Genomic DNA, 72,089 nt, shown 5'->3' on the forward strand with positions numbered 1-72,089 from the left:
GGCTCACAGATAGTGCAGGGGAGAGTACCTGTAAAGGTGAGCCGGTTGAGATAACCCTTATATTATTATTGTTATTATTATTATTATATCCTGGTCATTATCATCAACATGCCTGTCTATGTTTTCTTTACTGTTTTTATGCATCTATGCCGCTGCTTATGTCTGTTGGACAGCGTTGTTGTATCATCTGTGTTATTTCCTAAAAGCCGAACCAGGGACAAGGACTGCAAATTAACCATGAAGTCCCATATACATTGCATTGGTTGCACTTAGGTATAACAAGATGTAACAATGCCTAAACATAGTGTCCCTGACAAATAAATGTATAAATTAATTAAATAAGTAAAGTAATATTTTTTGTAGAAGTCAATTGACAGCTGCTGAAATCGTCAGACATACAAACTGTTGCTTCATGCAACATCTCAGAGACGAGGAAGTTTCACCACAATCTTAGTGCTTGTTTACTTCTCAGGGTGTGGTCTCAGGGTGTGGCATGCTCTTATTAACCTGCAGAAGACGTGAGAGCACGTAGCTTCTACTGTTCCTGTAAATCAACATGTTTCTTAAAAGTCAGCTGCTTTAAAAATAAGGGTGGTCCTGAACTCACAGAACAACTCGTACAGTGATCTTTTGATCTGGTGAGTATAGCATAAAGTATGTGTTCAGTTAGTCATTATTTTCAATCTGCGCGTCTATGTCTGCTTTACTGTTTGTTTTTATGCATCTTTATCTGCTGCAAATGTCAGTTTGTATGTCTATTTTACTGTGTTGGTTTATCATCTGTGTTATTTCTTCAAAGCCTAACCCGGAACAAGGACTGCAAATTAGCCATGTCTACAAGTCCTAGATACATTACATCTGTTGGACTTTAATTAGATTTAACAATGCTTACATGTAATGTCCCTGACAAATAAACAGATTAATAAATAAACACAGCACTTTGCTCATTGTGAGATGTATTTGGTGTGAGTTGGGGACAAACATTTCATATTTGAAGATCATTTGTGTGTTTGTTGTTATATTCATTAACAGATTGTAAAGTCTTTTTGGTCAGTGCCGTACTTAGCACTGTGATAACAGTTAAATCTTGACTTAAATCAACTCCAGCCTGCAGGGAAGATCAAGTTTCCTATTTTTCATTTTCACCCAGCCTCCTTCCTGTCTTGGCAGAATTGAATCGCGTTTTGAATCGAGTTTCTTTGTGCATGATGTTTATCAAAGATTGATGATAACATACAGAATGAGGAAAGAGGTCAGAGAGACTTCAATGAAGAAAGGACCCTGATACAAATCAGGAACAACTGCATCAAGGGTTGGTGATGTATCGAAACTCAAACAATAAAATGTTTTACTTCACTGCTTATGATGTTTTTTGACATTAATTCTCTCTCTCTGTCTCTCTCATAAATATACATTGTACAAAAAGTAGGGACATTTGTGTTTGGTAGATTATTTCTTTGTTTTAACAAACGCAAGATGCACCACCACCATTAACTAATTCAAAAGGATTTATTAATTGGTGGAGCTCTTAGTTGACGCTTAAGTGACGCTTAGTTGAAGTTAATTTCCATAGTTTACGAAAAAACATAAAGAGACTCACATTCATGATCTGACAGATTTCTTAGAAAATTGAGCCCAATAACTGTTGAAGAAAATTAGAGAATTAGATGCTCTAGGATTATTTGCCACAACTAAACCTATTATGCAAGCTGTTCAAACGACTCCTGAGACAGCTGGACAACTTATGGCATTTCAAGACTTCCCTCCGAGCGGTCAAGATATAAATAGAGGCTACAGCAACGCAGCACAAATGGACAACCACATACAGACAAGGTGCATGTCAATTTTCTCAGAGAGGAAGAGGTTACAAGTCTGAATAAACAAGACATATTGGCTCTGTAACAATTTATTCATTTAACAAACAGGAGCGTGCGGAGGAACCATACACAGCCACAACAGCCTGGCACCTCCTCCTCATGCTGGTCACCAGCCTGGTCACACACTGCTGTGGGATAGCATCCCATTCTTCTACCAGCATTCGTTGCAAGTCAGCCAATGTGGTTGTGTTGGTCACTGTCATGAACAGCACGTCCAAGCTGATCTCACAAGTGTTCAATGAGGTCAGGACTGCAGGTAGGCAGTCTCTCTCTGGCTATCCACTCCCAAATTCTGGAGGTAGTCTCCGATAAACCCCATCATGGAGACTGTAGAGATATGGGATTGTCACTGGTTGCATAATCTCATCTTGATATCTGTCTAAATTGAGATTGCCTCCTATGATGTTAGGAGTTTCCAACGGTAAAAGATCTATTGCCAAGAAGCATTGTTACAACAAAGGAATAATCTACAAAACACGCATTTCCTTACTTTTTGTATAGTGTGTATATCTATATATATATATATATATATATAGATATACACATATTTTTTTTATTCAATATTAATTTCTATAGCACTTTTGTGAAAAAAAACCTCTTACACTAAAATGACCTTCTTTAAAGACGTCTAATTGAGAGCAGTGTTTCATTGTCAACATGCAGCCACACTCAGCTTGTTTAATCGTGATGAACTCCTATTTGATGTTTGATAGCATGTCAAAATATATAAACTACAAACCAGTACAGTTATTGGATTAAAGTAATTATCTGTTAAAATCAGATTACTTTAATGATTATGAAGTTTTGCTGCTTTGAGAACAAACTGTCCTCAAATAACTTCAGGTCTTATTATTGTAAATATTATTTATCTTATTTTTACCTCATTTTATTTTATCTATTTTACCTTATCTTATTTTACCTTATTTTGGTTGTATTGCACCGCGGGACGGAGACAAACGCAATTTCGATTCCACTGTATGTCTGGCATATTTTGAAATTGACAATAAAATTGACTTTGACTTTGACTTTGAGGTCTTCAGGATCAAGGTCTCCAGTCTCCTCAGGTCTTCTTGGTGTCCAGCTTTGACCTGAAACTGTATGATTTCCCTCTGTTAGTGGAGACCCTGAAGGAAGAACTTCCTGAACTCCAGAAGGAAGCCTTTCTGCTTGCCATGCCCAATATCAGTCTGGACATGATCAAAGAAAAGAAAAAGGCTTTCCAAGCCAAAGTCAAATACTGGGCTACTCTATCTGCTATTGGAGCAGCTGTGCCAGTTCCAGGTGTTTCTGTCGCTGTTGATACAGCCTTGCTTGGCGGTGTTATCAAACAATATGGATTTGGGTTTGGTCTTGACATCCCAACACTGAAGAGAATGGCAAAATACTCAGGGGTTTCTCATGAGGAATTGAGGAAAGTCCTCATGTCACCTCTGGCAACAGTAAATGAAACTCCTGAACTTTTACAGAAGTTGTTGTCTCAATTAGGCAGCTTAGTTGCATTAATGGCAGCAGAGGAAGGGTTCAGATTCATTCCAATACTTGGAATCCCAGCAGCAATGGGCCTCTCTTTTACCTTTACCTACAGAAGTCTTAACTTTTCCTCGACATGCTCGCTGACAATGCAGAGAGGGTATTTACTAGGGTCTGCAGTTGAACATCTCATGCTGATATTGTTAAAGAAATAGCATTCAGTACATATTTGTGCTGTCAAAACAATGTGTACATTTTGAGTTATTCATTGAAATCACATTAAAAACATGCCTATTGATTGTCTTCATAGTGATAATGTTATTTTTGTATAAAGGTTTATAATGCATGGAGCTTAACTATTATTTTTGTACAGCTCTGCTGTTTTTAAGTGCTGTATACTAAACTGATTTATAATCCAGCTGCACATATCAGTAATCTGTTCAAATCAGGAAACATGAGTGTTGATATCAAAATGTTTCAAACATGTTTAAACTGATGTTCTTGAGTCTTTTAATAAAATCATTTAAACAAGCTTAAGTTAGTTATTTTACTTGTTAAAAACCACTTTGATTTATTCATTTTATACTTTTATAAAACGTTTATACTAAAGGTTATTTTCTGAAGCCTCGTAATAATAAAATATTATACATTAAATATGTAGTTTTTAAACCATAATACCCTCTGTTCCTTGTAACTGTCTACACTCTCTTTAGCACTAATTATGATGAGCGTTCACTGCCATCTAGTGGTCATAGTACTGACTTACACAAAATGTAATTGAAATTCATAATACAGATATTCAATTTAATTATCAACATTAATCAAAGCACAACTTTATCTTTATTATAAGCACTTTTTTATATTACTGGTCTAGACAATTTACATGATTAATTTGTCATCAAATAACATGAATAGATTCTGATTTATCCACTTCTACACACATATCTGTGTGTGTGTGCGTGTGTGTGTGTGTGTGTGTGTGTGTGTGTTTTTAGGGAAAAAATAAAGAAGATATGACTTCACTTGAGAAAATATAAATCTGGTTCTCTGTAAGCGAGGGAGACCCACTGACATACCACCTCTTTCATGCGCTCCAACTCACTGGCAGAACTTTCAGAACTTGCTTCCTTAGGAAGCTCGAAAGTTTGGTTCTCTTCCAAACCTGGAGCCTTACGTCCCTGGAAATATGCAGATCTTAGGTGCCAGTAATAATCTGGTGCAAGACACTATAAGCACTAAGAAGGGCAGATGCAGGGTCAATGTAGGTGGAGTATTCCTGGCACAAAGCATTGCAGAGCGCAGAGTACTGGTATCTGATCTCAGGCTGAAGGGTAGTCGTGAAGTTATGGAGACTCTTGGAAGTTGTCTTCCAGATCAGCCTGAGTTTTTCTCTTGTGGATGCATCAGGTGCATCACTGAGACACAGGTTAATCGCTCCGAGGTAATCATCGATACAGTGGTCTGAGTTATCTGGATCCTGTACATCCTGTACATCCTTTGCCATAGATTCAATGAGCCATATGCGCATTCTTTGATCTCTGGGTAAAAGGGAGCCATCCGAGTCATCTGAGGTTTGGATATTCCTCAGCTGTGAATCCTGCGATGGGAACAGGTATCAGGAGGGGTCCTAGTGTTATCTCTGCCTCAGGGGGCTGAGAAGTCACCCCCCTTCCTATGTGGTGATTCAAACCTATGAAGGTGTGAAAGGGTGTCACAGCTGTCTGGGGCGTTTCCACAAGGAACGGGGCTCCACAGTCAAAATCAGGGAAAACTAGACTTATTTCCTCAGTTCTTGGGTTATCCTGGCTGCTCGGTTCTTTACTGAGCTTTTTCAGCAGGGTTGTTTGATCTCTTAAGGGGCTTGGTCCAGGATCAGAGTCATATCCTGATGATATGTCTTGCTCCATGATTACCTGTGCTCCCTGAATTAATTCAAACATGTCCAACACTTTCTGCTTGGCAGTTTGTAAGTGCTGACCAACAGATTTGTTTCCTTTCTGCAAGGATCGGACCTTTGGTGGGAGTGTCCCCATGAAAGCACGGACACTCCTAGCCGTAGTCGTCCAGATCCGTTTCAGTTTTTCATGTGAGGATGTATGAGGCAGGTCAAGGAGACAATGGTCGATTTCTCTCAAGTAGTTGTTAATACTTGAATCTGGGCTATCTGGGTCAAAGCGCTTCAGATCTTTGGCCTGAGGTTCTATCTGCCTGGTTCGCAGACCCTGACCCGAAGGCTGGCGAGGGTCGTCCGAGTCGTCTGACGAATCATAAGCCCTGTGGTTGTCACGGTAGTACGGTTGCAACTGTGGCGGGGTTTGTGTTCGGCTCAGACGTGGCCGTCTATCGTGGGACAGGTAATGTTCGGTGCCCGATTGGACCCGTGCCTCCTCCCTGTCTCTAGGGGGCGTAAAGTCCCTCCTCCTGCAAGGTGAGGGTTCTCTTGGTTCAAAGCGTATTGCGGAACGCGGGGGCCTTGGGGTCTTTCCACATGACGGTGCTTCATGGTCTGGGAGGCGTGGCGAAATTCATCTTTACCCACCCGGCTCTTTACCGGGTCATTAGAGGATGTGTGCGCTTTTGTGCCTGGGTCGACCAGGCGGCGCCTTCCCCCCTCCTCCAGATCCTGCAACATGTCTGTCTCCCTCCTCCAAGGACTTGGTTCAGTCTCCCATCCTTCGTCTGAGGTTTCCTTAGACGACATGCAGTACATACCTGCCCATCCTGAATTCTGGGTGGCACTTTGTTTCTTCTGTTCGACCAATCTGCTGCTTCTATGCAGTGCTTCCTTCTCCTCCTGCAGGGCCTTGCGTTTTTCCTGCAAGGTCTTGAGTTTATCCTGCATTCTTTTGAAGTTGTCCCGCAGGATCTGTTTTTCTTCTCTTACCTGGGCTAGCTGTGCCCGGTGTTTCTCATTCTGCAAACATGATTTGCGCTGATGAAGGAAGAGAAGTTGGCCTTGAACATCTGAAATTGTGTTCTGTGGTTTCCCAGTTGGATTAGTTATATGCTCAAATAACTCCTTTATTTTTTCTTCGCATGTGCTGAGGGTGTAGGAGTTCAGACTGTTGATCTCTAAAAAGAGGTGGATAAGACCAGCAACTTCATCATGAAGGGGTGGATCGTCTGATCCACAACGAGCCTTGGCCCATGGTTGATGTATGTCTTCTGCATACATTCTGTCTTTGTTAGGGGTGGTCCTGGCTCTGTGGTTGACAAGATCAACTAGCTCCTCTAACTTCTTATCACCAATGCTAATTGAATAGCTATATAGGTTGGCACTCTCCTCTGAGGAGAGGTTTTTCAGACCGGCAACAGTTTCTTGCAGTGCTGTGTCGTCTGATCCAAAAGGAGTCTCAGCTCCCGGCTCACCTAGGGTCTTGGTACACATTTTCGTGATAAAATGGAACCACAGTGGATTACTATTAACAAAACCGCTGAGCTAAACAAAGCTAGGTCAACACAAGAGCAAATCTTATCTAGGTTTCCCAACTGATCACTGCAGTCTATCCTGGAAGCTAGGAGAGGGGATTCACACCTCAAGTCCTCAAAGGAAGGGAGGAACTCACACCTCTCAGACAGCTGGCCATGCAACAATTATTTAGATTACCCTCTCATCTGGCCAAATGGCTCTCAAACAACAAGGAGCACCACAATCCTTTAGTAGAATACTTCAGGATCAAAATCTGGATTAATGCAACAAATCACGTTCATTGAGAAAGTCACACTAGCTGCATCATTATGTCCAACTGTTTAATGGACACAAAGGGGACAACAGTTATTGCTTTAACCATTAACTAACAACGTACAACACAACTAAGCCACAGCTGGATGTCTGCTTGGCTTAAACAACAAAAAATTTAAAGAAAAGATAATTTTCTTCAGAAGGATCCCTAAAACCACTTTTTTCAACTATAAACCTCTGTATTTGAGTATTAAGTAGTGTTATGGATCAATCCAAGTCCCAATCTCGACATTTGAGTACAAAGTATTGAAATTTGAAATATTGTGTTAGAAATGTGCATAGTGTCTGCCCTTCAGTTTGAAAAATTCTAATGGCTGTGTGGCATACAGTATGACGTAGGAGTACAGCCCCACGTCACCAAACCTATAAAAGCCTCGTCACCCGACTCGGCGAACTGTGGGGACTCAAGTGTGTGTGTGTGTTTGTGTGTGTGGGGCAAACATTGTATCATGTTGCGGCTGATAACGGCGCGAAAGGAGTGAGTGGGCGAGTATAAACTAATCTAAGCAAACAAACATTATCAAGCAAGGCTTGTGGAAGAGGTGTAAAGGTGTAGTTGGGTGGGTGTGTGTGTGTGTGTGTGAGAGAGAGAGAGAGAGAGAGAGAGAGAGAGAGAGAGAGAGAGAGAGAGAGAGAGAGAGAGAGGAGGGGGGAGATGGCTTTGTACCCACGTGGTCGCTCACGATGGTGGACACCTAACAAAGACCTGGGTGCGTGCATGCGTGTGTCTGTGGATGAAAGAGAGAGAGAAGGGGGAAAAGGGGGAGATTGCTTCTTCTCACGTGGTCGCCCTTCCGATGGCACACACCTAACAAAGACCTAGTGGTCTAAAAGAGGCTGAGTTTGGCCCTGCACGATCTGTGTCTCTGAGGCGTCTGGATTGCCGCGAGTGTACAGATCTCTATGTGTGTGTGGGTGTGTAGCCTATATGCGTAATGGTGCAGTGGTGGAGTTAGTCTCCAGATGTGCGTCTACACGGGAATATGTGTGTGTGTGTGTGTGTGTGTGTGTGTTAGTAAGAGGAGGAGAAAAGAGAGGGAGAGAAATATGTGCCTGAAGAGGCCGGATCACAGTCCGAATCCCGCGCCACAACTCGGAGTAATTCCCTTCATTCACAGAAACAAACCAATGGCCGTATTCAAGTTAATACGGTTTACACTGGCCTTTCTGATCAGAAAAGTAATACCCAGTTATAACGCTGTTACGCTAAACACATATAGGACGCAGCGGTCCGAAACAGGAACAAGAGTTTTAAACAGGTAAAACTCAGGACGCGGCGGTCCAACAAAGAGAAAAATTACAGTTTCCGCATCCATCAAACAATTGTTAAAAACACTCTCTAAAAAGGAGTCGGGCGATAAAACAGATCTTCTGTCTGTTCTGGTGCAGAGGTGTTTGATGGCGGCGATGGTCCCTTACGGCAAGAGCGGCTTCGATATGTTCTCCGTCGAGTGGAAAGATGTCCGTTGATGTCCTTTCATTGCAGGACGGAATAAGACTGTTATCGTTCTGATAATCTGTTATAGTCTGACGCTCTCTGAGAAACTGAGATGCGTTCACTGGACAATCCGAGCTCGGAATTTAGAACACTGCCGGCCGCAGATTACCTGCGTGCCAAAACTTAAAACAAAGGAAGATGGTTGCAGAAAACAGGAGGTGAGCTTGAGTCAGCGCGTGGAAAGAGAAAGAACAAAGGAAGTCTTGGAGCTTTGTAGCCTGGCCTGCTTCATGGGGGGTCTACCTCAGGTCCCCTCCAATGAGAAGAGAGAGGTTCCGGTCCCCCCCTTACTTCACACGTAGGTGGGAAGTACTGCAGGGGATTAAGAGTCCTTTTAGGCCTCTTTGTGACCTCAGTGAATCACTCAAATGAGGCTTCTCACAGAGGTGCAGGCCCAAGTCCATCGTTTGCCTGTCCTAAGCCTGCGTGGCCCAACAAGTATACAACAGTTTGTTCCTTCATTCAGCTGCATACAGCAATAAATCTCAAACACATTCACGCAACACACAGAAGAAATCAGGAAATCAAGTGCCAGGAGTTCTTGAGATAGATAAAATTGCTTCATGATGAGGTATCACCACTGAGACAACATGAGCCAGATCCTTCATCTCCTCTGCAAAAATCAAGAAATCAAACATTTATTTGCATGGCCCCAATTCATAACAAATGTTATCTCAAGACACTTTACAAAAGAGCAGGTGAAATACCTGGATATTAAAAACAAAGATATGAAAAATCCCACACGGCGAGCAGCCACAGCCAGTGCCACCGTCATCCTGGGCCCCATCGCATTCCAGCTGCTGAGGGACAACCAGCTGGCCAAGGGTGATGCCCTGGCCGTGGCACAGTTGTCTGGCATCATGGCTTCCAAGCAGACCTCAGCCTTCATCCCACTCTGCCACCCGCTCCCCTTGGACCACGTCTCCATCACCTTTCACCTGGATGAGCTGCAGGACGCTGCGGTCATCACAGCAACGTGTCGCACTACGGGAATGACAGGGGTCGAGATGGAGGCCTTGACAGCAGTTTCTGTTGCGGCATTGACCGTCTACGACATGTGCAAGGCCGTGAGCCGTGACATTGTCATCACAGATGTCAAACTGGTCAGTAAGTCAGGCGGGAAGAGGGACTTTCATCGTCGCCCGCAGACCTTCCCCCTCAACAATAAATCCTCATGAAGAAAACTGAGAATCAATGATTTGTAATCGTGCACCTTTTTCACTTGATTTGATGTATGTTCTACAAGATGAAGGTAGTGATCAGAAAGAAGAAAATATATAAAGTTATAGAAAAAATGAAGAGACCACTGCAAATAGTTCTTAAATCAGCATCTCTATGAATAGAAGGCATCCTTTTGTAGTGTCTGACAAAATTAAACGGAGGCACACCTCATTATACTAATTGAGGATTTGGTGACCACCTCACAAGCCATTCAATAAAGCTGAGCTGCTTGAATTTTTGCGTCAAGAGTGGTATAATGTCCCCCAACAGCAACGTGAAAGACTGTGTGGAGAGCATGCCATGAAACATGAAAGCTCTGGTGGGACGCTGGTTTAACTCGGTTGGTAGAGCAGGAGTCCCACATACTGAGGCCTCGATGCTTGTTTGACACCTGACCATGACCATTTGGTGCACGTCATTTCATTCTCTGTCTCTTCTCAGCTTTCCCTGTCCAATAAAGACAAAAAGGCTGAAAAATAATCTTAAAAAGGAAAAACAAATCAGCAATGGGTTGCACCAGCTGTGCATAAATCCAAGCATAGGTTAGTTCCCACTGGAGATTACATCCCTCAGAAATGTTTGTGAAGTGTTTTAAAGCCTTGTGCTGTAGTTAATGATTTGACCACTAGATGTCACCGTTGTTTCTTTACACCAGCTGTACATTAAGAATGTAGTTTTTAGTTATAACCTGATCATCCTGCCTTGTCATATTTTGCAGAACTTTTTTGTCGCTCTTTGTCCATTAACAGAAATTACTCTCAGCTGTTTGTCTGTTTTAAAGACAACAAGGCTTGAGAGACAAACACACTGCATTAAGATAAAAGCTTTCCACTGACTGCTCACATGAAGTTAAAACTTCATCTCTGAAACAATATTTTGGTCAATTTAGATGTGACAATATACTCGTTACAATGAACCTTACATCCCTGTGGGGCAGACAAACACTGACATGACTGAAGCTGCAAATCAACAGTTTCAACGTTAGTTGAGTGTGGAGTGTACATCCAGCTTAAAGGCAGAGTCAGGAGGTTTTTCTGGAAAAAATAGAATATACACTTATACAAAATAATGTCACTCAATCATCACTTCTGGGCCTTCATCCACGTGTGGTGGAGACTGTAGTGTCTGTAGGGAAGATTTTGATGTTTTGGTTGACTCAGGATGTTTCTGGGTAGGTCGCTGGTGTGTTATCTCCAGCCAATGACAGCTCAGGTGAGTTTAGGAGTGGACACGATTTAGCGATTTGGACGTGATTCAAATCGCAAAAGGGGATAAAGCTTGTTCCAAAATGATGGTGAACATTGGGTTAGCTTTTACCCACGGAGTTGGCCTGCTTTCTGTTGGACAGGCAGGTGCCAACAAACATCGGTAGTTAGCTTGTGCTAGCGTGCGGTAGCTTACAGTGTAAGTACAAGCAGTAACTGTACACACACTACATCCTGCAGTGAGTGTGCACTTCTGAGGACGATGAGCCCCAAAAGGAGAGGGCTCTGTTTAAATCTTTTGTTTTTGGTTATTTTGGTTAGTTTAAATGTGACAATATATTCGTTACAATGAACCTTACATCCCTGTGGGGCAGACAAACACTGACATGACTGAAGCTGCAAATCAACAAGTTTCTGAAATGACTATTTTTATTACATGTTGAATTCTTTGGTTAACTACAATGAACTATGAAAAATATTAAATTAAGAATGAAGTCTAGGTACTTGACCTGTTAAAGCTGGCAGAAACAGAGGAATGGGAACAGAGGAGTGTGTGTGTGTCTCTAAATGACCTCTTCTCACCTGCTTCGTGTTGTTGTAAATAACTTCACTACATGTCTGAGCATTTGACATTTGGGGTTGACTCGACTGTAGGAAATATAACAGTAACTACTTTCAGCATTCCCCTCCAAATCTAGTATAAAGTGAAATGTTTAGACAGTGTAGGCTATACTTTACTTTAACCTCTTTAGTGCAAACTGGAAACATGACAGTGAGGTGACCGTTCTATACCCATTACTCTTTACATAGTTGCAGATAAAGATTATTAGAGTAGAGTATTAGGGCCACTGAAACATTTTTTGGGGGGGTCCGTTTTATTTATTTATTTATTTTTTAAGTCTGACTGAGAAAAAAACTCAGAATTCTGAGATTAAAGTCCAAACCCTAACATTTATTTTTCCGTGGCCCTACTCCTCTTCTGTACAAATAACACAAACCTGTTCCCTGTCAAAGTTTTGTGTTTGTTAATTTGCTGTTTGTGCTCGGAGATATTAATAAAGTAATTTCATAATTATCATTTGTGTCAAATCCCTGATTTCTAAGGTAGTAGTTGCACTCAGAGGACCTTGGTGGGAACAAAAGCGCACCAAACCCCAAACCGAATTCCGACATAATGTTGCATTGATACAGAATTGGCCGTCCCAGTTTTTTATTTTTAATGCTGTTTATTATCATTCATTATTCATTGTTGTTTGTGTTGATTGATTCTGTTCACTGTTTTTTTTTATGGGAGATTTTGTGGGAGAAACCAGAGCACCTGGAGTAAACCCTAACACACACAGAACATCCAATCTCATCAACACAAAGGAGGACATTCATGTGCTGCTAGCCACTGATGCCTCATGGTGACTCGAAAAGGGAAATAGAAGAGGGGAACAGAAAGGTTGAGTAGAAAGAGAAGAAAGGGACAGGACAATGATGTCTGTTAACCATTTAGGTCTTTCTGGTCAGCAGCCTTTTGAACTCCAAGTTTTGCTTAATGTACTTGGTCTGCACAGTGGCCAATCTCCTCAAGGATTCTTGAGACTCCTTAGAATGGTACTTGTAATTCTCGGCAAGCTGGGGGCAGGACTGTCCTTTGAATGTGTTCTTTCAGTTAGTAGATGGCAAACGGTTTACCAGCGGATTGATCCATTTGTTGGCTCTGTTAGATGGTGGCGTCTTGTTCTGTTTTAAACACTTTGTGGTGCTCTGTATATCTTCAGTGTCATATATTGACCCAGACTCTTGGGTGTCAGAAATTGAGAGACAGTGGTTCTGCTTTAGATGTACCTCACCTAGCTCTTCAATGTGAGCAGTGCCAGAGTTATGCAAAGTTTTCTCTGTACCATTTTGTGCTTGATGCTGAGACAACTCTGCACTAGCAGGAGAACACTTGGCTGAAGTTTCTCCAGCCCTGAAATTGTCTCTACAGGAAATGGATGTAGGACTTCTCAGCCTCCACCTGTCATCCCATTTGTTAAATATTTTAGTCTCCTCGTCCAATGATAGAAAGGGGTCATATTCCTCCTGCAAATCATCTTTCTTCTCTTCTTCTTGCTTCTTTATGCTGATGGTGATCTGAACATGAGCTTTTTACACTTTTTACCGGCTTGTTATTAGCAGTAGATCTTTGCATACACTTCTCTTCCCTTTCTTTCAGTTTCTCAAGTTTCAACCTAAACTCCTCTGCATGCAGCCTCATCATCATCTCTATATAATGCTTCTTTCTCATTTCTGCCAAGACTTCTTCAGGAATTTTGTCAAGCTGATCAAACAGTCTAAACATACGGCGCTCTATACTGGTCATTTTCTCCAAAGTGTCGAGAGTGTTAAACCGAGTATCTACTATGGTGCGATACACATCAGTCACCCTCAAACTCAGAGCTTCCAGCAAGAGATCCTGGTCATCTTTAGGTATTGAATCATGGAGCTGAACCTTGCGTTTGAGTTGGGCACCTCTTTCTTTGTATCTCTTGATTTGATCCTTTACTTCATTTAGCTCAGAGTTTAGCTTCTCTTCTTCCACATTTAATGCATTTACAGTTTTCTCTGTTTGCAGACGAAACTCCTTCAGCATTTCGTTGTTTCTGGTGACGCTCTGACACAGGACTAGGTGTAGCTTGACCAGCTGCTGGCTCTGATCCACAATCTGCTTGGGATCAGATAGCATTTTCTTTCATTTCTGCTCAAGTTCCGAGCTGTCACCATCCAGTTCAGAATTTTTGTTTTGGGCCGTGGACTGTCCAGGCATCTCCCGACCAAGGCTGCACATAGCCTTGGACTGAGGCAAGAAGTCGATGACAATTTTTTTATACTTATCGTATTTACGCATGATTTCTTCAGTCTGTTCCAATTCATTGTTAATGGTCGCTATTTTGTCATGTAAGTCCTCACTTATCACGTTTAAATCCTCTTTTGAATTGTGCGCTCTATCAAAGTCCAAGTTGGCTTTTGCAAGTCTTTCCTCAGCTCTGTTGAGTGACTCCCTGTGACCTTTTTTAATACGATCAAGCCGCCGCTCAAGCAGTGATACATCCTGCTCCTTTGCTTCTATAGCTTTGTGAAACTTCTTAATCTCACATCTTTTTATCACCAGGGATGCCAAAATCATGGCTCTCTTCTTTTGGATAGAGAGAAATTCCTGCTCCGGTTCTCTGTTTGCCATTGTGTTTGTTATTCTATAAAACTCAATCGCACCTGACAAAATAATAGACTTTGAACTGGGATGAGGTTTGTTTTGCTCCTGTTTGTCTCTGTGGCTGTGTTAGCTATGTGTTTCTAGATGTGTGTGTTCTAGGATTCTGTGACATCACAGTCCTTTGCTGAAATACACAAACATGCACAAACAGGATCATATGAACATGCACTAATGGAGAGGTCTCAGAGTGAGGGGGCTGCCCACAGCGAGCGCTTCAGAGCAGTTTTGGGGTTCGGCGCCTTGCTCAAGGGCACCTCAACAGTTCTCAGGAAGTGGACTGGTACCTCTCCAGCTACCAAACCAATTTCCAAACTTGTTCCGGAAACTGACGACCTTCTAATTCCCAACCCAAGTCCCTACACACTGAGCTACTGCCGCCCTGATTTCAGGTACATTCTATTTTTTTAAGCACTTTATTAAAGTGAAAATTACACACGTACATCCTGAATTTGAACACACAACACACAAACTCTCTCGTATCTGCTGGGAATAAAACCAAAATGTGAGATTAGAGCTGCACAATGTATCACAGCCTGTTAGAAGCTGAGGACAACCAGACAAACCTGAACACACACAAATACAGACACACACACATGAACAAAGCTACAGAAAAACTACTACATAAACATAATTACAACACACACACACACACACACTAAAACATTCAAACCTAGGTGAGAAACAGCTCACTAAACGTTCCCACACTTTGAGAAGTAGCCTACTGTCATGAGTTGGTGTGGTGAGTTTTCTTTTTTTTGCGCGGTGTCATTAAAACGTTTCACCTTAGTGAGCACGTATTATAACTTTTGCAGACACAAAAAAACAGCCAGTTGACCGCTGCTGCAATCATCAGTCACAGAAACTTCTGCATGCAACACCTCAGAGACGAGGACGTCTCACCACAATCTTATGTGTTTGTTCCCTTTCCCATGGAGTGATTTCCTGTCCTCTCAATAAACCTAAGAAAAGAATCTAAGAAGTACGAAATCAAAGTGAAAGCTTTTGCCATGAAAAATAACATTTGTAAATTAGTAAAAACCTAAAACACATTTTTTTTCAAAGCTGCTGAAACATCCCCATGCTTCTGATATTATTCACCATTATTAGTGCTGTTGAAAGCTGAAGATATCACACAATAAGGGCTCCCAAAAAAACACTAGTTTTTGAACAGATAAAGCAGAAGGCATGAGAGCATGCAGCTTCTACTGTTCCTGTAAATCAGCATGTTTCTTAAAAGTCAGCTGCTTTAAAAATAACTAATGGGTGGTCCTGAAATAACAGAAGGACTTTTGATTGGTTGCTGACCAAGACTGATAAACTTTTCTCCTGTTTCTATGCTTCTTTGCGTCTGCATTTCTTAAAGATAACAACTCGTACAGTGATCTTTTGATCTGGTGAGTATAGCATAAAATATGTGTTTAGTTAGTAATTATTTTCAATCTGCGTGTCTATGTCTGCTTTGCTGTTTGTTGTTATGCATCTTTATCTGCAGCAAATGTCAGTTTGTATGTCTATTTTACTGCGTTGGTTTATCACCTGTGTTATTTCTTCAAAGCCTAACCCAGAACAAGGACTGCAAATTAGCCATGTCTACAAGTCCTAGATACATTACATCTGTTGCACTTTAATTAGATTTAACAATGCTTACATGTAATGTCCCTGACAAATAAACAGATTAATCAATAAACACAGCACTTTGCTCATTGTGAGATGTATTTGGTGTGAGCTGGGGACAAACATTCATATTTGAAGATCATTTGTGTGTTTGATGTTATATTCATTAACAGATTGTAAAGTCTTTTTGGTCAGTGCTGTACTTAGCAGTGTGATAACAGTTGTCTTAAATCAACTCCAGCCTGCAGGGAAGATCAAGAGAAAAGCTAGAAAAGCGAGAAAAGCTTCATGTGTTGCTGTACTTGACATACTAAGTGTTTTCTTCCATCATACTTTCTTTGTGCATGATGTTTATTATTGTAGTCTTACATTCACTTTTATTTGTCAGAGGATTATAGTGACTTTATAACATCTCTTTTATTACAGTTTTCAAGAAGCACCATGGGGAATCTTTCTGGCAGTAAACACATACATACAGAAATTAAAGAAGCTCTGGATAGAAATGATCAAGACTTAGCTCGTGCAAAGATCCAGGAGTATTTGGATAAGGAGCAAAATGTTCCTCTAAATATTGCTGTCACAGGAGAGTCTGGCTCTGGTAAATCCACCTTTGTTAATGCCATTAGAGGTATAGACAACAAGGATGAGAAAGCTGCTCCTACTGGTTGTGTAGAAACCACCATGGAGGTCACACCGTACCTCCATCCAAACTATCCCAATGTGATATTCTGGGATCTTCCTGGTATCGGCACCAACAATTATCCTGCTGCTGAGTACCTGAAGAAGGTTGAATTTAAAAAGTTTGACTTCTTCATCATCATCTCAGCTGATCGCTTCAAAGAAAATGATGTGAAGCTGGCTAAGGAGATTCAAAAGATGAAGAAGAAGTTCTACTTTGTTCGCTCAAAGATTGATGATAACATACGTAATGAGAAAATAAGTCAGAGAGAGTTCAATGAAGAAAGGACCCTGACACAAATCAGGGACAACTGCATCCAGGGTAGGTGATATATCCTTTAAAAGATAATTAAATAATAAACTGATTTACCTCAGTGCTTAGAATGTTCTTTTGACATTAATGCTGTCATTAACTTTGAGTATTATTTTATCTCTATCTATATTTACTGTATATATATAAACATCCCACAAAAAGTAAGATACATTTGTTTGGTAGATTATTTCTTTGTTGTAACAATTCTTCTTGGCAATAAATCTAATTTGCTGATCTAAGAAAGAACTGTCCCTTAATAACTTATTTTTCCTGACACAGGTCTTCAGGATCAAGGCCTCCAGTCTCCTCAGGTCTTCTTGGTGTCCAGCTTTCACCTGACACTGTATGATTTCCCTCTGTTAGTGGAGACCCTGAAGAAAGAACTTCCTGAACTCAAGAAGGAAGCCTTTCTGCTTGCCATGCCCAATATCAGTGTGGACATGATCAAAGAAAAGAAAAAGGCTTTCCAAGCAAAGGTCAAATACTTTGCTACTCTATCTGCAGCTGTAGCAGCTGTGCCAGTTCCGGGGCTTTCTATGGCTGTTGATATAGCCTTGCTGGTCAGTGTCGTCACAATATATGTTTTCGGGTTTGGTCTTGACATCCCATCACTGAAGAGAATGGCAAACTACTCAGGTGTTCCTTATGAGGAATTGAAGAAAGTCATCAAGTCAACTCTGATAGCAGTAAAAGTAACTCCTGAACTTTTAATGAGGTTGTTGGCTCAATTCAGCAGTTTAGCTGTATTACTGGCAGCAGAGGAGGGGACCAGATTCATTCCACTACTTGGAATCCCAGCAGCAGTGGGCCTCTCTTTTACCTTTACCTACAGAAGTCTTAACATGATCCTCGACATGCTCGCTGACGATGCAGAGAAAGTATTTACTAGGGTCCACTTGAACACCACAGGGTGATATTGTTAAAGAAATAGCATTCAGTACTTATTTGTCCTGTCAAAACAATGTGTACATTTTGATTTACTCATTGAAATCACATTGAAAATAAGATGTTAAAAAGAGAAAAAACAAATTAAATTAGTTTGTAAATGAAAACATTAATGTGAAGAACTGACTACAGTGAAAATGTAGAAGTTAGAAATAACCAGCTAGAAAAAGAGAAATGCAGACTGAGTAAGTCTAGCTGCAGCACAATGCTTCTCACATTATTGATCTATGTGATTCATCTCATCCTTAAATGTTGTTTATATGAATCAACTTTTGACTTTTAGCTGCACATTTTAGAGAATGTGCTTCATGTTTTTTCATTTTCTTCTGACGTCCAATCCCATTTAAAACAGTTTGTTTTTAAATGTCTGTATTACTGAATAACTTTTAGCATTAGATCACATTGAAAGATGCCCATTGATCGTCTTCATAGTGATAATGTTATTTTTGTATAAAGGTTTATAATGCATGGAGCTTAACTATTATTTTGTACAGCTCTGCTGTTTTTAAGTGCTGTATACTAAACTGATTTATAATCCAGCTGCACATATCAGTAATCTGTTCAAATCAGGAAACATCAAAATGTTTATAACATGTTTAAACTCATGTTCTTGAGTCTTTAAATAAAATCATTAAAACAAGCTTAATTTAGTTATTTTGAATTGTTAAGAACTTTGATTTAAAAAAATGTTTATATTAAAGATTATTTAATAGATTTGATATGAAATATGTAGTTTTTAAACCATAATACCCTCTGTTCCTCTGTCTTCACTCTCTTTAGCACTTAATGGGATGAGTGTTCACTTCCATTCAGTGGTCATAGTAATGAGTTACACACCACCTAATTCATCAAGTTATAATACATGCATTCAATTTTAATAACCAACTTGTGTGTGTTTTGAGGGGAAAAAAATAAAGATATGGCTTTACCTTGAGAAAATAAAAATCTTCCTGGTTCTTCTGAATTAATGATGTAGATATCTCATTCATTTAGAAAAAAACTTTAGTTTTTCCGAATTAAAGGCAGGGTTGGTAATTTTGGATTAAGAGTGCTATAATGTCCCCCAACAACACATGAAAGCATTGATTAAAATCAGCTGTGGTGGGGCGCTGATTTAGCTCGGTTGGTAGAGCAGGAGTCCCACGTACTGAGGTCACAAAGTCCTCAAAGCCTGTTTGACTCCTGACCATTACCATTTGTTGAACGTCACTCCCTTCTCTATCCTGTATTTCCAATCTCTTCTCAGCTTTCCCTGTCCAATAAAGACAAAAAGGCTGAAAAATAATCTTAAAAAGAAAAAACAAATCAGCAATGGGTTGCACCAGCTCTGCATAAATCCAAGCATAGGTTAGTTCCCACTGCAGATTACATCCCTCAGAAATGATTGTGAAGTGTTTTAAAGCCTTGTGCTGTAGTTGATGATTTGACCACTAGATGTCACCGTTGTTTCTTTACACCAGCTGTACATTAAGAATGTAGTTTTTAGTTATAACCTGATCATCCTGCCTTGTCATATTTTGCAGAACTTTTTTGTTGCTCTTTGTCCATTAACAGAAGTTACTCTCAGCTGTTTGTCTGTTTTAAAGACAACAAGGCTTGAGAGACAAACACACTGCATTAAGATAAAAGCTTTCCACTGACTGCTCACATGAAGTTAAAACTTCATCTCTGAAACAATATTTTGGTCAGTTTAGATGTGACAATATATTTGTTACAATGAACCTTACATCCCTGTGGGGCAGACAAACACTGACATGACTGAAGCTGCAAATCAACAGTTTCAACGTTAGTTGAGTGTGGAGTGTACATCCAGCTTAAAGGCAGAGTCAGGAGGTTTTTCTGGAAAAACTAGAATATACACTTGTACAAAATAATGTCACTCAATCACTTCTGGGCCTTCATCCACGTGTGGTGGAGACTGTAGTGTCTGTAGGGAAGATTTTGATGTTTTGGTTGACTCATGATGTTTCTGGGTAGGTCGCTGGTGTGTTATCTCCAGCCAATGACAGCTCAGGTGAGTTTAGGAGTGGACACGATTCAGCAATTTGGACGTGATTCAAATCATAAAAGGGGATAAAGCTTGTTCCAAAATGATGGTGAGCATTGGGTTAGCTTTTACCCACGGAGTTGGCCTGCTTTCTGTTGGACAGGCAGGTGCCAACAAACACCGGTAGTTAGCTTGCGCTAGCGTGCGGTAGCTTACAGTGTAAGTACAAGCAGTAACTGTACACACACTACATCCTGCAGTGAGTGTGCACTTCTGAGGACGATGAGCCCCAAAAGGAGAGGGCTCTGTTTAAATCTTTTGTTTACAAGCTGCAGCCAAATATGCTCCCTGAGCCTTAAGCAGACTTTTTATGAAGCCCTCTGAACCTCCAGCTCACCAGACACACAACATTTACGGTGCTCCTACAAAATCTGTGGAAAAATAAAAGGAAAAAATCAAAATATTTGCTGCTTAACAAAGTTACTACCTGAGACACCCTTGTGTCTTTCAACAGGAGTAACTTTAAAAGGTATTGTATGCAACATTTTAAACATTATAGCAGATATCAATTATATTGTTTCTAAAAAAAATAGCGTTGAGTAATGATTTAAAAAAAAAAAAATGAAATCAAACTCCCTCTGGACTTGTTGCTTTTGGTTCTGTGTTCATACTGGACAGTGCTTCCTTCAGCTTGTTCATGTCTCTCAGAGGCTCCAACATGTTTCTTTTACATGAACATCTCTTTGTCCAATGGTATCACCTTTAATAAAAACATTTAAAAAATCAAAGTGGTTCTTAACAAGTCAAAATAATTAACTTAAAGGGGCTTTAAAAGGTAACTTTTTACATGAATAAATCGTTTTTTGTATAAAAATAAAAAAAATATAAAATCGTATACATTTTTTAACCGGGTTGTATTTTCTGTGAAAGCTCCAGGAAGTGACATTTTATGCACATTCTCAATGTCCTCCTCACTCCGCTTACAGAGATCAACAGTACAAACTCATCACACACTTCCGGTCTTCACCTCCACAGCCAGAGGCCGACTTCCACACACTTCTATCCACCCTAAGAGCTTTCAAAGGCGGACAAACTCATCACACACTCCTGCTCTCAGCCAGTGCGTGCAGAGACTGTCGTTTGTAGGATGGAGACTGAATACAGACACACAGACTCCTTCACAGACTTTCACATGTGTATGACCACTTACCTCCTCTGTAATATAAATATCCAGTTTTTCACGGCCGATGATGATGATGATGATGATGATGATGCTTGTTTGTGTACTACAAGCACGTATGAGGAGCACGCGAGGGAGAGCGAGCAACAGGTTACCGGTGCAGTTCACCTACCGGCCATGAGGTATCTCTGCAAACGCAGTATTTTTGAAAGTTACATATAGACCCTTTAAGCTTGTTTTAATGATTTTATTTAAAGACTCAAGAACATCAGTTTAAACATGTCATAAACATTTTGATATCAACACTCATGTTTCCTGATTTGAACAGATTACTGATATGTGCAGCTGGATTATAAATCAGTTTAGTATACAGCACTGAAAAACAGCAGAGCTGTACAAAATAATAGTTAAGCTCCATGCATTATAAACCTTTATACAAAAATAACATTATCACTATGAAGACGATCAATATCAACCAATCAATCAAACTTTATTTGTTCAGCACTTTTCATACAACAAATGTATCACAAAATGCTTTGCATCAACATTTAATCAAACAGCAACAACATCACTCCCTCCCCCAACCCTATCCCACAATCTAAGGTAAAAGTAACTAGATAATAACAGGTACTGAGGAAACGCTATCATTTATTCTAAATAAGGAAACACAGGAGGTTCAAAATGTAATAAAACTAGATGAAATAAGATTCAGTTAAGGCAGTTAGACATGTTTCAATGTGATTTAATGCTAAAAGTTATTCAGTAATACAGACATTTAAAAACAAACTGTTTAAAATGGGATTGGATGTAAGAAGAAAATAAAAAAACTTGAAGCACATTCTCTAAAATGTGCAGCTAAAAGTCAAAAGTTGATTCATATAAACAACATTTAAGGATGAGATGAATCACATAGATCAATAATGTGAGAAGCATTGTGCTGCAGCTAGACTTACTCAGTCTGCATTTCTCTTTTTCTAGCTGGTGAAGCAGCACTAATAATGGTGAATAATATCAGAAGCATGGGGATGTTTCAGCAGCTCTGAAAAAAAATGTGTTTTAGGTTTTTACTAATTTACAAGTTATGTTGTTTTTCATGGCAAAAGCTTTCACTTTGATTTCGTACTTAGATTCTCTCCTCAGGTTTATTGAGAGGACAGGAAATCACTCCATGGGAAAAGGAACAAGCACATAAGATTGTGGTGAGACGTCCTCGTCTCTGAGGTGTTGCATGCAGAAGTTTCTGTGACTGATGATTGCATCAGCGGTCAACTGGCTTTTTTTGTGTCTACAAAAGTTATAATACGTGCTCACTAAGGTGAAACGTTTTAATGACACCGTGCAAAAAAAGGAAAACTCACCACACCAACTCATGACAGTAGGCTACTTCTCAAAGTGTGGGAACGTTTAGTGAGCTGTTTCTCACCTAGGTTTGAATGTTTTAGTGTGTGTGCGTGTGTGTGTGTGTGTGTGTGTGTGTTAGGGCTGCTAACACCAACGATTATTTTAATAATCGATTAATCGGATAAAAAAATAACATTTTGAATTTCCATGCGTTTATTCAAAAGTTCATTGACAGTGCAAACAAAAGTGCAAAAACAACAGGTTACTGCTTGGACGTCTAAATGAGCTTTGTGAAATGGGTCCTTGAGGGAAGAGTGTAGCCAGGGTTCAAGGTGGGGATCATTGTAGTGAAGTTACAGCTTCATTTTCAACCATCGTCAGAGGCCTCATGTCAGCGACGAGCATGTTGAGGATGCTATCTGTCAAGACGGATGCTTGCTGTGGTGTACATGATGTTTTCTGCAATGACAAAGACAATTTACATCTAATCAATATGCCTTGTTGTTTTAGTTATGAATTATTGTTATGTAAAGGCAAGTAACCCAAAGACCACTTGCAGAGACAACACACGTTTTTATAATTTATTTACACACACACAGGTACCCTAAAAACTACTTATTTACACAAATTTAATTTAGTGTCTAAATGCACTTGCATACAGTGCAGTGTATTAACTCTCACCTATTACAGAAAATTAACACTGGAAGCTTAATCATTAAATTATTAAATCATTGTAGTAAGTACATTCGTTTTTAATTGTTTATTTATTTACAGCAAGCCATTATTCCTGGACCAGTAGGAATCTATCGGGGTACTTACGCATCCAGGAGAAGCAACGCCAGCTCAGAGTCGTGTTCGAGCCCCTTCGTTAAGCACAGAGCCCTCCATCGTGGAAAAGCCATCCCAGCTCAGAGTCGAGTTCAAGCCACTTCGTTGAGTGTAGGGCCCTCCATCGTGGAAAAGCCATCCCAGCTCAGAGTCGTGTTCGAGCCCCTTCGTTGAGCGTAGGGCCCTCCATCGTGGAAAAGCCATCCCAGCTCAGAGTCGTGTTCGAGCCCCTTCGTTGAGCGTAGGGCCCTCCATCGTGGAAAAGCCATCCCAGCTCAGAGTCGAGTTCAAGCCACTTCGTTGAGTGTAGGGCTCTCCATCGTGGAAAAGCCATCCCAGCTCAGAGTCGAGTTCAAGCCACTTCGTTGAGTGTAGGGCCCTCCATCGTGGAAAAGCCATCCCAGCTCAGAGTCGAGTTCGAGCCCCTTCGTTGAGTGTAGGGCTCTCCATCGTGGAAAAGCCAGCCCAATGTTGATTCTAGTTCTACTCCGGTCTTTGTCTGCTGCTGTTCTAGCAAAAGACCGTTATTTTTTAGGTGGGGGACCAGCCGGTGGAAGGTTTTCTGTCGTACGCTTCGCACTGGAGTCCACCATTTGTAACACTTCTTCCCTCGGTGTAGGGGTGGTCTGCGGCTGCGCTTTTATACACAAGGGGCAGGCCTAAAGGAGGGGGCGGCTGGGCCGGCTAGATAAACATTGCTTCTATATCAACAAAGCCAGTGGGACTGGAGTTTCTCACTCATTGGAAACAGTCATGACTTAGAGAGTTAGTTGTGATGTCACTGCCAGCCTGTTATTTGTGTCCTAGAACACACAAACGTCTAGAAACACATAGCTAACACAGCGACAGAGACAAACAGGAGCGAAACAAACCTCATCCCAGTTCAAAGTCTATTATTTTGTCAGGTGCGATTGAGTTTTATAGAATAACAAACACAATGGAGAAAGGAATTTCTCTCTATCGAAAAGAAGAGAGCCATGATTTTGGCATCTCTGGTGATAAAAAGATGTGAGATTAAGAAGTTTCACAAAGCTATAGAAGCAAAGGAGCAGGATGTGTCACAGCTTGAGCAGCGGCTTGATCGTATTAAAAAAGGTCACAGGGAGTCACTCAACAGAGCTGAGGAAAGACTTGCAAAAGCCAACTTGGACTTTGATAGAGCGCACAATTCAAAAGAGGATTTAAACGCGATAAGTGAGGACTTACATGACAAAATAGCAAACATTAACAATGAATTGGAACAGACTGAAGAAATCATGCGTAAATATGATAAGTACAAAAAAATTGTAATCGATTTCTTGCCTCAGTCCAAGGCTATGTGCAGCCTTGGTGGGGAGATGCCTGGACAGTCCATGGCCAAAAAAAAAAAATTCTGAACTGGATGGTGACAGCTCGGAACTTGAGCAGAAATGAAAGAAAATGCTATCTGATCCCAAGCAGATTGTGGATCAGAGCCAGCAGCTGGTCAAGCTACACCTAGTCCTGTGTCAGAGCGTCACCAGAAACAACGAAATGCTGAAGGAGTTTCGTCTGCAAACAGAGAAAACTGTAAATGCATTTAATGTGGAAGAAGAGAAGCTAAACTCTGAGCTAAATGAAGTAAAGGATCAAATCAAGAGATACAAAGAAAGAGGTGCCCAACTCAAACGCAAGGTTCAGCTCCATGATTCAATACCTAAAGATGACCAGGATCTCTTGCTGGAAGCTCTGGGTTTGAGGGTGACTGATGTGTATCGCACCATAGTAGATACTCGGTTTAACACTCTCGACACTTTGGAGAAAATGACCAGTATAGAGCGCCGTATGTTTAGACTGTTTGATCAGCTTGACAAAATTCCTGAATAAGTCTTGGCAGAAATGAGAAAGAAGCATTATATAGAGAACATGAGGAGACCTCACAAGTGCTTTTACCCCAGCTTCCATCCCTCTTGCCAGGGCATTAGTGGCCATTGCCAGACCAGACTGACCAGCTGTCTGGTGTGCGCGAAAATGGCCCGAGTGTCGCGCCTCAGCGCTCGTGCCACAGAGGACACCTCCTGCTTGTCTGAATGACTTAATCAGAAAATGGTCAAAAAGAAAAAGTTGATAAAGGAATTTTGGGATTCTATTTGGATTTAAAGGAGGGCTCTGAATAGACACGACTCAAGACTCAATCTTCCAACACCCCTTGCCACCAGCAGTCTTACCGTGAGATGTGTTCAATTGAGCTCCGTCGGCTGGTCCCGCGTTTCAGTCTCTGGCAAGCGGTTCTTTTCAGGCCCAGAGAGGTCCACAGGCCAGATTAGATGCCTTAACAACTTGGTCGGAGTATGCAGCTGGGATGGAGATTGTACGTCGATTCAGCTGTCGTCTCAGAAGCTCCAAGAGGATCCAACAGGAAAAATATTAAAGAGCCTTTTGATACGTCGATTTCCAATTCAGATTAACCGGATGGCCATCTTGATGAATCCAAATTAAGGAATTGGCGTTCAAAATTGAAGAGCAAAGACTTCGGAGAAGAAAGTTCAAAAACCTTGCTTGAGCCAGAAAGAATTGATGTTTCCAAAAATTTGCGTGAAAAAGAAAGTTCGGCAGAGACTCGTCTCTACGGCACAAACTTAAAAGAAGTGATTCGGACCGAAGTCAGAAGAGAAGAGAGCAAAAGCTGAAGCTCTAAACTTCAAGAAACCAAAACTAAGAAGAACCCAAGATCTCAGCTGAGTGTGAACTCTTATCACCTGGATGGGAGGAGGGGGGGTCTGCAGGCAAAGAGGGGTGCCGCCCACGGGTGACTCCCATTCTGACCGGAGGACAATTGTTTAAACTAAACCGAGTTTACTCAATAAGATTAAGAATAAGAATCTAAACATATATACGTCACCATACATTCATTTCATTATTTCTATCAGATCCACGTTGATGTAGGTTCACGTCATATATTTAGACAAACATTTCTATCAGATTCATGTTGAGATGAAAATCACACCATCTGGGAACATTCTCAGTCAATCCCAGCCTGTAGGTGAACAAAAACATGTTATACAGTCCACATTCTTAATAAGACATATTAATAAAGTAGGAAAATAAATTGGTGTCTTTAAATAACACCTTCTATAGCTAATATCAAAGAGTATGCTTTATAACACATCTAAATGTATAATTATGAAGGTTACGTATTCATGGATATTCTAACACTAGATGGCAATAGCGCTTCACGTCAAATTCCTATTAAACATAATATAACTCTTATTCCTATTCTGAAGATCAGATTTTGAGTTTAAAAAGATGATTATAATACATTCAATGTGACAATTACAAATATCTAGATGAAGAAAGACATAAATGTTCATTTGATGCAGAATTGAAAGCTGTGGTTTAATTCAGTTCTTCAGAAGTCCTTCAGCAGATGGTCAATTTTACGACTTTGCAGAGACTGGTTTCGGTCACAGTTCATGTCTTTGGGGTCAATTCGTAGATAGCAGAGTGTTCTGTTTCTGCTCGATTGTTTATTCCAGGTGTTGTAAAAGTTCATAACATCCTGTCAGAGAGGGAGACTTAAATCATTGATCAGTTCCTTTGTTCCTTGGTAAAAGTAATGTTAATCCACAGTCCTGAGTCCTGCAGGAAGAGAGTTGTAAACGTGGCTGCTGATAACGGCTACATTACAATAACAGCAACCTGTTGTGCGTAACACTGGGCTCTTGGATTAGCACCTTCCTTTCAAAAAGGTGATAAATACAGACACCGTCACAATCACAGCAGTTTTGTCAGGCTTGGTAAATCACAATGGCCCTCACTTATCAATCTGGTGTAGAAACCAGCGCAGATTTGGGTGTAGAAATCATCGTACGACAGGGTCCACGTGGGACCTATGAAACGTGCGTATCTGGCTGATCACAGCGTACGCAAGACCGGGTGTTGATAAGTGTGGCGGCTGGAAACGATTGTCATTTAAATACCATGCCCCTATTTATTCACGGCTCAGCTGTCCTCGCCCCCAGAGTTTATGGCATGGAGAAACTTAATATGGCAAATAAGAGAAACGAGATATGACCTGAGTGACACCATAACAGAGAAAAGTAAAGAGGAATAACATTATGTTGTTTGGCAGCCTGAAATGTAGGATTAAAGAGCTTCAGAAGAAATTAGCCTGCACGGAAATCTCAACAGCGATGGTGAGGATAACCGAACGCCAGCAGAGTTTTTAATATTTAATGTTGCGTACATAATCTAGGCTATAATATATATTTTTTTAATACTTTTAGTTTAAAAAACCTGGTCAGACCATACGGTCGCTACAATGTAGCCTAGTTTTGCGGGTCTTAAAAGAAGCAGCTCCCGGAGCATCACATGAATAAAGTGTTTGATCAAACGCTGTGCAATGTGCACTTCTCATCCGATTAGCCTTCTTTCCAAACATAAGAATTTAACACTTGCGTAAAAGAAGGTCCTGACTCCGTCTTACAGCCCCCCGGATTTCTTTATTCGTTATTATGTCACATGTAATCTCTGGCCTATGTGCGTCTGCTGTGCGTTATTACGCATGTGGCACATCAGCGTATTTATTATTTAATCCCCGGACATACCGATTAGTCATGATCTAATGTTAATGTTCTGTATTCCTAAATATTTCATATTTCAGAGGCTAAAAGTTGTATTTACTATCCTCTGGAAGTTTTTCTGTCCTTTTAAAGAAGGCTAACTGTTTATAGTTTTTCTGTTTTAATTTGTCTCAGTATTTTCTGCAGTGACATTCCTGTGCGCATGAACATTTAACATGTATTTACTGAAAGCAGCCTCTCTAATCTTAAAAGTAAATCGATTAAACAAACAAAAAATAATCAAATAAAACACACAACTAAAGAAATCACCTGACAGCTTGTGCTGCTCAACATTATTTAAAAAGCAATGTAGCCTACAGAGATCGTTTGAGGTGAAGCGCAATATAAAATACATTTGAGATATCTTATCTAACAGTAAATCTGTGAGCCTCTATCTATCCGTCTTAACAAGTGCTGTTATAGTATGATCTAATTATTCTCCAACACAGACAGATTCGCTGCACCGCAAGTCCACACTGAGTTGAAAATGTACGTACAAGAACTGAGACCTGGTGTGAGATTTGAGCGTACCCTCCGCTCACGTCCAAATTGATATGTGCCGAACTTTGCGTGGAAATGACCGTATACCCATTTTTCTGCCGTACGTACGTTTGATGAGTGAGGGCCAATGCGTGTAATAACTTAAAGGAAGAATTGCTAATTTTTGATCCAGCAGATGTCGCCCTTGAGCACCAGCATGAAACCAAAACAACTTGCGCTGCATTGTTGTGTTAGCATGCTAATGCTAGCGATCTTTATTATGCTCGTATCTTAACACTGCATGTAAAATTACCTGAAATGAGCGTGATCTAAAAATGCTTAAAATAAGCAGTGAGTACAGTATGTTATTCTTCTTTTCTCTAGTCCCTCAATTAAACAACTTTTATACACGAGGGGATTAGCTGGCCGGCCATCCCGTCCATGTAAACACGCTGTAGATACGGATAAGACAGCATCACAGACAGTGGGACTCGGGTGTTACACTCATTGTAGACAGTCATGACTCAGAGTTATTTTCAGAGGATATACTTCGATTTCTGCTATATTTTTGTGTAAAATGCAGCATATTCAGCCTTTAATTTCTTTAAATTTTCTCCTCCCAGTATTTTGCACACTAGGGCAGAAATGCCCCATATTGCATATTCATTAAGGCAAACGTACTAAATGAACAAAGTGTACTGTTTTGCTCATATGAAAGAGATGCACTGCGCACCTATAGTAGATCAGAAAGCACATTTTCTTTTGCGGTGGTATCAAGTTTGCACACATTTTAAGACAAGCAAACCTTTAGCGCATCAGGCCCACTGAGTGCAGTTATTTACAGAGACACAAAGCAGGTATTTTAGAGACAAACACACGCACACTCCTCTGTTCCTATTTTTCTGTTTCAACCATTCAGGCTTACAAAAAAAATGTATTCAACATAATTAAAGGCTGCTCTAAGTTTGCTATAAAAAAAAGAAGAGAAACACTGAAGCCTCTATTCTTAGCAATTTGCACTTTCTGTATGTCGGTTATGTGTTGTAAGATCATTTGTTTCATCAAAGTCATTTGAGGAACAGATTAGTGATGATATTTAAATTGAGTGGCAGACGTGACTGGAATATAACTGAAGCAGTAGTATCCCTCTGTTAGGGGAGACCCTGAACCAAGAACTTCCTGAACTACAGAAGGAAGTCTTTTTGCTTGCATTGCCCAATATCAGTCAAGTCTTTGATTTTTTTCTTACATCCAATCCCATTTAGAACATTTTTTTAAATGTCTGTATTACTGAATAACTTTTAGCATTAAATCACATTGAAACATGCCTATTGATCGTTTTCATAGTGATAATGTTATTTTTGTATAAAGGTTTATAATATATACTATATATATATAGTTAATATAGCTTAACTATTATTTTTGTACAGCTCTGCTGTTTTTCAGTGCTGTATACTAAACTGATTTATAATCCAGCTGCACATATCAGTAATCTGTTCTAATCATAGACTGTAAAAATCAGGAAACATGAGTGTTGATATCAAAATGTTTATAACAAGTTTAAACTGATGTTCTTGAGTCTTTAAATAAAATCATTAAAACAAGCTTAGTTTATTTTTTTGACTTGAAGAACAACTTACTTTTTCTTAAATGCTAATATTAAAGATTATTTTCTGAAGCTTTGTAATAATGATATATTTTATATTAAATAAGTAGTTTTAAAACTATAAAACCCTCTGTTCCTTGTAACTGTCTACACTCTCTTTAGCACTTATTGTGATGAGCGTTCACTGCCATCTATTGGTCATAGTACTGATTTAAACACCACTTTATTCATATGAAATTTATAATACAGATATTCAATTTTAATCATTAACGCGAGCGCACATGTGTGTGTGTGTGTGTTTTGAGGGAGAAAAACAAAGATATGGCTTTCACTTGAGAAAATATAAATCTTCCCTGTTCGTCTGAATTAACGACTTAGATATCTCATTAATTGAGAGGGAAAAAAAACTGCCCCGTTTTTAATAACTAACTAGAGGCTTAACTAATTTATTCAGAAAAACACAAGATTTTTTATTTTCACTAGTTATTGCAATAAGCTTCTGTAAAAGAGGATTCATCTTTTCAAATTAAACTTAAGTAAGCAATAAACCTTAACGATCATTCTTACTTATTTGTAATTTATTTATTTATTTCAGGAGATAGACGCCTATCATTTGAAACTTTGAGAGAAGATGTCCAATAGATGGTGCACTTTAACAAAGCTGTCCCTTCATTGCAGAAGTCTCTCTTCCCCCATGTTGTGGGGGGTGGAATGACATGTGGAAAAGGAGCTTTATGTCAGAATTGATCCCGGACCGCCCACTTAAAGAACTACAACCTCCATAAGGAAGCTTGCACACTAACCACTATGCTACCAGTGACCCTGAATTATTTTTTTCTAATAGAACCAGCTGGTGTTGTCAAAATGTTTCAACAGTTAACACTTGAAACATACACAGGGTGAAAATATACTGGTAGTACGGGTATGCAGTATAAAACAGTTTGTTCCTTCATTCAGCTGCATAGAGCAATGAATATCAACCAACACAGTCACTCAACACACAAAGAAATCAGGAAATCAAGTGCCAGGAGTTCTTGAGAACACCTGCTTCATGATGAGGTAACACCACTGAGACAACATGAGCCAGATCCCTCATCTCCTCTGAAAAAATCAATCAATCTTTATTTGTATAGCTCCAAATCATAACAACTGTTGTAAAATGAAGTAAAACCAACACTGACTTTCCCTAAGTTGAGACACAGGGAAAATAACATACCTTTGTTGTTTATTTACACAAACCTGAGTCTATTAGCTTCAACATTGTAAACCTCCATCTGTTAGGTTCTTCATTGTTTTTTCTTGTATAATAGAACTGGTCAGCCTCGTTAAAATGATAATTGAAACAAAAATGATGATGCTGGCAGTACGGGTATGCAGGATGAAGAAACAGTTTGTTGCCTAATACATCTGCATACAGCAACAAATCTCAAACAGCACAGACGAAACATCGAGGAAGGGGGGTGTCCAATTTGAAACCTGCAGAAGCCACTTAACTCATGTCCAGTTTGGAGGGGGGTAACGTGAGGGAGGGAAAATGGAGAGAGCGATTCCACCGGCTCACAGATAGTGCAGGGGAGAGTACCTGTAAAGGTGAGCCGGTTGAGATAACCCTTATATTATTATTGTTATTATTATTATTATATCCTGGTCATTATCATCAACATGCCTGTCTATGTTTTCTTTACTGTTTTTATGCATCTATGCCGCTGCTTATGTCTGTTGGACAGCGTTGTTGTATCATCTGTGTTATTTCCTAAAAGCCTAAACAGGGACAAGGACTGCAAATTAACCATAAAGTCCCATATACATTGCATTGGTTGCACTGAGGTATAACAAGATGTAACAATGCCTAAACATAGTGTCCCTGACAAATAAATGTATAAATTAATTAAATAAGTAAAGTAATATTTTTTGTAGAAGTCAATTGACAGCTGCTGAAATCGTCAGACATACAAACTGCTGCTTCATGCAACATCTCAGAGACGAGGAAGTTTCACCACAATCTTAGTGCTTGTTTACTTCTCAGGGTGTGGTCTCAGGGTGTGGCATGCTCTTATTAACCTGCAGAAAGCATGAGAGCACGTAGCTTTCACATTTCCTGTAAATCAACATGTTTCTTAAAAGTCAGCTGCTTTAAAAATAAGGGTGGTCCTGAACTCACAGAACAACTCGTACAGTGATCTTTTGATCTGGTGAGTATAGCATAAAGTATGTGTTCAGTTAGTCATTATTTTCAATCTGTGTGTCTATGTCTGCTTTACTGTTTGTTTTTATGCATCTTTATCTGCTGCAAATGTCAGTTTGTATGTCTATTTTACTGCGTTGGTGTATCATCTGTGTTATTTCTTCAAAGCCTAACCCAGAACAAGAACTGCAAATTAGCCATGTCTACAAGTCCTAGATACATTACATCTGTTGGACTTTAATAAGATTTAACAATGCTTACATGTAATGACCCTGACAAATAAACAGATTAATAAATAAACACAGCACTTTGCTCATTGTGAGATATATTTGGTGTGAGTTGGGGACAAACATTTCATATTTGAAGATCATTTGTGTGTTTGATGTTATATTCATTAACAGATTGTAAAGTCTTTTTGGTCAGTGCTGTACTTAGCACTGTGATAACAGTTAAATCTTGACTTAAATCAACTCCAGCCTGCAGGGAAGATCAAGTTTCCTATTTTTCATTTTCACCCAGCCCCCTTCCTGTCTTGGCAGAATTGAATCGCGTTTTGAATCGAGTTTCTTTGTGCATGATGTTTATCAAAGATTGATGATAACATACAGAATGAGGAAAGAGGTCAGAGAGACTTCAATGAAGAAAGGACCCTGATACAAATCAGGAACAACTGCATCAAGGGTTGGTGATGTATCGAAACTCAAACAATAAAATGTTTTACTTCACTGCTTATGATGTTTTTTGACATTAAGTCTCTCTCTCTGTCTCTCTCATAAATATACATTGTACAAAAAGTAGGGACATTTGTGTTTGGTAGATTATTTTTTTGTTTTAACAAACGCAAGATGCACCACCACCATTAACTAATTCAAAAGGATTTATTAATTGGTGGAGCTCTTAGTTGACGCTTAAGTGACGCTTAGTTGAAGTTAATTTCCATAGTTTACGAAAAAACATAAAGAGACTCACATTCATGATCTGACAGATTTCTTAGAAAATTGAGCCCAATAACTGTTTTAGAAAATTAGACAATTAGATGCTCTAGGATTATTTGCCACAACTAAACCTATTATGCAAGCTGTTCAAACGACTCCTGAGACAGCTGGACAACTTATGGCATTTCAAGACTTCCCTCCGAGCGGTCAAGATATAAATAGAGGCTACAGCAACGCAGCACAAATGGACAACCACATACAGACAAGGTGCATGTCAATTTTCTCAGAGAGGAAGAGGTTACAAGTCTGAATAAACAAGACATATTGGCTCTGTAACAATTTATTCATTTAACAAACAGGAGCGTGCGGAGGAACCATACACAGCCACAACAGCCTGGCACCTCCTCCTCATGCTGGTCACCAGCCTGGTCACACACTGCTGTGGGATAGCATCCCATTCTTCTACCAGCATTCGTTGCAAGTCAGCCAATGTGGTTGTGTTGGTCACTGTCATGAACAGCACGTCCAAGCTGATCTCACAAGTGTTCAATGAGGTCAGGACTGCAGGTAGGCAGTCTCTCTCTGGCTATCCACTCCCAAATTCTGGAGGTAGTCTCCGATAAACCCCATCATGGAGACTGTAGAGATATGGGATTGTCACTGGTTGCATAATCTCATCTCGATATCTGTCTAAATTGAGATTGCCTCCTATGATGTTAGGAGTTTCCAACGGTAAAAGATCTATTGCCAAGAAGCATTGTTACAACAAAGGAATAATCTACAAAACACGCATTTCCTTACTTTTTGTATAGTGTGTATATCTATCTATCTATATATATATATAGATAGATAGATATATATATATAGATATACACATATTTTTTTTATTCAATATTAATTTCTATAGCACTTGTGTGAAAAAAAACCTCTTACACTACAATGACCTTCTTTAAAGATGTCTAATTGAGAGCAGTGTTTCATTGTCAACATGCAGCCACACTCAGCTTGTTTAATCGTGATGAACTCCTATTTGATGTTTGATAGCATGTCAAAATATATAAACTACAAACCAGTACAGTTATTGGATTAAAGTAATTATCTGTTAAAATCAGATTACTTTAATGATTATGAAGTTTTGCTGCTTTGAGAACAAACTGTCCTCAAATAACTTCAGGTCTTATTATTATAAATATTATTTATCTTATTTTTACCTCATTTTATTTTACCTTATTTTGGTTGTATTGCACCGCGGGACAGAGACAAACGCAATTTCGATTCCACTGTATGTCTGGCATATTTTGAAATTGACAATAAAGTTGACTTTGACTTTGACTTTGAGGTCTTCAGGATCTAGGTCTCAAGTCTCCTCAGGTCTTCTTGGCGTCCAGCTTTGACCTAAAACTGTATGATTTCCCTCTGTTAGTGGAGACCCTGAAGGAAGAACTTCCTGAACTCCAGAAGGAAGCCTTTCTGCTTGCCATGCCCAATATCAGTCTGGACATGATCAAAGAAAAGAAAAAGGCTTTCCAAGCCAAAGTCAAATACTGGGCTACTCTATCTGCTATTGGAGCAGCTGTGCCAGTTCCAGGTGTTTCTGTCGCTGTTGATACAGCCTTGCTTGGCGGTGTTATCAAACAATATGGATTTGGGTTTGGTCTGTTCTGGCCTAAGCAAGGAGCTGTAGGTCACCTTGCAGCCACTAGGGGGTGCTACATTTGTTGTTGAGTTTTTTGGACCTCATGGCTCTCTGTAGGAGGCCATTTTGGGTTTCTCATTCATTGATAAGAGCATGTTGTGGACACTTGCTGTACGCACTTCATTCAGCTGCGTACAGCAATAAATCTCTAACACATTCACGCAACACACAGAAGAAATCAGGAAAAGAGCAGGTGAAATACCTGGATATTAAAAACAAAGATATGAAAAATCCCACACGGCGAGCGGCCACAGCCAGTGCCACCGTCATCCTGGGCCCCATCGCATTCCAGCTGCTGAGGGACAACCAGCTGGCCAAGGGTGATGCCCTGGCCGTGGCACAGTTGTCTGGCATCATGGCTTCCAAGCAGACCTCAGCCTTCATCCCACTCTGCCACCTGCTCCCCTTGGACCACGTCTCCGTCACCTTTCACCTGGATGAGCTGCAGGACGCTGCGGCCATCACAGCAACGTGTCGCACTACGGGAAGGACAGGGGTCGAGATGGAGGCCTTGACAGCAGTTTCTGTTGCGGCATTGACCGTCTACGACATGTGCAAGGCCGTGAGCCGTGACATCGTCATCACAGATGTCAAACTGGTCAGTAAGTCAGGCGGGAAGAGGGACTTTCATCGTCGCCCGCAGACCTTCCCCCTCAACAATAAATCCTCATGAAGAAAACTGAGAATCAATGATTTGTAATCGGCATGAAGAAGTGCACCTTTTTCACTTGATTTCATGTATGCTTTACAAGCTGAAGGTAGTGTTCAGAAAGAAGAAAATATATAAAGTTATAGAAAAAATGAAGAGACCACTGCAAATAGTTCTTAAATCAGCATCTCTATTCATAGAAGGCATCCTTTTGTAGTGTCTGACAAAATTCAAAGGAGGCACACCTCATTATACTAATTGAGGATTTGGTGACCACCTCACAAGCCATTCAATAAAGCTGAGCTGCTTGAATTTTTGCGTCAAGAGTGGTATCATGTCCCCCAACAGCAATGTGAAAGACTGTGTGGAGAGCATGCCATGACACATGAAAGCTCTGGTGGGACGCTGGTTTAACTCGGTTGGTAGAGCATGAGTCCCACATACTGAGGCCTCAATGCTTGTTTGACTCCTGACCATGACCATTTGGTGCACGTCATTTCATTCTCTGTCTCTTCTCAGCTTTCCCTGTCCAATAAAGACAAAAAGACTGAAAAATAATCTTAAAAATGAAAAACAAATCAGCAATGGGTTGCACCAGCTGTGCATAAATCCAAGCATAGGTTAGTTCCCACTGGAGTTTACATCCCTCAGAAATGATTGTGAAGTGTTTTAAAGCCTTGTGCTGTAGTTGGTGATTTGACCACTAGATGTTGTTTCTTTTCACATGAAGTTAAAACTTAATCTCTGCAACAATATTTTGGTTAGTTTAAATGTGACAATATACTCGTTACTATGAACCTTACATCCCTGTGGGGCAGACAAACACTGACATGACTGAAGCTGCAAATCAACAAGTTTCTGAAATTAATTTCTATCTTACAACACTTTCAGAAAGTGCAAACTGCTAAGAATAGAGGTTAGGCTTCAGTGTTTCTCTATTGTTTTTGGAGCAAACTGAGAGCAGCCTCTATTTTTATTACATGTTGAATTATTTTTTTTATTTTTTGGTTCACCTCAATGAACTATGAAAAATATTAAATTAAGAATGAAGTCTAGGTACTTGACCTGTTAAAGCTGGCAGAAACAGATGAATGGGAACAGAGCAGTGTGTGTGTGTCTCTAAATGACCTCTTCTCACCTGCTTCGTGTTGCTGTAAAAAACTTCACTACATGTCTGAGCATTTGACATTTGGGGTTGTCTCGACTGTAGGAAATATAACAGTAACTACTTTCAGCATTCCCCTCCAAATCTAGTATAAAGTGAAATGTTTAGACAGTGTAGGCTATACTTTACTTTGACCTCTTTAGTGCAAACTGGAAACATGACAGTGAGGTGACCGTTCTATACCCATTACTCTTTACATAGTTGCAGATTATTTTTCCGTGGCCCTACTCCTCTTCCGTACAAATAACACATAAACCTGTTCCCTGTCTAAGTTTTGTGATGGTTAATTTGCTGTTTGTGCTCGGAGATATTAATAAAGTAATTTCATAATTATCGTATGTGTCAAATCACTGATTTCTAAGGTAGCTTTAGTATTTGTATATTTCTGATATTAGGCATCTACAGGCTTGCTCCAACAATATTTTGTTGTACTTGTACAGTGACAATAAACATATCTTATATCTTATCTCAGTAGTTGCACTCAGAGGACCTTGGTGGGAACAAAAGCGCACCAAACCGAATTCTGACATAATGTTGCATTGATACAGATATGGCCGTCCCAATTTTAGATTTTTAATGCTGTTTATTATCATTCATTATTCATTGTTGTTTGTGTTGATTGATTCTGTTCAGTGTTTTTTTTTAATGTGAGATTTTGTGGGAGAAACCAGAGCACCTGGAGTAAACCCTAACACACACAGAACATCCAATCTCATCAACACAAAGGAGGACATTCATGTGCCGCTAGCCGCTGATGCCTCATGGTGACCCGAAAAGGGAAATAGAAGAGGGGAACAGAAAGGTTGAGTAGAAAGAGAAGAAAGGGACAGGACAATGATGTCTGTTAACCATTTAGGTCTTTCTGGTCAGCAGCCTTTTGAACTCCAAGTTTTGCTTAATGTACTTGGTCTGCACAGTGGCCAATCTCCTCAAGGATTCTCGAGACTCCTTAGAATGGTACTTGTAATTCTCGGCAAGCTGGGGGCAGGACTGTCCTTTGAATGTGTTCTTTCAGTTAGTAGATGGCAAACGGTTTACCAGCGGATTGATCCATTTGTTGGCTCTGTTAGATGGTGGCGTCTTGTTCTGTTTTAAACACTTTGTGGTGCTCTGTATATTTTCAGTGTCATATATTGACCCTGACTCTTGGGTGTCAGAAATTGAGAGACAGAGGTTCTGCTTTAGCTGTACCTCACCTAGCTCTTCAATGTGAGCAGTGCCAGAGTTATGCAAAGTTTTCTCTGTACCATTTTGTGCTTGATGCTGAGACAACTCTGCACTAGCAGGAGAACACTCGGCTGAAGTTTCTCCAGCCCTGAAATTGTCTCTACAGGAAATGGATGTAGGACTTCTCAGCCTCCACCTGTCATCCCATTTGTTAAATATTTTAGTCTCCTTGTCCAATGATAGAAAGGGGTCATATTCCTCCTGCAAATCATCTTTCTTTTCTTCTTCTTGCTTCTCTATGCTGATGGTGATCTGAACATGAGCTTTTTACACTTTACCGGCTTGTTATTAGCAGTAGATCTTTGCATACACTTCTCCTCCCTTTCTTTCAGTTTCTCAAGTTTCAACCTAAACTCCTCTGCACGCAGCCTCATCATCATCTCTATGTAATGCTTCTTTCTCATTTCTGCCAAGACTTATTCAGGAATTTTGTCAAGCTGATCAAACAGTCTAAACATGCGGCGCTCTATACTGGTCATTTTCTCCAAAGTGTCGAGAGTGTTAAACCGAGTATCTACTATGGTGCGATACACATCAGTCACCCTCAAACCCAGAGCTTCCAGCAAGAGATCCTGGTCATCTTTAGGTATTGAATCATGGAGCTGAACCTTGCGTTTGAGTTGGGCACCTCTTTCTTTGTATCTCTTGATTTGATCCTTTACTTCATTTAGCTCAGAGTTTAGCTTCTCTTCTTCCACATTTAATGCATTTACAGTTTTCTCTGTTTGCAGACGAAACTCCTTCAGCATTTCGTTGTTTCTGGTGACGCTCTGACACAGGACTAGGTGTAGCTTGACCAGCTGCTGGCTCTGATCCACAATCTGCTTGGGATCAGACAGCATTTTTTTTCATTTCTGCTCAAGTTCCGAGCTGTCACCATCCAGTTCAGAATTTTTGTTTTGGGCCGTGGACTGTCCAGGCATCTCCCCACCAAGGCTGCACACAAGAAGTCGATGACAATTTTTTTATACTTATCGTATTTACGCATGATTTCTTCAGTCTGTTCCAATTCATTGTTAATGGTCGCTATTTTGTCATGTAAGTCCTCACTTATCACGTTTAAATCCTCTTTTGAATTGTGCGCTCTATCAAAGTCCAAGTTGGCTTTTGCAAGTCTTTCCTCAGCTCTGTTGAGTGACTCCCTGTGACCTTTTTTAATACGATCAAGCCGCCGCTCAAGCTGTGATACATCCTGCTCCTTTGCTTCTATAGCTTTGTGAAACTTCTTAATCTCACATCTTTTTATCACCAGAGATGCCAAAATCATGGCTCTCTTCTTTTGGATAGAGAGAAATTCCTGCTCCGGTTGTCTGTTTGCCATTGTGTTTGTTATTCTATAAAACTCAATCACACCTGACAAAATAATAGACTTTGAACTGGGATGAGGTTTGTTTCGCTCCTGTTTGTCTCTGTGGCTGTGTTAGCTATGTGTTTCTAGACGTTTGTGTGTTCTAGGACACAAATAACAGGCTGGCAGTGACATCACAACTATCTTGTGACATCACAGTCCTTTGCTGAAATACACAAACATGCACAAACAGGATCATATGAACATGCACTAATGGAAAGGTCTCAGAGTAGGGGGCTGCCCACAGTGAGCACTCCAGAGCAGTTTTGGAGTTCGGTGCCTTGCTCAAGGGCACCTCAACAGTTCTCAGGAAGTGGACTGGTACCTCTCCAGCTACCAGACCAATTTCCAGACTTGTTCCGGAAACTGGCGACCCTCCAATTCCCAACCCAAGTCCCTACACACTGAGCTACTGCCGCCCTGATTTCATTTTTTTAAGCACTTAATTAAAGTGAAAATTACACACGTACATCCTGAATTTGAACACACAACACACAAACTCTCTTGTATCTGCTGGGAATAAAACCAAAATGTGAGATTAGAGCTGCACAATGTATCACAGCCTGTTAGAAGCTGAGGACAACCAGACAAACCTGAACACACACAATACAGACACACACACATGAACAAAGCTACAGAAAAACTACTACATAAACATAATTACAACACGCACACACACACACACACACACACACACACACACACACACACACTAAAACATTCAAACCTAGGTGAGAAACAGCTCACTAAACGTTCCCACACTTTGAGAAGTAGCCCACTGTCATGAGTTGGTGTGGTGAGTTTTCCTTTTTTTGCGCGGTGTCATTAAAACGTTTCACCTTAGTGAGCACGTATTATAACTTTTGTAGACACAAAAAAACAGCCAGTTGACCGCTGCTGCAATCATCAGTCACAGAAACTTCTGCATGCAACACCTCAGAGACGAGGACGTCTCACCACAATCTTTTGTGCTTGTTCCCTTTCCCATGGAGTGATTTCCTGTCCTCTCAATAAACCTGAGAAAAGAATCGAAGAAGTACGAAATCAAAGTGAAAGCTTTTGCCATGAAAAATAACATTTGTAAATTAGTAAAAAGCTAAAACACATTTTTTTCAGAGCTGCTGAAACATCCCTATGCTTCTGATATTATTCACCATTATTAGTGCTGTTGAAAGCTGAAGATATCACACAATAAGGGCTCCCAAAAAAACACTAGTTTTTGAACAGACAAAGCTTTGATGAAAACTAAAAATGTAGAAAAGGAGGATTTCTAGCATCAGCCACAATAAAGATTTGCGCTATTATTAACCTGCAGAAGGCATGAGAGCATGCAGCTTCTACTGTTCCTGTAAATCAGCATGTTTCTTAAAAGTCAGCTGCTTTAAAAATAAGGGTGGTCCTGAACTCACAGAAAGACTTTTGATTGGTTGCTGACCAAGACTGATAAACTTTTCTCCTGTTTCTATGCTTCTTCGCGTCTGCACTTAAAGATAACAACTCGTACAGTGATCTTTTGATCTGGTGAGTATAGCATAAAATATGTGTTTAGTTAGTAATTATTTTCAATCTGCGTGTCTATGTCTGCTTTGCTGTTTGTTGTTATGCATCTTTATCTGCTGCAAATGTCAGTTTGTATGTCTATTTTACTGTGTTGGTGTATCATCTGTGTTATTTCCTCAAAGCCTAACCCAGAACAAGGACTGCAAATTAGCCATGTCTAGAAGTCCTAGATACATTACATCTGTTGCACTTTAATTAGATTTAACAATGCTTACATGTAATGTCCCTGACAAATAAACAGATTAATAAATAAACACAGCATTTTGCTCATTGTGAGATATATTTGGTGTGAGCTGGTGACAAACATTTCATATTTGAAGATCATTTGTGTGTTTGATGTTATATTCATTAACAGATTGTAAAGTATTTTTGGTCAGTGACGTACTTAGCACTGTGATAACAGTTAAATCTTGTCTTAAATCAACTCCAGCCTGCAGGGAAGATCAAGTTTCCGATTTTTTATTTTCACACAGTCCCCTTCCTGTCTTGGCAGAATTGAATCTCTGAGTACTCCAAGTATCCTGCTGCTGAGTACCTGAAGAAGGTTGGATTTGAAAAGTTTGACTTCTTCTTCATCATCTCAGCTGATCGCTTCAGAGAAAATGATGTGAAGCTGGCTAAGGAGATTCAAAAGATGGAGAAGAAGTTCTACTTTGTTCGCTCAAAGATTGACCATAACATAAGTGACGAGGAAAGAAGTCAGAAAGAGTTCAATGAAGAATGGACCCTGACACAAATCAGGAAAAACTGCATCAAGGGTTGGTGATGTATCGAAAATCAAACAATAAAATGTTTTACTTCACTGCTTATAATGTTTTTTGACATTAATTATCTCTCTCGCGCTCTCTCATAAATATACATTGCACAAAAAGTAGGGACATTTGTGTTTGGTAGATTATTTCTTTGTTTTAACAAATGCAAGATGCACCACCACCATTAACTAATTCAAAAGGATTTATTAATTGGTGGAGCTCTTAGTTGACGCTTGGATCAATCTGTTATTTCCTTCCTACTTCAATGCCTAATATAAACATAGAAACATAGATTGATGAATGTGATACATTGAGCTATGAAAATGATCGTTGAAATGAAATTGGAAAGTTAATTTCCATAGTTTACGAAACAACATAAAGACACTCACATTCAGGAACTGACAGATTTCTCACAAAATTGAGCCCAATAACTGTTGAAGAAAATTAGAGAATTAGATGCTCTAGGATTATTTGCCACAACTAAACCTGTAATGCAAGCTGTTCAAATGATTCCTGAGACAGCTGGACAATTTATGGCATTTCAAGACTCAGAACTGCAGGCAGGCAGTCTCTCTCTAGCTATCCACTCCCAAATTCTGGAGGAAGTCTCCGATAAACCCCGCTCTGTGAGGGCGAGCATTGTCGTCATGGAGACTGTAGAGATATGGGATTGTCACTGGTTGCAGAATCTCATCTTGATATCTGTCTAAATTGAGATTGCCTCCTATGATGTTAGGAGTTTCCAATGGTAAAAGATCTATTGCCAAGAAGCATTGTTACAACAAAGGAATAATCTACAAAACACACATTTACTTACTTTTTGTATAGTGTATATATATATATGTATATATATATATACATATATATATATTTAAATGTATTTAATATTATTACTATTACTATAGCACTTGTGTGAAAAAAACCTGTTACACTACAATGACCTTATTTAAAGACGTCTAATTGAGAGCAGTGTTTCTTTGTCAACATGCAGCCACACTCAGCTTGTTTAATCGTGATGAACTCCTATTTGATGTTTTATAGCATGTCAAAATATATAAACTACAAACCAGTACAGATATTGGATTAAAGTAATTATCTGTTAAGATCAAATTACTTTAATGATTAAGAAGTTTTGCTGCTTTGAGAAAAAACTGTCCTCAAATAACTTTTTGTTTCTGACAGGTCTTCAGGATCTAGGTCTCAAGTCTCCTCAGGTCTTCTTGGTGTCCAGCTTTCACCTGAAACTGTATGATTTCCCTCTGTTAGTGGAGACCCTGAAGGAAGAACTTCCTGAACTCAAGAAGGAAGCCTTTCTGCTTGCCATGCCCAATATCAGTCTGGACATGATCAAAGAAAAGAAAAAGGCATTTCAAGCAAAGGTCAAATACTGGGCTACTCTATCTGCTATTGGAGCAGCTGTGCCAGTTCCGGGGGTTTCTGTCGCTGTTGATACAGCCTTGCTAGGCGGTGTTATCAAACAATATGGATTTGGGTTTGGTCTTGACATCCCATCACTGAAGAGAATGGCAAAATACTCAGGGGCTTCTTATGAGGAATTGAGGAAAGTCCTCAAGTCACCTCTGGCAACAGTAAATCAAACTCCTGAACTTTTACAGAAGTTGTTGTCTCAATTAGGCAGCTTAGTTGCATTAATGGCAGCAGAGGAGGGGTCCAGATTCATTCCAATACTTGGAATCCCAGCAGCAATGGGCCTCTCTTTTACCTTTACCTACAAAAGTCTTAACATGATCCTCAACGTGCTTGCTGACGATGCAGAGAGGGTATTTACTAGGGTCCACTTGAACATCTCATGCTGATATTGTTAAAGAAATAGCATTTAGTATTTATTTGTGCTGTAAAACAATGTGTACATTTTGAGCTATTCATTGAAATCACATTAAAAACATGCCTATTGATCGTCTTCATAGAGATAATGTTATTTTTGTATAAAGGTTTATAATGCATGGAACTTAACTATTATTTTTGTACAGCTCTGCTGTTTTTAAGTGCTGTATACTAAACTGATTTATAATCCAGCTGCACATATCAGTAATCTGTTCAAATCAGGAAACATGAGTGTTAATATCAAAATGTTTCATATAACTGATGTTCTTGAGTCTTTAAATAAAATCATTAAAAAAAGCTTAAGTTAGTTATTTTGAATTGTTAAGAACTTTGATTTTTTTAAATGTTTATATTAAAGATTATTTAATAGATTTTATATGAAATATCTAGTTTTTAAACCATAATACCCTCTGTTCCTTGTAACTGTCTACCCTCTCTTTAGCACTTATTATGATGAGCGTTCACTGCCATCTAAATGGTAAATGGACTTGAACTTATAAAGCGCTTTTCTAGTCTTCCGACTACTCAAAGCGCTTTTACACCACATGTGGTCATTGTACTGATTTACACAAAATGTAATTAAAATTTATAATACAGATATTCAATTTAAATTATCAACATTAATCAAAACACAACTTTATCATTATTATAAGCACTTATTCACATTACTGGTGTAGACGATCTACATGATTAATTTGTCATCAAATAACATGAATGAATTCTGATTTATCCACTTCTACACACATATCTGTGTGTGTGTGTGTGTGTGTGTGTGTGTGTGTGTGTGTGTGTGTGTGTGTTTTGAGGGAAAAATAAAGAACATATGGCTTTCACTTGAGAAAATATAAATCTTCCGTTCGTCTGAATTCACGACTTAGATACCTCATTGAGAGGGAAAAAAACTGCCCCGTTTTTATTAACTAGCTAGAGGCTTAACTCATTTATTCAGAAAAACACAAGAGTTTTTTTATTTTCACTAGTTATTGCAATAAGCTTCTGTAAAAGAGGATTCATCTGATCCAATTAAACTTCAGTAAGCAATAAACCTTAACGATCATTCTTACTTATTTGTAATTTATTTATTTATTTCAGGAGATAGACGCCTATCATTTGAAACTTTGAGAGAAGATGTCCAGTAGATGGTGCACTTTAACAAAGCTGTCCCTTCATTGCACTGCTTCCCCTCCTCCTCATCCCCACCCCTCGCTCAGTGTCTGGATTGAGAGCAGCCATTTCTTAGACTCATCTCACCTAGAGGACTATACAGCCTCCCTAAGAGGGTCGCACACTAACCACTAAGCTACCAGCGCCCCTGAATTATTTTTTCTAATAGAACCAGCTGGTGTTGTTCAAATTAAAAAAGTGAAACGATACTGGCAGTACGGGTATGCAGTATAAAACAGTTTGTTCCTTCATACAGCAATGAATCTCAAACACATTCTCGCAACACACAGAAGAAATCAGGAAATCAAGTGCCAGGAGTTCTTGAGATAGATAAAATTGCTTCATGATGAGGTAACACCACTGAGCCAGATCCCTCATCTCCTCTGCAAAAATCAAGAAATCAAACTTTTATTTGCATGGCCCCATTTCATAACAAATGTTATCTCAAGACACTTTACAAAAGAGCAGGTAAAATACCTGGATATTAATCCATTATGAACACTAAGCAACATTACTGTCATGATCCATATCCTGGCAGCTCCTCTCTTTCCTTTTATATGTTGTTTGTTAATTCCCTGGCTGTATCAGAATTGCCAAGTACCTACTCAATCTGTCAGTAGGCAGTAGACAGTAGACAGTACCTACTATCCGTGCTGCATACTGTTTAGTACCTACTATTTAGTAGGCACGCACAGTAGGCAGATATTTGTTCCTACTTCGTCTGATTCATTCAGTAAGGAAGTGGTGTCATTTATGTTTCCCGAACCGGCCGCATCCACCCATTTTTTTTGTTTTTTTTGTTTAACTTTATTCAAGAAGAGTAATGCGCATATACAGTCAGGTAAACAAAAAACAATATCACAATGTAAATCAAGTAAAAGACAGATTAAATAACTAAATAGCATACAGTAGGCTACATAAAGGAAAGTAGAAAAGAAAGACAGTAATATACAGAATATAAAATAAACCAATAAAGACGCATTTAAATAATGAAATAATTATTTAAATAGAGGGGAAAGGTTTTATAATAATGTATACATTTGTTACATTTTTTGTTGTTAACTAAAAGTAGCGATTTCAGTCGGGACTTTAAATTAAGATTAAATTAATCCACACACGTTTTATTTTTATTTTTTTGAAAAGCTGCCGCAAAATCAGGCATTTTAAGCCGCAACAATCCCCCAAACAGTCTGCAATATCCTGGAGGGACTGTCTAGTGCTTTTGAAACACAATGTGAATTCACAAACTGGGACACCAATATTAAGCTGCCGCCAAATCCATATGAATGTACAAAGATGACGGTTGAGCTTAATTACCGCGCTGTTGCAGAAATGAGTCTGAACAGGACTTTTGACAAAGCACATTTTCCCTCTAAGATTACTTTACAGCCCGTCTCACAGCTTTTTGTACATATTAGTCATTTAGACCTAAGCCTTCATTTATTGTCCTCTGTTCCCTCCTTGTCTGTCTTATTTCAGGTTTGTTTGTTTAGGAACTCTGAGGTGTCCTTGAGAGATTTCTTGCGCTCAGGATCATCAGAGGAAGAGCTTCTGCAGATTATCGGAGCAGCAGTGGGCAGGAAGAAGAAACAACATGCAGGTAGACTTGTCTTCAGACACACCAGGGTCGGGGTAAACTTCCACATGAAATGTTACAATCTTCTGTTTGCGTCTCCAGGAATGTTCAATATCTCCAAGATGAAGAACCGGCCTATGATCCTCATTGGTGGGTGACATGGCTGTACGTACAAACCTCTCACACTCAGATTTTTCCATCACTGCCCAGTCAGGATTTTCTGTAAATACCACTGTATTTGCAGCCCTTTCACACTGAAATATAGACAATCAAATGTACATTGAACCAATGACAGATACAATCTTGATCGTATTCCTACATGTTTGAACCTGAGCTCTATAATTTGGAGTCTAAATGACAAACAGGTACAAAAAGCTGTGAAATGAGATCGCTTCAACCAGCAGATGTGACACTGGCTGTAATTTTTGCAACAGTTTGTTTGCATGAAAAACACTTATCAAAATACTTCCATTCCAACTTTATTACCACAAAGTCATTTAGATCTAAATATATATAGAAGGATCAGGTGTTACCATATTAAAGTAGTATTACATCTTCATCTACATACACACTTTCTTGTTTTTAGCATTGTCCTTGACAGATGCTCCTTTTTCCAACAGGTACCAGATTCCAACCGCCTATGTCACAAGACAGCCAGAGAGATTTCCCCGTTGTTTCCCAGCTTACAAACAACACAGTCCTCTCTGCAGACACAACTCCTCACATGTGCGCTTCAGGCAGCAGAAGAGTCCCAATGAGAGAAATGGATTTATTGTGCCTTCCACACTGCACTCGTTCAATACAAGGAGACTGTTTTTGCTCCTCTAGGACCCAAATGAGTGGGGGAATTCATGCCTGGTCAGAAATGAACAATGAAACACCCAATGTGACAGAAAACATCCAAAGTGAAACACTTCTTCCCTCCTCTGAGATTGCAGATAGTCTCAATTTCAGCAAGACTTCAAATTCAACCTCCCGCACAAATATCAGGAGAAGCATTAATGAAGGCTGTCTCAGGTACGCAATAGCCAGGAGTCCTAACGTTCTGAAGAAGAACGTACTCAGGACTCTAGGAACGCCTGTTTTTTGCACACTAATGAATGCCAAAATGAATGTAAAGCACTACAATGTTAGACTGTGCCATAATAAAAGCTCAAGTGAAGACCATAGTCTTAAACTCCGACGGTGTGTCAGTGATCAGAGTAGGTCAAGCACAAGCGTCTCCAACACCCACCAGAATGAAACCACTGAAGCCCAGCTGACGCACACAGACGCCCAGGCCGTGCCTCCATGGTGGATGTAGGGGGGAAAAATCCCACACGGCGAGCGGCCACAGCCAGTGCTACCGTCATCCTGGGCCCCATCGCATTCCAGCTGCTGAGGGACAACCAGCTGGCCAAGGGTGATGCCCTGGCCGTGGCACAGTTGTCTGGCATCATGGCTTCCAAGCAGACCTCGGTCCTCATCCCACTCTGCCACCCGCTCCCCTTGGACCACGTCTCAGTCACCTCTCACCTGGATGAGCTGCAGGACGCTGCGGTCATCACAGCAACGTGTCGCACTACGGGAAGGACAGGGGTCGAGATTTGTCGACTGGAGTGAGCTCAACTACCTTCAGCTCAATGCCAGCAAGACAAAGGAGATGGTGATTGACTTCCGCAGTCACCCCAGACTGCACTGGTGAACATCCAGGGCTTGGACATCGAGAGGGTGGAGAAGTACACATACCTGGGTGTTCACCTCAACAACAAACTGGACTGGTCACACAACACCGACGTCCTGTACAAGAAGGGCCAATGTCGACTTCACCTGCTGAGGCGACTGAGGTCCTTTGGAGTGTGCAGGACTCTGCTACGGACTTTTTATGACACTGTGGTGGCGTCTGCACTTTTCTATGCAGTGGTCTGCTGGGGAGGAGGGAGCACAGAGAGAGACAGGAAGAGACTGAACAGACTGGTCAGGAGGGCCAGTTCTGTCTTGGACTGTCCTCTGGACTCTGTAGAGGAGGTGGGTGAGAGGAGGATGTTAGTGAAGCTGACATCCATCATGGACAACCCCTCTCACCCCCTGCATGACACTGTGGGGGCCCTGAGCAGCTCCTTCAGCAGCAGACTCAGACATCCACCCTGCAAGACAGAGCGCTACCGCAGGTCGTTCATCCCATCTGAAGTCAGACTGTTTGATCAGACTGTTTAACAACATCACCACCTCATGCTACACACTGTGTGTGTTTTGTTAATAACAAGTTACTGTGTAATTTTACATGTACATTATTGTATTTTTTTACACTATTGTATTTTTTATTTTTATTTAAATGATGTAAATATGTTTGATCTGTTTTTTAACCTGTATTTTTATTTTTTATAAGTATATTCCTCGTCCCCTGTTTTCTGGAGCTGCTGTAATGCACAAATTTCCCCCATGGGGGATCAATAAAGTTTATCTTTATCTTTATCTTTATGGAGTCCTTGACAGCAGTTTCTGTTGCGGCATTGACCGTCTACGACATGTGCAAGGCCGTGAGCCATGACATCGTCATCACAGATGTCAAACTGGTCAGTAAGTCAGGCGGGAAGAGGGACTTTCAGAATCAATGATTTGTAATCGGCATGAAGAAGTGCACCTTTTTTCACTTGATTTGATGTATGTTCTACAAGCTGAAGGTAGTGATCAGAAAGAAGAAAATATATAAAGTTATAGAAAAAATGAAGAGACCACTGCAAATATTTCTATCAGCATCTCTATATGCATAGAAGGCATCCTTTTGTAGTGTCTGATAAAATTCAAAGGAGGCACATCTCATTATACTAATTGAGGATTTGGTGACCACCTCACAAGCCATTCAGTAAAGCTGAGCTGCTTGAATTTTTGCGTCAAGAGTGGTATAATGTCCCCCAACAGCAACGTGAAAGACTGTGTGGAGAGCATGCCATGACACATGAAAGCTCTGGTGGGGCGCTGGTTTAACTCGGTTGGTAGAGCAGGAGTCCCACATACTGAGGCCTCAATGCTTGTTTGACTCCTGACCATGACCATTTGGTGCACGTCATTTCATTCTCTGTCTCTTCTTAGCTTTCCCTGTCCAATAAAGACAAAAAGGCTGAAAAATAATCTTGAAAAGAAAAAACAAATCAGCAATGGGTTGCACCAGCTCTGCATAAATCCAAGCATAGGTTAGTTCCCACTGGAGATTACATCCCTCAGAAATGATTGTGAAGCGTTTTAAAGCCTTGTGCTGTAGTTGATGATTTGACCACTAAATGTCACCGTTGTTTCTTTACACCAGCTGTACATTAAGAATGTAGTTTTTAGTTATAACCTGATCATCCTGCCTTGTCATATTTTGCAGAACTGTTTTGTTGCTCTTTGTCCATTAACAGAAGTTACTCTCAGCTGTTTGTCTGTTTTAAAGACAACAAGGCTTGAGAGACAAACACACTGCATTAAGATAAAAGCTTTCCACTGACTGCTCACATGAAGTTAAAACTTCATCTCTGAAACAATATTTTGGTTAGTTTAGATGTGACAATATACTCGTTACAATGAACCTTACATCCCTGTGGGGTAGACAAACACTGACATGACTGAAGCTGCAAATCAACAAGTTTCTGAAATGACTATTTTTATTACATGTTGAATTCTTTGGTTAACTACACTGAACTATGAAGAATATTAAATTAAGAATGAAGTCTAGGTACTTGACCTGTTAAAGCTGGCAGAAACAGATGAATGGGAACAGAGGAGTGTGTGTGTCTCTAAATGACCTCTTCTCACCTGTTTCGTGTTGCAGTAAAAAACTTCACTACATGTCTGAGCATTTGACATTTGGGGTTGTCTCGACTGTAGGAAATATAACAGTAACTACTTTCAGCATTCCCCTCCAAATCTAGTATAAAGTGAAATGTTTAGACAGTGTAGGCTATACTTTACTTTGACCTCTTTAGTGCAAACTGGAAACATGACAGTGAGGTGACCGTTCTATACCCATTACTCTTTACATAGTTGCAGATAAAGATTATGAGAGTAGAGTATTAGGGCCACTGAAACATTTTTTGGGGGGGTCCGTTTTATTTATTTTTTATTTTTTTAAGTCTGACTGAGAAAAAAAGTCAGAATCCTGAGATTAAAGTCCAAACCCTAACATTTATTTTTCCGTGGCCCTACTCCTCTTCCGTACAAATAACACAAACCTGTTCCCTGTCAAAGTTTTGTGTTTGTTAATTTGCTGTTTGTGCTTGGAGAAGTAATTTCATAATTATCATTTGTGTCAAATGATTGATTTCTAAGGTAGTAGTTGCACTCAGAGGACTTTGGTGGGAACAAAAGCGCACCAAATCGAATTCCGTGATAATGTTGCATTGATACAGACTTGGCCGTCCCAATTTTTTATTTTTAATGCTGTTTATTATCATTCATTATTCATTGTTGTTTGTGTTGATTGATTCTGTTCAGTGTTTTTTTTTATGTGAGATTTTGTGGGAGAAACCAGAGAACCTGGAGTAAACCCTAACACACACAGAACATCCAATCTCATCAACACAAAGGAGGACATTCATGTGCCGCTAGCCGCTGATGCCTCATGGTGACCCGAAAAGGGAAATAGAAGAGGGGAACAGAAAGGTTGAGTAGAAAGAGAAGAAAGGGACAGGACAATGATGTCTGTTAACCATTTAGGTCTTTCTGGTCAGCAGCCTTTTGAACTCCAAGTTTTGCTTAATGTACTTGGTCTGCACAGTGGCCAATCTCCTCAAGGATTCTCGAGACTCCTTAGAATGGTACTTGTAATTCTCGGCAAGCTGGGGGCAGGACTGTCCTTTGAATGTGTTCTTTCAGTTAGTAGATGGCAAAAGGTTTACCAGCGGATTGATCCATTTGTTGGCTCTGTTAGATGGTGGCGTCTTGTTCTGTTTTAAACACTTTGTGGTGCTCTGTATATTTTCAGTGTCATATATTGACCCAGACTCTTGGGTGTCAGAAATTGAGAGACAGAGGTTCTGCTTTAGATGTACCTCACCTAGCTCTTCAATGTGAGCAGTGCCAGAGTTATGCAAAGTTTTCTCTGTACCATTTTGTGCTTGATGCTGAGACAACTCTGCACTAGCAGGAGAACACTCGGCTGAAGTTTCTCCAGCCCTGAAATTGTCTCTACAGGAAATGGATGTAGGACTTCTCAGCCTCCACCTGTCATCCCATTTGTTAAATATTTTAGTCTCCTCGTCCAATGATAGAAAGGGGTCATATTCCTCCTGCAAATAATTTTTCTTCTCTTCTTCTTGCTTCTTTATGCTGATGCGTGATCTGAACATGAGCTTTTTACACTTTACCGGCGTGTTATTAGCAGTAGATCTTTGCATGCACTTCTTCTCCCTTTCTTTCAGTTTCTCAAGTTTCAACCTAAACTCCTCTGCATGCAGCCTCATCATCATCTCTATATAATGCTTCTTTCTCATTTCTGCCAAGACTTATTCAGGAATTTTGTCAAGCTGATCAAACAGTCTAAACATGCGGCGCTCTATACTGGTCATTTTCTCCAAAGTGTCGAGAGTGTTAAACCGAGTATCTACTATGGTGCGATACACATCAGTCACCCTCAAACCCAGAGCTTCCAGCAAGAGATCCTGGTCATCTTTAGGTATTGAATCATGGAGCTGAACCTTGCGTTTGAGTTGGGCACCTCTTTCTTTGTATCTCTTGATTTGATCCTTTACTTCATTTAGCTCAGAGTTTAGCTTCTCGTCTTCCACATTTAATGCATTTACAGTTTTCTCTGTTTGCAGACGAAACTCCTTCAGCATTTCGTTGTTTCTAGTGACGCTCTGACACAGGACTAGGTGTAGCTTGACCAGCTGCTGGCTCTGATCCACAATCTGCTTGGGATCAGATAGCATTTTCTTTCATTTCTGCTCAAGTTCCGAGCTGTCACCATCCAGTTCAGAATTTTTGTTTTGGGCCGTGGACTGTCCAGGCATCTCCCCACCAAGGCTGCACACAAGAAGTCGATGACAATTTTTTTATACTTATCGTATTTACGCATGATTTCTTCAGTCTGTTCCAATTCATTGTTAATGGTCGCTATTTTGTCATGTAAGTCCTCACTTATCACGTTTAAATCCTCTTTTGAATTGTGCGCTCTATCAAAGTCCAAGTTGGCTTTTGCAAGTCTTTCCTCAGCTCTGTTGAGTGACTCCCTGTGACCTTTTTTAATACGATCAAGCCGCCGCTCAAGCTGTGACACATCCTGCTCCTTTGCTTCTATAGCTTTGTGAAACTTCTTAATCTCACATCTTTTTATCACCAGAGATGCCAAAATCATGGCTTTCTTCTTTTGGATAGAGAGAAATTCCTGCTCCGGTTGTCTGTTTGCCATTGTGTTTGTTATTCTATAAAACTCAATCACACCTGACAAAATAATAGACTTTGAACTGGGATGAGGTTTGTTTCGCTCCTGTTTGTCTCTGTGGCTGTGTTAGCTATGTGTTTCTAGACGTTTGTGTGTTCTAGGACACAAATAACAGGCTGGCAGTGACATCACAACTATCCTGTGACATCACAGTCCTTTGCTGAAATACACAAAGATGCACAAACAGGATCATATGAACATGCACTAATGGAAAGGTCTCAGAGTGAGGGGGCTGCCCACAGTGAGCACTCCAGAGCAGTTTTGGGGTTCGGTGCCTTGCTCAAGGGCACCTGAACAGTTTTTAGGAAGTGGACTGGTACCTCTCCAGCTACCAGACCAATTTCCAGACTTGTTCCGGAAACTGGCGACCCTCTGATTTCCAACCCAAGTCCCTCCACACTGAGCTACTGCCGCCCTGATTTCAGGTACATTCTATTTTTTTAAGCACTTTATTAAAGTGAAAATTACACACGTACATCCTGAATTTGAACACACAAACTCTCGTATCTGCTGGGAATAAAACCAAAATGTGAGATTAGAGCTGCACAGTGTATCACAGCCTGTTAGAAGCTGAGGACAACCAGACGAACCTGAACACACACAATACAGACACACACACATGAACAAAGCTACAGAAAAACTACTACATAAACATATTTACAACACACACACTAAAACATTCAAACCTAGGTGAGAAACAGCTCACTAAACGTTCCCACACTTTGAGAAGTAGCCTACTGTCATGAGTTGGTGTGGTGAGTTTTATTTTTTTTGCGCGGTGTCATTAAAACGTTTCACCTTAGTGAGCACGTATTATAACTTTTGTAGACACAAAAAAACAGCCAGTTGACCGCTGATGCAATCATCAGTCACAGAAACTTCTGCATGCAACACCTCAGACACGAGGACGTCTCACCACAATCTTATGTGCTTGTTCCCTTCCCCATGGAGTGATTTCCTGTCCTCTCAATAAACCTGAGGAGAGAATCTAAGAAGTACGAAATCAAAGTGAAAGCTTTTGCCATGAAAAATAACATTTGTAAATTAGTAAAAACCTAAAACAAATTTTTTTTCAGAACTGCTGAAACATCCCCATGTTTCTGATATTATTCACCATTATTAGTGCTGTTGAAAGCTGAAGATATCACACAATAAGGGCTCCCAAAAAAACACTAGTTTTTGAACAGACAAAGCTTTGATGAAAACTAAAGATGTAGAAAAGGAGGATTTCTAGCATCAGCCACAATAAAGATTTGCGCTATTATAAACCTGCAGAAGGCATGAGAGCATGCATCTTCTACTGTTCCTGTAAATCAGCATGTTTCTTAAAAGTCAGCTGCTTTAAAAATAAGGGTGGTCCTGAACTCACAGAAAGACTTTTGATTGGTTGCTGACCAAGACTGATAAACTTTTCTCCTGTTTCTATGCTTCTTCGCGTCTGCACTTAAAGATAACAACTCGTACAGTGACCTTTTGATCTGGTGAGTATAGCATAAAATATGTGTTTAGTTAGTAATTATTTTCAATCTGCGCGTCTATGTCTGCTTTACTGTTTGTTTTTATGCATCTTTATCTGCTGCAAATGTCAGTTTGTATGTCTATTTTACTGCGTTGGTTTATCATCTGTGTTATTTCTTCAAAGCCTAACCCGGAACAAGGACTGCAAATTAGCCATGTCTACAAGTCCTAGATACATTACATCTGTTGCACTTTAATTAGATTTAACAATGCTTACATGTAATGTCCCTGACAAATAAACAGATTAATAAATTAACACAGCACTTTGCTCATTGTGAGATGTATTTGGTGTGAGTTGGTGACAAACATTCATATTTGAAGATCATTTGTGTGTTTGATGTTATATTCATTAACAGATTGTAAAGTCTTTTTGGTCAGTGCCGTACTTAGCACTGTGATAACAGTTAAATCTTGACTTAAATCAACTCCAGCCTGCAGGGAAGATCAAGTTTCCGATTTTTTATTTTCACACAGTCCCCTTCCTGTCTTGGCAGAATTGAATCTCTGACTTTATGCAGAGAAAAGCTTCATGTGCTGCTGTACTTGACTTACTAAGTGTTTTCTACCATCATAGTTTCTTTGTGCATGATGTTTATTATTGTAGTCTTACATTAACTTTTATTTGTCAGAGGATTATAGTGATTTTATAACATCTCTTTTATTCCAGTTTTCCAGAAGCACAATGGGGAATCAATCTGGTCGTCAACAAATAGATAGAAAAATTAAAGAAGCTCTGGAGAAAAATGATCAAGACTTAGCTCGTGCAAAGATTCAGAAGTATTTGGATAAGGAGCAAAACGTTCCTCTAAATATTGCTGTCACAGGAGAGTCTGGCTCTGGTAAATCCTCCTTTGTTAATGCCATTAGAGGTATAGACAACAAGGATGAGAAAGCTGCTCCTACTGGTTGTGTAGAAACCACCATGGAGGTCAAACCGTACCCCCATCCAAACTATCCCAATGTGACATTCTGGGATCTTCCTGGTATCGGCACCAACAATTATCCTGCTGCTGAGTACCTGAAGAAGGTTGAATTTAAAAAGTTTGACTTCTTCATCATCATCTCAGCTGATCGCTTCAAAGAAAATGATCTGAAGCTGGCTAAGGAGATTCAAAAGATGGAGAAGAAGTTCTACTTTGTTCGCTCAAAGATTGATGATAACATACGTAATGAGAAAAGAAGTCAGAAAGAGTTCAATGAAGAAAGGACCCTGACACAAATCAGGGAAAACTGCATTCAGGGTAGGTGATGTATCCTTTAAGAAATAATTAAATAATAAACTGATTTACCTCAGTGCTTAGAATGTTCTTTTGACATTAATGCAGTCATTAACTTTGAGTATTATTTTCTCTCTATCTATATTTACTGTATATATATAAACATCCCAAAAAAAGTAAGGTACATTTGTTTGGTAGATTATTTCTTTGTTGTAACAATTCTTCTTGGCAATAAATCTAATTTGCTGATCTAAGAATGAACTGTCCCTGAATAACTTATTTTCCCTGACACAGGTCTTCAGGATCTACGTCTCCAGTCTCCTCAGGTCTTCTTGGTGTCCAGCTTTGACCTGACACTGTATGATTTCCCTCTGTTAGTGGAGACACTGAAGGAAGAACTTCCTGAACTCAAGAAGGAAGCCTTTCTGCTTGCCATGCCCAATATCAGTCTGGACATGATCAAAAAAAAGAAAAAGGCTTTCCAAGCAAAGGTCAAATACTTTGCTACTCTATCTGCAGCTGTAGGAGCTGTGCCAGTTCCGGGGGTTTCTGTTGCTGTTGATATAGCCTTGCTGGTCGGTGTTGTCACAACATATGTTTTGGGGTTTGGTCTTGACATCCCATCACTGAAGAGAATGGCAAACTACTCAGGTGTTCCTTATGAGGAATTGAAGGAAGTCATCATGTCACCTCTGATAGCAACAGAATTAACTTCTCAACTTTTACTGAGGTTGTTGGTTCAATTCGGCAGTTTAGCTGCATTACTGGCAGCAGAGGAAGGGTTCAGATTCATTCCAATACTTGGAATCCCAGCAGCAGCGTGCCTCTCTTTTGCCTTTACCTACAGCAGTCTTAACATGATCCTCGACATGATTGCTGACGATGCAGAGAAAGTATTTACCAGGGTCCACTTGAACACCACAGGGTGATATTGTTAAGGAAATAGCATTCAGTACTTATTTGTGCTGTCAAAACAATGTGTACATTTTGATTTATTAATTGAAATCACATTGAAAATAAGATGTTAAAAAGAGAAAAACCACGATTAAATTAAATTAGTTTGTAAATGAAAACATTAATATGAAGAACTGACTACAGTGAAAATGTAGAAGTTAGAAATAACCAGCTAGAAAAAGAGAAATGCAGACTGAGTAAGTCTAGCTGCAGCACAATGCTTCTCACATTATTGATCTATGTGATTCATCTCATCCTTAAATGTTGTTTATATGAATCAACTTTTGACTTTCAGCTTCACATTTTAGAGAATGTGCTTCATGTTTTTTCATTTTCTTCTTACATCCAATCCCATTTAAAACAATTTGTTTTTAAATGTCTGTATTACTGAATAACTTTTAGCATTAAATCACATTGAAACATGCCTATTGATCGTCTTCATAGTGATAATGTTATTTTTGTATAAAGGTTTATAATGCATGGAGCTTAATTATTATTTTGTTTTTAAGTGCTGTATACTAAACTGATTTATAATCCAGCTGCACATATCAGTAATCTGTTCAAATCAGGAAACATGAGTGTTGATATCAAAATGTTTCATATAACTGATGTTCTTGAGTCTTTAAATAAAATCATTAAAACAAGCTTAAGTTAGTAATTTTGAATTGTTAAGAACTTTGATTTTTTTAAATGTTTATATGAAAGATTATTTAATAGATTTGATATGAAATATGTAGTTTTTAAACAATAATACCCTCTGTTCCTCTGTCTTCACTCTCTTTAGCACTTAATGGAATGAGTGTTCACTTCCATTCAGTGGTTATAGTAATGAGTTACACACCACCTAATTCATCAAGTTATAATACATGCATTCAATTTTAATAATCAACTTGTGTGTGTGTTTTGAGGGGAAAAAAAATAAAGATATGGCTTTCACTTGAGAAAATAAAAATCTTCCCGGTTCTTCTGAATTAATGACATAGATATCTCATTCATCAGAAAAAATCTGTTCAGTTTTTCCGAATTAAAGGCAGGGTTGGTAATTTTGGATTAAGAGTGGTATAATGTCCCCCAACAGCACATGAAAGCATCGATTAAAATCAGCTGTGGTGGGGCGCTGATTTAGCTCGGTTGGTAGAGCAGAAGTCCCACGTACTGAGGTCACAAAGTCCTCAAAGCCTGTTTGACTCCTGACCATTACCATTTGTTGAACGTCGCTCCCTTCTCCATCCTGTATTTCCAATCTCTTCTCAGCTTTCCCAGTCCAATAAAGACAAAAAGGCTGAAAAATAATCTTAAAAAGAAAAAACAAATCAGCAATGGGTTGCACCAGCTCTGCATAAATCCAAGCATAGGTTAGTTCCCACTGGAGATTACATCCCTCAGAAATGATTGTCAAGTGTTTTAAAGCCTTGTGCTGTAGTTAATGATTTGACCACTAGATGTCACCGTTGTTTCTTTACACCAGCTGTACATTAAGAATGTAGTTTTTAGTTATAACCTGATCATCCTGCCTTGTCATATTTTGCAGAACTGTTTTGTTGCTCTTTGTCCATTAACAGAAGTTACTCTCAGCTGTTTGTCTGTTTTAAAGACAACAAGGCTTGAGAGACAAACACACTGCATTAAGATAAAAGCTTTCCACTGACTGCTCACATGAAGTTAAAACTTCATCTCTGAAACAATATTTTGGTCAGTTTAGATGTGACAATATATTCATTACAATGAACCTTACATCCCTGTGGGGCAGACAAACACTGACATGACTGAAGCTGCAAATCAACAAGTTTCAACGTTAGTTGAGTGTGGAGTGAACATCCAGCTTAAAGGCAGAGTCAGGAGGTTTTTCTGGAAAAAACAGAATATACACTTAATAAAGAAATAATGTCACTCAATCATCACTTCTGGGCCTCCATCCACGTGTGGTGGAGACTGTAGTGTCTGTAGGGAAGATTTTGATGTTTTGGTTGACTCGGGATGTTTCTGGGTAGGTCGCTGGTGTGTTATCTCCAGCCAATGACAGCTCAGGTGAGTTTAGGAGTGGACACGATTCAGCAATTTGGACGTGATTCAAACCGCAAAAGGGGATAAAGCTCGTTCCAAAATGATGGTGAACATTGGGAGTTGGCCTGCTTTCTGTTGGACAGGCAGGTGCCAACAAACACTGGTAGTTAGCTTGTGCTAGCGTGCGGTAGCTTACAGTGTAAGTACAAGCAGTACACACTACATCCTGCAGTGAGTGTGCACTTCTGGGGACGATCAGCCCCAAGAGGAGAGGGCTCTGTTTACAAGCTGCAGCCAAAAATGCTCCCTAAGCCCTAAGCAGACTTTTTATGAGGCCCTCTGAACCTCCAGCTCACCAGACACACAACATCTACGGTGCTCCTACAAAATCTGTGGAAAAATAAAGGAAAAAATCAAAATATTTGCTGCTTAACAAAGTTACTACCTGACACACCCTTGTGTCTTTCAACAGGAGTAACTTTAAAGGTATTGTATGCAACATTTTAAACATTATAGCAGATATCAAATATATTGTTTCTAAAAAATAGCGTTGAGTAATGAAATCAAAAATCAAACTCCCTCTGGACTTGTTGCTTTTGGTTCTGTGTTCATACTGGACAGTGCTTCCTTCAGCTTGTTCATGTCTCTCAGAGACTCCAACATGTTTCTTTTACATGAACATCTCTTTGTCCAATGGTATCACCTTTAATATAAACATTTAAAAAATCAACGTGGTTCTTAACAAGTCAAAATAATTAACTTAAAGGGGCTTTAAAAGGTAACTTTTTACATGAATAAATCGTTTTTTGTATAAAAAAATAAATAAAAAAAAATCGTATACATTTTTTACCCGGGTCGTATTTTCTGTGAAAGCTCCAGGAAGTGACATTTTATGCACATTCTCAATGTCCTCCTCACTCCGCTCCACTTACAGAGATCAACAGTACAAACTCATCACACCCTTCCGGTCTTCACCTCCACAGCCAGAGGCCGACTTCCACACACTTCTATCCACCCTAAGAGCTTTCAAAGGCGGACAAACTCATCACACACTCCTGCTCTCAGCCAGTGCGTGCAGAGACTGTCGTTTGTAGGATGGAGACTGAATACAGACACACAGACTCCTTCACAGACTTTCACATGTGTATGACCACTTACCTCCTCTGTAATATAAATTTCCAGTTTTTCACAGCCGATGATGATGATGATGATGATGATGATGCTTGTTTGTGTACGTACCAAGGGGCAACCTCCGGTCTTGAAAAATGAAGCCTATGCGGAAGTACAAAAAACTGCAGTTCCTCGAGGTTCCGCTCGAGGCTGGCTGCAGAAGCGCCGGAAGTGCCATAGGCCCACAGCCAAAAAAAGCCCGTTTTTACCACAGGAATCAACATGTTTACAGCCTGGTTCAAAAAACGAGATATATCTGAGAAGTTGACGGCCCCTTCTCCTCACACTGTGGGGGGGTGAATTTTTTTATAACTCATCGGATTGTTTTTTATTAAGAAAAACGACTATGCCCATATTAGGATTGTGACAGTTTGATTGACAGCTCTGCGCGCCGCATCTGTCTGACGCGTCCATGGTCGCGTCAGGAGCAGGAGCTAGGTACTCAACACTAGCTTAATTCGGCTTCATCCCGTTCCCGACCTTGAACCGTTAGCTTTCTTCATCTTTTTTTCTTCGTTTGGAGTGTTTGTTTAGCAAATATCTAACAACGAATATGTCTTGCTGTGCGGTTAATTGTAGTAACAGACCATCCAAGAAGTCGATTCTGCAGTTTTTTCGGTGAGTAATATAGTAGTGTTATATATTTATTGAATACTCTGTCAGGTGTCTGTCTATTTTTGCGGGGCTAGCTTGTTTAGCATTAGCTTGTAAACCAGCCGGCTAACTGTACAATTGGCCTCAGTGTAGCCCATTATTTACGGTCAATGGTTTAGCCGATCTCCCATTCATGCCAAAGATGCTAAAGTTAACATCTCTAGCCAGCATTATTTAATTGGGGAAAAAAGTAATTCCAAAGAGTTAGAAATTTTAGTTGTTAAGATGTTGAAAAGAATGAGTTTGTGTGAAGCTAAAGGTTCACCTCGGTGGTTAACCACAGACTTTGAATATGATTACCTGACGTTATGATGAATGCTATACTCAAGCATAAATGTCGAAATTTATAAATAAACTTTGGATATTAATTCTGCGTTCGTACTTTCCAATAATAATGTAATATGTCATTGTTAATTTTGAGATTATTTTTTTGGTTGATGTTCATTTCGACAGCCCACAAACTGAAAATTATATTTTCTGTCATGATTTTTATAACATAAACATGCGATAACAAGAACAACTCGACGGGTAGAGATCAGCTATATATTGAAGCTGTGCCAAGTGTGCCATTACGCACAGAGGTAGAGAGATATGAAACATAAACTTCAATCAATAATCAGTTCAATGCCAGAGGCTCTAAATATTTTTGACTTTTTTGTCTCCTCTTGCCGCGACGGAACAGCACTCTCGGTGCTCCTACAAATGAAGCGTTCTTAATCGATATGGATGCTCTTACAAAGAATATAGCAGTAGTAATATATATATATATATATATATATATATATATATATATAAATAACATACAGAATGAAAATTACATATACAGTAAAGCAATATGTACAATAAATAGTTTTAAGAATACAGCCATGTTGATGTATGTGAATAAGATAGACTGACATATGTGTTAACACATTTTGCCTGTAAATAGTTTTCCTCTAGGTGATTCAGATAGGCTGGAGCAGTGGATGCTCAACCTGAGAAGACAGAACTGGACTCCCAACAAGGCTTCTCGTCTATGCAGTGAACACTTTGAAAGCTGTCACATTGGCACTGATTCCAGGGTATGGAGATATTTTAAATATTATTATTAACAAAGAAATGTATTGATTTAAACTGATGAAGTACTATCCACAATAAACTGCTTAATTGCACAGTGTAAGTGCAACACAGATGAATACAGTAAATTAACACAAAATGGATTTAATGGATAACTGCTATTTTCTGTCTAACTAATTTTTTCCCTTTTCTTTTTACTTTTTAATAGGGGAGGAAATGTCTAAAGAACACTGCTGTGCCTACCATTTTCCACTTCCCAGAGGAAGAAGTGCCAGGAGGAAAATGCTTGGTGGTAAGTGCAAATAAGGTAAGTGACAATGGCATGGTTGTTTTGAGTAGTGGTGAGGAGGTTTCAGATGTAGGTTATGGTAGCAGTGCCGTAAATCTCATTGCTGATCACAGCAATGTCATGATGGAAGACACACCCCAAGAAGCCTTTGTTGCTCAAGATGTCATTCATGATGACATTACGCTGACAGTGAATGCAGGGGAAGATGTTGGTCTAGGTAGCAGCAATCAACCCATACATCAGAGTAAAAATTGGACAGCATTAGATCACTGTTACATTAGGCCAAAACAGCTAAGTTTTGATCTGATGGCCGTATCTCAGGGTGATCACTCTTACGGTGTTTCTCATTCTCCAAGAACACTGAAGAGGATGGCTTCTGCTACAGAGATAAAGCTCTGTGCAGCTCGAAAAAAGCTGAGGTTGAAAGTCCAGCACACAAGAAGATTGAAGGCAAAAGTTTCTTCAATGAAAGGTTTAGTCAAAGTGCTTCAGAAGAAACTTCTAATTTCATCGGAATGTGCCTCTCTTCTTTCTGATCTCGAAGATGTTCCAAGAGAGATCTTTCAAAGACTAAAAAAGAAGAAGTCTGTGTTTTCAGAGAATCTGAAACAATTCGCCACAACACTGCACTCTCCGAAAGCCTATGACTATGTCAGAGAGAAATTTCTTTTGGCTTTGCCTCATCCACAAACCATAAGAAAGTGGTATAGTAGCATCACTGCAGATCCTGGATTTACTGTTGCTTCTTTCACAGCTTTAAAAAGTCATGTTGCTGATCAGAAAGGATTAGGTAAGGACATAGTTTGCTCATTGATGATGGATGAAATGTACATTCATAAGCAGACTGAGTTTGGGGGGGACCAAATTCACGGCTATGTTGACAACGGAGCTGGTGAAATTGAAAACGTAATTGCAACACAAGCATTGGTCCTCATGGTTGTTGCAGTTAATGCGTCTTGGAAGATCCCCATTGCTTACTTCCTCATCAACAGCATGACCGGACAAGAGAGAGCAAACATTGTCCGAGAGAGCCTAGTTAGGCTTTATGAAATCGGTGTTAGGGTTGTCTCATTGACATGTGATGGACCATCTCAAAACTTTGCAATGGTCAAAGAGCTTGGTGCCAAGTTGGACCTCGTGGACATGAAACCCTTCTTTTTCCATCCTGAAGATCTTACACAAAAAGTCCATGTTCTCTTGGATCCATGTCACATGCTCAAGCTTCTTCGGAATGTCTTTTCAACAGTCGAGGTTCTGGTGAGAGAAGATGGCCAGCAGATAAGATGGCAGTACATCAAGGAGCTCAACAAGCTTCAGGAGAAGGAGGGTTTGTGCCTTGGCAACAAACTGAAGATGGCACATATTCAGTGGCGCAATCAAAAAATGAAGGTACATCTTGCAGCCCAACTCTTCAGCAGCAGTGTGGCTGATGCCATTGAGTATTGTGAGAGGGGTCTTAAATATCCCCAGTTCTTTGGATATTCAGCCACTGTTCAATTCTTGCGCACCATTGATGCTGCTTTTGATGTCCTTAACAGCAGGAACCCACTTGGAAAGGGATTTAAAGCCCCCCTGAAGCCAGCAAACAAACACCATGCCAAGGCCATTTTAGATGAAGCAGAGTCACTCCTTTGTGGGCTCAGAATGACAGGAAGAGACAACACACTTGTACATGTGCACTCTACACAGAAGAGAACTGCCATTTATGGTTTCATTGCTTGTGCAAGAAGTGTGATGGGCATCTATGAAGATCTGGTAGAGCAGCCAGCAGCCCCATGCCGATACCTTCTGACATACAAACTCAGCCAGGACCACTTGGAGCTGTTCTTCTCTGCAATCAGAGCACGTGGCGGATTTAACAACAACCCCAATGTGAGGCAGTTTAGAGGAGCTTATAAGTGCCTCCTTGTAAGGCATCAGGTAAAAAGAGGCACAGGTAACTGTCTCCTTCGTGACAACACAACCATCCTTGATTCAACACCCGCGACTGTGAATGTTGCGCGCAGGTTGGATGTGAAGCCAGTTGAAGTGCTTGTGCCTGAGGATGACAGTCTGTCTGACCTTCCAGACGTTGACAGTCTATCTGAGTACAAAGACGCAGCAATTTCTTACATCACAGGCTTCATCGTCAAGAAGATGAAACAGAAGATAACATGCATGGCTTGCTCACAAGCACTGACCTCAGATGACTCAGTTCACCATTTCATTACTTTGAAGAACAGAGGTGGCCTCCAGAAACCATCACCGGACATCACTGCAGTTTGCCAAGCTACTGAAAGACGCTTTCAGAGGCTTCTAAAAATCAATGAGGGCAAGCCTCCACTGGGAAGAGGAACAACTGCAGCAATTGTCACCCAGGTTCTTGCAGATTGTTCAGAGAAGAATCTCTTTCCCCAGCTGCACAGCCACATGTTTGACATGTGTGTTGAAGCCAACCATGTCCATGTTTTGGTAAGGATGGCTAGTGCATGGTACTGCAAAGTTCGACTGAACCACATAGCAAGAAGAGAGGCAGAAAAAATAAAGGAAGGTAAAGTGGTTCGCAGAAAGCTTACTAAATTAATCCATTTTTATGGAGATTAAATAAAAGGTGTTTGGTCACTTCTGTGTGTGGTTAAAGTACATAAGTTAATATATATTTTGATATTGTACATATGTGTATATATTTATATGTATGTTTCTATTACTGTACAGTATGTTCTTCTACCTGCTTCTCTTTGTTTATATGTGCATATTTGTATGTGTATATATTTTTATGTATGTTTCTATATCTGTACAGTATGTTCTTCTACCTGCATCTCTTTATGTCTATATATATATGTATATTTGTGTATATGGTTCTCTAATTGTACAACAAATTCTATTTCCTGCATATCAGAATGTGGCCAACTCCTTTTTGATGTTTTTCTTGCAACATGGGAAATGGTAAGTATAATAATGCTATAGAACAACATTGAAACTGTTACTTGGAGCCTGCATGAACGGGGCACAAGTAACTTTCAATGTCTGCCGTTTAGAAAGTGCACATGTTGTCACAAGTGAGCAGAAATCTTGAATGTACAGAGCTGGAATTAAAACAATAATTGAACTTAGAGCCTGCATGTACGGGGCCTTAGTTCTTAGTGAAAAGACTTTCTTTCTTTTTTCTCAGAAAAACCCACCGATTACATAGATGATTATCAGTTGGAGTCTGCATGAACGGGGCCCAACTTTTCTATTAAAAATCTACTGGGATGCTACTTCAAGACATAATGAAAATAGAATTCTCAAAACTGTACATAGAGCCTTTAAAGAGAAACCTCACCTCACCACTACTTAAAGCCAATGTCAGATAAAAACTGAACACATGAATGACTGGTCAATGTCTTTTAGAGTCTGCATGAACGGGACCTAAGATGATGTTGATCTGTTAATCATTTTCAGTGTCAGATTCATTGTAGTTATTATGTACATAGTTTATGGAATTGTTTGTCCAATTAAAAGTTTACTTAAAATTTAAAATGTCTACAAAAAATACATATTATAGAATTTACGTAAAACAACAAAAAAAACTTCAAGATGTTCAAATGTACTGTATGTTCAATTTTCTGATTTGTATTATAGAGTTCACCAACACATTTTTGGATCTCCAAGTTTGATAAAAATGTTATATATTAATATTTAAGTTATGTATTTTGAATTGATTGTTAATTTTGCTGAGGGTTTTTGGAAATTGTTATTGTTACATAGTTGTTATAAGGTAGATAAACATACTTCCTGATTTATTTTGTGGTTAATTTTGTCCCCATTGCTCACCCTCGGGTTCAGTAATAGTACGTAACTTTTGCATTGTTGTTGTATTCTTGCTTTTCATTTTCACATGTCCTGTGCTGTATAGTGTCTTGTGTGTTTGTCCCGTGTTATATGTTCCTACTCTTGGCCTGCACCTTGTCGTGGTGAGTGGGCTTTCAACCAAGACAGGCCATACTGCATGTTTAAAACCAGAGTTTTAACCTCTCATTTTCTCTCTCATGTAGGATGTAGGACACCAGGGAGTTGTGTTTCAACAACCTCGCAAGTGTGACAAGCAAGGCATGGTTCAAAGGTTGAAGGTATTACTAGTTTCAACAAAAAAATTATTATGTTTTTAATGTTAGCTTTGTTGTTGTGAATTCCATGTTATATATATATATCTTCTTCCTTTAGGAATATTTATTTCTTATTCCATCGTTGTCTTGATCACTGTCACATGTGAGCTGTTCAAACAGTAATCCAGACATGTCCATTTACAATCACTCCTGTTACCTCATAGCGTGGCGTACACCTTAACCTGAAGGCGACACCTGCTGGAACAATTTGTGTTTGCACTTCATAAACATGGCTCCTACAGTGGTGTTGTTTGTCATTCCCTGTCTGTTTAATCCTCATGTGTCTCTCCCCTGTCTGTGTGAGTGTGGTGGGTTCATGTTCCCAGGCGGCACCAGGTGCAGCTCGTTGGTCATCAGGATCTCTACTACAAAGACTTCCCTCTGCTTCACCTCGCCGCCAGATTGTTTCACCAGCTCGCGTGGTTTTGTACTCTCTTGGCTTCTCTGTGATTACTAGTTCTCGTTGTGATAGCTTGTGTAGCTAACCCCGTTTTTCTTCTCTGCCTTGCGTCAGATCGCTGTTTGTGTTTTTTGCTTCACCTCACCTGTGCTTTTGGGACACCACTATGGGATCACGGACACCGCCACTTGGAACCTCGCACTACCCCTCCCCTTGCACTTTTTGAGTCACATTTGGAATAAACTTTTTGTAACTTTATCCTGCCTATCTGAGTCGTGCTTTTGGGTCCAGAATTTGTACTAATCGTATCAGAAGTCTCCTACTAGTTTCCATTTCTTAACCTCTTATAACTGTAAAACATTGGTTCTTTTTGATATATTTTATAAATATAAATGATAAAACACATCATTTGTATAGTTTAGATGGGTAAACTAGACGATATTATGTGATATTGATCTAGGAAGACCACATTTCTGAATGATTTTTAAACATTTTTCTAACCACACGTAATTAATGTAATTTACTCTGGTTGAATCTTGATTTTGATTGTTTTGAATTTGTATATGGGGACTTCTTGTGGCACATATTGGAACAGAAAGAGCAGAAATCTCTCCACTTTACATTATTAGAGATAAAGGAAGGATTTTTGTATCTAAAGCAAGTAACAAAAGGGATGCTCTAAAAATTATTATAGCTCTGGTGTCAGGGACATTTAGTTGTCTTTAATTATAAAGCTAAATACTCTAACTACCCAAACAGATATTAACTGCATTACTATTTGGTAAAAAAAAAAAGGTAAAAAGAATGAAAATGTATACTCATAAGTAGAGACAAAGGAGTGAATATACATTGAATACTTTTTTAATAAAAAATAAATAACCACCAAAATAAATAACAAGCCTGGTGCAAAAACAAATAGGGGTGATAGTTATTGTCCATCGATGGGACTGCGGGAACAGACAGGACTGCAGGAACAGACGGGGGACTGCAGGAACAGACGGGGACTGCAGGAACAGACGGGGACTGCAGGAACAGACGGGGACTGCAGGAACAGGAACTCACTCAGGCTTCAAACGTTCATATTTACATAACATGTATGGTGACAGCTATGTCCATCATGAGCCCAGGGAGCTGCAAAGAGTGGGTGGGTGGTTGGTTGGGGGGGGGGGGGGGGGAGGGACACAGTGTCATGGCTACAGAAGCGGATGTTTAACAAAAGTATAAAGAAACTCAACATTAGCCATGGCAGTGGGCTATGAATTTGGCATCTAAAAAAAGGTCCTAAAGGCCACTTTCAAATTCCAGTGGAGTTTCACTGTATTTGGAAGTGGTCTTTAAGGCAATGAGCAAAATTACTTAAAAATATATAATTTCCCCTAGATGTGAAATGAACTCCATCTTTCAAAAATAGCCCAGGACTGTCATGTCTAATTTGAGGGTGCTCAATCATCGCACCGCTTATGGATCCAACAAATGTAGCCATAACACTGTTGACAAACCTACAAGATTTGTCGATCTTCCCCGGATGGATGCCATGCCTCCACTGGCACCTCTGGGTGAGGGTAGACAGCATGATCTTCATGCCAGGGTGTCGTGCGTGGAGTTGCTGAAGGTCCTCCTTCATCATATTGACCAGCACGACACCACTGACATGTCCCATGCTGTTGCCCCCACAATGAATGATGAGGCCATCCGGGGGAGACCTCCCTCAGAGTGAGTTTTCAAAGAAGGGAAGGAGGCCTTTCCAGCGAAGTCCACCCCAGCCGAACCAACTCATGTTGACGTTCTTCAAGCCCAGGTTCCTTCCCTCTGTCTCTGCAGCTCTCTGGGCACCTCGACGGACACAGCTGTCACCAATAATCCACACGGTGTCTAAGGGAGAAATACAAAAATGTTCAATTAATGCCTCAGACAAGACAAAATGTACAGTTAACTACATGTGACAGCTCAGGCTGTTTTTTTTGTTATTAGCCTCATCTGCAGGAATAATATTGAACAAGGTAGCTGCAGCTCATAATAATAGATGCCAGTCTTAAAATACAATTTATTCTAATACTTACAGGTTTTGGCGGGTGAAGCTGACACTCCATCACTGGCCACAGACTCCATGACTTCAGAGGATTCTATAGAAAATAAATATCTTATGAATAATATAAAATATTTATTTTTTAGTTGTCATGTTCACCATCATCACTGCTGACATCAGTAAATATAAGACACAGACATTCCTCTTTTTGTCAGAACAGTAACATGAACTGTATGCTTTGTAATATTGATTTCTTCTGGATGTCTCACATGTTTATTTACAGTTTATGTCGAACAGTAGTTTCATCAACAACAACGAAAAGAAAAGAAAAAAAGCGCCAAATATCTTTCTTTTATGGTTTTCAAACAGACTTCTAAACTTTAAACATGTTATTACACCCAAGTAATGATTTGTAACACGATGTGAGAATTTTAATGTAAAGATTAGCCTCAAACTGTTTCTTACATTTTATGTTACAACTTTGCTAATGTTTTGTTGAGATGAGATTCAACTTTATTGTCATTACACATATACAAGTATAGAGTAACGAAATGAGGTTTGGCATCTCACCAGAAGTGCAAATAAGCAGAAAGTGCAAGAGTCTGTGCTATGTACAGTAATTGAGTGCAAGAGTCTGTACTATGTACAGTAATTCTGTGCTATGTACAGTAATTGCAAAATTTACAGACGTAGACAAAAAAAGTGAATTATTAGGTATATCTGGATGGCTGGATTAATGGGATGCAATAAATATAAATAAATGCTATAAATAAGTAATGCTACAAAATAAGTGTGTTCTTGGGATTATAATGTACAGATTAAGATGCAGTGAGCATGCTATACTAATAATATACAGATTAAGGTGCAGTGAGCATGCTATACTAATAATATACAGATTAAGATGCAGTGAGCATGCTATACTAATAATATACAGATTAAGGTGCAGTGAGCATGCTATACTAATAATATACAGATTAAGATGCAGTGAGCATGTTATACTAGTTTACAGATAATATAAAGAATATGGATATAATATGAACATACTATAATACAATAATACAGATGGATGAGAGATGTGTGTGTGTGACCAGGAGGAGTGGTGGGGGGATGATGGGTGTGAGGTGATATGGAGGGGAAAGGGGGGTCAGCAGGGTGCGGAGAGAGAGAGGGAGAGAGAGAGAGAGACAGAGTTCAGAGTTCGGGGGGTAGAGTTCAGTAGAGAAACGGTCTGCGACAGAGCAGTTTCCGTACCAGACTGAGACACTGCTGGTCAGGATGCTCTCGATCACACAGCGGTAGAAGTTCATCAGTACAGCTGAAGACAGGTGGTGTCTCTTCAGTGTCCTCAGGAAAAAGAGGCGTTGATGAGCCTTCTTAACCAGACTGGAGGTGTTAGTGGACCAGGAGAGGTCCTCTGTGATGTGGGTCCCCAGGAACTTGAAGCTGGAGACACGTTCAACAGCCATCCCGTTGATGTGAATGGGGTTGTGCGTGCTTCCTCTTTCTCTCCTGAAGTCCACGATGATCTCCTTCATCTTGCTGGTGTTGAGGAGCAGGTTGTTGTCAGCACACCAGGCGGCCAGATGCTGTACCTCCTCCCTGTAGGCCGTGTCATCGTTGTTGCTGATGAGGCCAATCACCGCTGTATCGTCCGCAAACTTGATGATGGTGTTGGATCCATGTACAGGTCTGCAGTCGTGGGTGAAGAGGGAGTAGAGGAATGGGCTCAGCACACAGCCCTGTGGTACGCCTGTGTTGAGTGTGATGGTGGTGGAGCAGGTGTGTCCTGACCTAACATACTGGGGTCTGTTGGTCAGAAAGTCCATTATCCAGTGACGGAGGGAGGTGTTGAAGTCCAGGTCTCCGAGTTTAGTGTTTAACTTGGAGGGGATGACAGAGTTGAATGCTGAGCTAAAATCAACAAACAGCATTCGTGCGTATGTGTTGTTATTGTCCAGATGAGTGAGCACAGAGTGCAGCGCAGTGGAGACTGCATCCTCTGTACTCCTATTGCTGCGGTAGGCAAACTGGTATGGGTCCAGTGTGGGTGGGAGGCAGTTTTTCAGGTGTGCTAGGACCAGTCGCTCAAAGCACTTCATTATGATGGGTGTGAGTGCCACAGGGCGGTAGTCGTTCAGGCCTGTCGGGCTGGAGTGTTTCGGCACTGGGACAATGGAGGTGGCTTTGAAGCATGCTGGCACAGCTGCTTGGGCGAGGGACAGGTTGAAGATGTCCGTAAAAACCCCAGTGAGCTGCTCCGCACATGCTCTAAGCACGCGCCCGGGGGTGCCGTCTGGACCAGCAGCCTTTCGAGCGTTGATCCGGCTCAGTGCAGCGTGGACGTCTGTGGAGGTGAGTGAGAGGGGCTGGTTGTCTGCAGGAGGTCTGTTCGTGGTCTGTGTCTCTCTGTTGTCTCTTTCGAAACGAGCATAAAAGTGATTTAGCTCGTTCAGGAAGGAGACATCTGTGGTTATCGGGGTGGAGTTTCTGGGTTTATAGTCACTGATGGCCTGGATGCCCTGCCACATGCGTCTGGGGTCGGAGTTGGAGAAGTGTTCCTCTACCTTCAGCTTGTAGCAGTGCTTGGCCTTGATGATGCCCCTCCTCAGGTTTGCCCTGGATACGCTGTAGGCCATTGCATCATCTGATCTGAAGGCGGTGTTGCGGGCCTTCAGCAGGAGACGCACCTCCTTGTTCATCCATGGCTTCTGATTTGGGTACGTGGTGATCTGCTTCCATGTTGTAACACTGTCGATGGTGGTGTTGATATAATCCAGCACAGAAGAAGTGTAGGTGTCAATGTCTGTGTGAGAGCCCAAGGTAGCCTGCGGACAAAGTCACTGCTGTGACAAATAACCACCGGTAATAATTTTTTTAAAGTGTAGTTTTAAGACTTTAATTATATATTTGGGTTGAAGATAATTTGTTTTAACTGTGTTATAGAAAAGTTTAAGGTTAACTTACTGTTTATAGTTATGGACGAGTGGGAGAAGGACAGCAGTAGCACATAGAGCAGTTGTTAGCTATGCTGTGAACGGCTGTGAAGTAGCCTGCTAGGCTGCTAGCGTCAAGCTCGTCGGTCGCGTCGGTCGGTCGGCGAACTTTGGTCCCGCCCACAGTCCCGCCTTACTGCTGTTACTAGGTTGATCCAAAGTTAGGTTGAGACAGCAAATCCAATATGGATGCGGCCGTCGATTGGACTCATTTTCTGCCTATGTCACAGACGCGTCAGGGTTTGTCCAGTAATATTTACAGTCTATGGTACGTACAAGCACGTATGAGGAGCACGCGAGGGAGCGCGAGCAACAGGTTACCGGTGCAGTTCACCTACCGGCCATGAGGTATCTCTGCAAACGCAGTATTTTTGAAAGTTACATATAGACCCTTTAAGCTTGTTTTAATGATTTTATTTAAAGACTCAAGAACATCAGTTTAAACATGTTATAAACATTTTGATATCAACACTCATGTTTCCTGATTTGAACAGATTACTGATATGTGCAGCTGGATTATAAATCAGTTTAGTATACAGCAATTAAAAACAGCAGAGCTGTACATAAATTATAGTTAAGCTCCATGCATTATAAACCTTTATACAAAAATAACATTATCACTATGAATCACCTTCTCACCTAGGTTTGAATGTTTTAGTGTGTGTGCGTGTGTGTGTGTGTGTGTGTGTGTGTGTTAGGGCTGCTAACACCAACGATTATTTTAATAATCGATTAATCGGATAAAAAAATAACATTTTGAATTTCCATGCGTTTATTCAAAAGTTCATTGACAGTGCAAACAAAAGTGCAAAAACAACAGGTTACTGCTTGGACGTCTAAATGAGCTTTGTGAAATGGGTCCTTGAGGGAAGAGTGTAGTCAGGGTTCAAGGTGGGGATCATTGTAGTGAAGTTACAGCTTCATTTTCAACCATCGTCAGAGGCCTCATGTCAGCGACGAGCATGTTGAGGATGCTATCTGTCAAGACGGGTGCTTGCTGTGGTGTACATGATGTTTTCTGCAATGACAAAGACAATTTACATCTAATCAATATGCCTTGTTGTTTTAGTTATGAATTATTGTTATGTAAAGGCAAGTAACCCAAAGACCACTTGCAGAGACAACACACGTTTTTATAATTTATTTACACTCACACAGGTACCCTAAAAACTACTTATTTACACAAATTTAATTTAGTGTCTAAATGCACTTGCATACAGTGCAGTGTATTAACTCTCACCTATTACAGAAAATTAACACTGGAAGCTTAATCATTAAATTATTAAATCATTGTAGTAAGTACATTCATTTTTAATTGTTTATTTATTTACAGCAAGCCATTATTCCTGGACCAGTAGAAATCTATCGGGGTA

At 40.0% G+C, this 72,089-nt stretch overlaps 5 protein-coding genes and 1 long non-coding RNA gene across 7 annotated transcripts in view; all 6 read left to right on the forward strand.

Moving 5' to 3' along the window:
- The window catches only part of LOC110002371 (interferon-inducible GTPase 5-like), a 7,692-nt gene extending 3,814 nt beyond the window's left edge, over positions 1–3,878 (forward strand). Inside the window, exon 3 of one of the 2 annotated variants that reach the window (XM_029282180.2) lies at positions 3,682–3,878. Coding sequence is in view for 1 of the 2 variants with exons in the window: in XM_065947727.1 (XP_065803799.1) it covers positions 2,910–3,562 (653 nt within the window). In the remaining variant the exon portion in view is untranslated. Of the gene's footprint in view, positions 1–2,909 lie in introns of both variants that reach the window. The other variant, XM_065947727.1, reaches the window with a different exon arrangement.
- Positions 3,879–9,315: 5,437 nt separating this feature from the next.
- Positions 9,316–9,765, forward strand: LOC110002368 (cyclic pyranopterin monophosphate synthase-like). The gene has a single exon (XM_020657972.3). It carries the CDS (start codon positions 9,316–9,318, stop codon positions 9,763–9,765), a length of 450 nt encoding a protein of 149 aa, XP_020513628.2.
- A 5,747-nt stretch (positions 9,766–15,512) lies between these two features.
- LOC110002373 (interferon-inducible GTPase 5-like) lies at positions 15,513–18,645 on the forward strand. The gene is made up of 3 exons (XM_029282179.2): positions 15,513–15,648; positions 16,295–16,868; positions 17,139–18,645. The coding sequence occupies exons 2-3, from the start codon at positions 16,310–16,312 to the stop codon at positions 17,771–17,773; spliced, it is 1,194 nt and encodes a 397-aa protein (XP_029138012.2). The 5' UTR covers positions 15,513–15,648; positions 16,295–16,309; the 3' UTR covers positions 17,774–18,645.
- A 20,579-nt stretch (positions 18,646–39,224) lies between these two features.
- On the forward strand, positions 39,225–43,140 carry LOC136183296 (interferon-inducible GTPase 5-like). Its single transcript, XM_065966635.1, has 3 exons — positions 39,225–39,257; positions 41,080–41,329; positions 42,506–43,140. Exons 1-3 carry the CDS (start codon positions 39,225–39,227, stop codon positions 43,138–43,140), a joined length of 918 nt encoding a protein of 305 aa, XP_065822707.1.
- Positions 43,141–45,815: 2,675 nt separating this feature from the next.
- On the forward strand, positions 45,816–47,077 carry LOC109979891 (uncharacterized). The gene is made up of 3 exons (XR_010669132.1): positions 45,816–45,932; positions 46,011–46,073; positions 46,529–47,077. It is a non-coding gene; the product is annotated as an uncharacterized lncRNA (long non-coding RNA).
- Positions 47,078–54,508: 7,431 nt separating this feature from the next.
- On the forward strand, positions 54,509–56,642 carry LOC110002660 (interferon-inducible GTPase 5-like). Its single transcript, XM_065966636.1, has 2 exons — positions 54,509–55,067; positions 55,338–56,642. Exons 1-2 carry the CDS (start codon positions 54,509–54,511, stop codon positions 55,970–55,972), a joined length of 1,194 nt encoding a protein of 397 aa, XP_065822708.1. The 3' UTR covers positions 55,973–56,642.
- Positions 56,643–72,089: the final 15,447 nt, after the last annotated feature.

Source organism: Labrus bergylta, chromosome 18 (genome assembly GCF_963930695.1).
Source record: "Labrus bergylta chromosome 18, fLabBer1.1, whole genome shotgun sequence".
Classification (NCBI taxonomy): domain Eukaryota; kingdom Metazoa; phylum Chordata; class Actinopteri; order Labriformes; family Labridae; genus Labrus; species Labrus bergylta.

Coding starts and splice junctions, on each gene's coding strand:
- LOC110002368 (XM_020657972.3), top strand. CDS start 9,316: ATGAAAAATCCCACACGGCGAGCAGCCACAGCCAGTGCCACCGTCATC.
- LOC136183296 (XM_065966635.1), top strand. CDS start 39,225: ATGGAAAGGTCTCAGAGTAGGGGGCTGCCCACA. Junction 39,258..41,079: donor AGAGTAGGGGGCTGCCCACA/GTGAGCACTCCA, acceptor TGAATCTCTGAG/TACTCCAAGTATCCTGCTGC. Junction 41,330..42,505: donor CAGGAAAAACTGCATCAAGG/GTTGGTGATGTA, acceptor TGTTTCTGACAG/GTCTTCAGGATCTAGGTCTC.
- LOC110002373 (XM_029282179.2), top strand. CDS start 16,310: ATGGGGAATCTTTCTGGCAGTAAACACATACATACAGAAATTAAAGAA. Junction 16,869..17,138: donor CAGGGACAACTGCATCCAGG/GTAGGTGATATA, acceptor TTCCTGACACAG/GTCTTCAGGATCAAGGCCTC.
- LOC110002660 (XM_065966636.1), top strand. CDS start 54,509: ATGGGGAATCAATCTGGTCGTCAACAAATAGATAGAAAAATTAAAGAA. Junction 55,068..55,337: donor CAGGGAAAACTGCATTCAGG/GTAGGTGATGTA, acceptor TCCCTGACACAG/GTCTTCAGGATCTACGTCTC.